The sequence below is a fragment of the Humulus lupulus genome, chromosome 3 (assembly GCF_963169125.1).
Source record: "Humulus lupulus chromosome 3, drHumLupu1.1, whole genome shotgun sequence".
In the NCBI taxonomy this organism is placed as follows: domain Eukaryota; kingdom Viridiplantae; phylum Streptophyta; class Magnoliopsida; order Rosales; family Cannabaceae; genus Humulus; species Humulus lupulus.
Window position 1 is genome coordinate 158579661 of NC_084795.1, and position 72089 is coordinate 158651749.

The following is a 72089-nucleotide window of genomic DNA, read 5'->3' on the forward strand; positions in this document are numbered from 1 at the left end:
ACACTACAAAGTTCTGTCATTACCATAACGACTACAAACATGACACCAACGAATGCAACCAGCTGAAGGACGAAATCGAGTTCTTTATTAGGCAAGGACACTTGAGAAGATATGTACGGGCCTCGGGAAATTCCTAACGAGAAGCTCCGGGTAGCAACGAGCAGGCGCCCACGCGCCAACGCTCGCTGCCCTTACAGCCTGCCCCCGTGACTGGCACATTATTGACCATTTGTGGAGGCCCGCACCTCGTGGGAAATAGCGGAAAGGCCAAAGAACGATATGCTCGGACCCTGCGCCACGACCAGGACATCGAGATGATGACTGTGGAGGACCGCGCGCCAAAAAAGGCTCGATCAGAAGAGGGCGAAATAACCTTCTCTGATGGCGATGCCCAACACATCCGATTCCCACATACCGATCCGCTGGTCGTGGATATCCAGATGGCTAACATGATGGTAAAGAGAGTGCTAGTCGATATGGGAAGTTCGGTGAATATCCTGTATAAGTCTTCGCTGTAATGTATGAAGTTGTCCGTTAAGGACCTGGAGCCCTGCAACCAAACGATATACGGCTTCTCTGGAGAAGGACTCGCCCCCGCCGGGTTGATCAAACTACCAGTGACGACAGGTACAGCGCCTGCTACAAGGACATTACTCGCCACTTTTGTAGTCGTTGATTGTCCTTCGGCGTATAATGCCGTCATTGGAAGGCCTATACTAGTTGATCTACGAGTTGTCATCTCTATGTGGCACTTAGCCATGAAGTTCCCAACGGACGCAGGAGTAGGACGCGTGTTGGGAAACTAGAGGGAAGCCAGGGAGTGCTATAACGCCTCAGTAACGAAGGCGAAAAAAGGAACATCGAAGAGCACTACCTCAGATAGGTTGTAGATGGCGGTTGATACACAAACCCAATCCGGTGATGAAGTCACCAAATAGGGTGTTGCCCAAAGTGAGGATAGAGACTTAGATCCTCGCTTTGGGGATTTTGAAGAAAACGTTGGACCCGTCGAGGACTTGGAAGAGGTCCAACTCGACGAAAAAGACCCGACCAGAGTTGTAAAGGTCGGGAAAAACCTAGAGCCCACCACGAAGCACGCACTGGTGGAATTTTTACGGAAGAACCAAGAGGTTTTTGCCTGGTCACACAAAGACATGGTTGGGATAGACCCTGTAGTTATCAGCCATGTCCTGAATATAGACAAGACTTTTCCGCCCGTACAACAAAAGAGAAGGCTGCTCGATAAGGATAGATCGAGAGCCTTAAAGGAAGAAGCTGAAAGATTAAAGGAGAATGGGTTCATCAGGGTGGCATTTTATCCATCGTGGGTCTCCAATCCAGTGCTGGTTCCCAAGCCTAACGGCAAATGGCGAACCTGCGTGGATTTTACAGACCTCAATAAAGCCTGCCCGAAAGATTGCTTCCCACTCCCAAGAATCGACCAGCTGATCGATGCAACTGCAGGGCACGAGATCCTCTCGTTCATGGATGCATATTCGGGCTACAACTAGATTAGCATGCATCCCCCCGACGAGGATCACACCAGCTTTCGGACCGATACGGGCTTATACTGTTACAGAGTAATGCCCTTCAGACTGAAAAACGCAGGTGCGACTTACCAACGGCTAGTCAACCACATATTTAAAGAGCTGATCGGAGTAAACATGGAGGTATACGTGGACGACATGTTGGTAAAGTCTAAAAAGGCAGAAGGACATGTAAAGGATTTACAAGAGTGGTTTGATGTTTTGAACAAATACCAGATGAAGTTAAATCCCCTCAAATGTTCCTTCGGAGTTGGATCGGGGAAATTCTTAGGGTTCATTGTAAATTCAAGGGGAATCGAGGCCAACCCCGACAAGATAAAAGCCCTGATCGACATGAAGTCACCAGAAAGGATCAAAGATGTACAAAGTTTAACCGGGAGAATCGCAGCCCTAAGTAGATTTATTTCGAAATCAACAGACAAGTGCGTCCCTTTTTTCAATCTATAGGGGAAATAAGAAGTTTGAATGGACAGGAGACTGCGAGCAAGCATTCCAGGCCTTGAAAGCTCATATGGCACAGCCTCCCATCTTATCAAAGCCAATAGAAGGAGAAACTTTGTTTATTTACCTGGCGATTACAGAAGTTGCTGCGAGCGCAATGCTAGTACGAGAAGAAGAAGGCATACAGAAAGCGGTCTACTATGTAAGCAAAAGGTTGATCGGAGCAGAACTGAGATATCCACCAATCGAGAGGTTAGCATATTGCTTAATCTTGGCCTCTAGGAAGCTGCGCCCTTACTTCCAAGCCCATCCTATCATGGTTTTAACTGACCAGCCCCTGCGGCAAGTCCTCCAAAAACCAGAGGCGGCTGGGCGATTATTAAAATGGGCAGTCGAACTAGGGCAGTTCGATATAACTTATTCACCGTGAGCGGCAGTAAAGGGACAAGTATTGGCTGATCTTATTGCAGAGTTCACAGAACTTCCAAACAGCGAGCAATGCGAATCGCCTAGTGCGCCTGAGCCTCAAGAGAAAGCTCCTTCGTGGAAGTTATTCACGGATGGGTCATCCAACGAATCCCACGCAGGAGCGGGAGTGATATTGATAACGCCTGAAGGGCATCGATTTCACTGCGCCATCAGGTTCGACTTCACCGCGTCAAATAATGAAGCCGAATACGAAGCGCTCCTCGCTGGATTGAGAATGGCGAAAGATATGAGCATAAAAGCGCTTGATATTTACAGTGACTCACAGCTGGTCGTGAACTAGTGTGACGCCCCACGTCACTATGGCTGCTTTCTGGAATGACGACTGGCCCTACAAACCAGGACAAGCCTTTCCAGCGTGCTTTGTCCTCACTCGCACACTTCCTGGGAAAACTTCCCAGGGGGTCACCCATCCCTAGATTACTCCAGGCCAAGCACGCTTAACCATGGAGTTCTCAAGTGATGGGCTACCGAAAAGAAGATGCACCTTCCTAATATAGGTAGTACCCATCAATCCATTTAAGCCCTCTTCAACTGTGTAGTCCCATACCTACACAGTCTTAGAATCATTACACTTGACCTTCCCCAGGCGGTGTGGGATTGGACAGCTTACCCGGTCTTTCCCCTTACGGATCACGGGATTTTGACTGTCACAATCACCCCCCCTTACGGGCCCGACGTCCCCGTCGGCCACACTTCCGGCTGGGTCAAGGCTCTGATACCATTATGTGACGCCCCACGTCACTATGGCTGCTTTCTGGAATGACGACTGGCCCTACAAACCAGGACAAGCCTTTCCAGCGTGCTTTGTCCTCACTCGCACACTTCCTGGGAAAACTTCCCAGGGGGTCACCCATCCCTAGATTACTCCAGGCCAAGCACGCTTAACCATGGAGTTCTCAAGTGATGGGCTACCGAAAAGAAGATGCACCTTCCTAATATAGGTAGTACCCATCAATCCATTTAAGCCTTCTTCAACTGTGTAGTCCCATACCTACACAGTCTTAGAATCATTACACTTGACCTTCCACAGGCGGTGTGGGATTGGACAGCTTACCCGGTCTTTCCCCTTACGGATCACAGGATTTTGACTGTCACAACTAGGTTCTAGGAGAATATCAAGCGCGAGGTTTAATAATGGTGGCCTACTTGAATAAAACAAAGGACCTACTAGCCCAGTTCACAGGGTACACCCTCCAGCAAATACCGCGGGATCAAAATTCAAACGCAGACGCCTTAGCCAAACTTGCGAGCGCAAAAGATGTTGATACTTTGAACATTGTGCCAGTGGAAAGACTGAGTAAACCAAGCATACAAACGGTTGAGACCAATATGGAGATTCGAATGGAGGATACATGGATGGCACCTTACTTGGAATATCTGACGAACGGTGTGCTACCGGCAGATAGAAACAAAGCCAGAACTCTACAAAGGCGAGCCGCTAGGTACATACTGGTCGATGGTGTTATGTACTGAAGAGGATATTCAATGCCACTACTCAGATGCGTTACACCAGAAAAAGCTAAGGAACTCATGAAAGAGGTGCATGAAGGCTTCTGCGAGGATCACGCTGGGGGGCAGAGTTTGGCAAAGAAGATTCTAAGGCAAGGCTACTTCTGGCCAACTATGAACGATGATTCGATGGAGTTTGTACGAAGATGCGATAAATGTCAAAGGTTCTCCAAAATTCCACGAGCGGCTCCAAATGAGTTGAAACAAATGCAAAGTCCGTGGCCTTTTGCGGTGTGGGGAATAGATTTGATTGGGTCCCTACCAACAGGAAAAGGCGGAGTAAAGTACGCAGTCGTGGCAGTCGATTACTTCACTAAATGGGCCGAAGCTGAACCACTCGCCACCATAACGATCAAGAAAGTTCTTGACTTCGTCATCAAGAACATTGTTTGCCGCTATGGTTTGCCCCGAAAGATAGTTTCTATAATGCCCCGAATTCTCCGTTGTGTTTAACGGCGTGAACAGTAGGCCGGGAGGGCCATACTTGCTTTATTATGTTATTAATTGATAAAATGCATGTATCTGTTGATTATATTATGATATGATGTGAAATGCATGCATGTGAGTCCATATTTATTATTACAGGGGTGTGATGGTAATGTGGCCGTTGAGGGTAAATTGATTATTTATTCGCATGTTGGTGATATAATTTGAGACCACATTATGATGTGGGTTTGTTCAAGCCATTTGGCATGAGACGATCAAGGAATGTTGATTATCGGTTTGGTCATAACAAGTTTAAGCTCAGGGCTCGGGGTGAGTCTCGGGGTGTTTTAATGATTAGAGTGTTACCGGACATTAAAGGGTAACGGAAGGTGAAATATTGGTGTTTGAGGATATTGAGATTAGCGGGAAAAGGGAAGCGTTAATTATGATTAACGGTGTAGGTGGAAAATGTCAAAACTACCCTTGAGTTGGTTTTAGAAGCTTTAAAGACCTAGGGGTATAATGGTCATTTGGGATTTGGATATATATGGTTTAGATGGCTGTAGAGAAAACATAACCAAAACAGAGTTTTGCTTCTTCTCCTTCCCGTAAGTTCATTTCTCTCTTCTTCCTCTTTGGAGTTTTGAGCTCAAGGTGTGGAATTAAGCTAGGGAACTTGGAGGTTGAGGTTGTAGACATAGCTCAGTCATTGAAGAGGGTTTGGTTTCGAATTTGAGGTGAGTTTTATCCATTGTTTTACTGGTTTTGCTCTGTTTTCGTTCATAGTTTTCAGCTTTAGATTTTGGTATGGAAAGTTGGAATCAAGGGGAGTTCTTGGGATGTTTTACTTGGGTTATGATGAGGGATAGTTATGGGTGATGTTTGGAGGTTTAAATGGGTGTTTGAGAGAGGTTTGGGTGGTTTTTAAATTGGGTTTGAAGGGTTGGTTTCAAGGGAAAACGCAAGGGAGGAAAAAACAGGGGTTTTGGCTGAAATGGAGCTTGCGCCGCGGCATGGCAGGGGTGAGCCGCGGCCCTTGGGGGCTGCTGGGTTTAGGCGCCTCTGTCTGAGGGGTGGGCCGCGGCATGGCCAAGGAGGGCCGCGGCCCTTAAGGCATTTTTGGCCAGAATTAGCTTTTTGGCTCGGGGATGCAAGCCTAAGGCCTCGGGATTGAACCTACTACCCGGTTGAGTAGTGTTTGAGGTCCCGGAGGTTAGGTTTTGGTTTGGGAACCTTTTATTATTCATTTTATTGATGGAATCCCATGATTTGGTTATGACCAGGTAACCGCTAAAGGACCAAAAAGTCGATCATTCTCAGGGTTGTTCTTTTATTCGTTCTTGCTCGAACCAAAGGTAAGAAAACTGCACCCCAAATGTGACATGCATGGATATTTACGAGGCAAGTGATTGTGAGAATATGGACATGGATTGAATATAGGATGCTTAGCATATGTTGCGAATTTGTGCATGGTACTGACTTATTAGTCAGGTTTGGCAAGGGTGCTAGTATCAACTGTGAAGCTGTGACTTATTAGTCAGGTTCGGCGGTGGTACTGGGCACTGATCACGTTGAGCTGACTCATTAGCCAGGACAGCCTTAGCGTGAGTCACGCAAGCCAACAGAGATTAGATCTAATCGACTACCAGCATTGAATGACTCAAAGAGCATTAATGTCAGACCGACCCCGAGGGTCGATGAATGAAATAAGCGCTTGGAGGCTAGTGGCTTACTTAGCAGCCACTCTCCCATCTGAACTAGTGACATGCATGGCAGTCACTCAGTACGGTTACCAGAACCTGTTGAAGGCTAGTGGCTTACCTATCAGCCACTCTTCCATTTGAATTAGTGACTTGCTTGTCAGTTACTCAGTGTGGTTTATCAGGACCTCATGTGGTGTTTACTCATTTGTTTGAAAGCTTTATGCTCAGTGTGATTATAATGATAATCACTTGATAATGTTTATATAAAGTGTTATGTTTTCTTGCTGGGCCTTGGCTCATGGGTGCTATGTGGTGCAGGTAAAGGGAAAGAGAAGCTCACCTAGCCTTGAGTGGAGAGCTGATGTGGTGGTGTGTACATATGCAGCCGCTTGACCACCACGGTCAAGGTGTTCTCAGAGGAACTAGGGGGTTTACCCTATTTTTGCCGCTTAGGTCGGCGGGATTGTAACTTTTCAACAGTAGTGACCATTTTGTACTGAGAACAGCTTGTAAACGTTTTGTTTAGCTCTGCAGAGCAGTTTGTAATGAAAATCTCCATTACCTTTTTACTAATTTTATACCTTGACCTGCTAATTACACTTAGAGCACGTTTTTTACCAAAGGACTCAGGTAGTGAGTCAAATTTCCGGTCCACCGTTCACCGTAACTGTTCTGGGGTAGCCAGGGCGTTACAGTTTCAGACAACGGAACCCAATTTGACAGCGACTTATTCACCGACTTCTGCGAAAGGCATGGAATTATTAAAAGCTTTTCTTCAGTTGCGCATCCCCAAGCAAACGGGCAGGTCGAAGCCGTGAATAAAACTCTTAAAGATACCCTGAAGAAGAGGCTTGAAGATGCTAAAGGAGCATGGCCGGGGCAGTTGCCTGAAGTCCTCTGGTCGTATAGAACATCTCACCGAACAGCGACAGGACATACCCCATTTTCCCTAGCTTACGGATATGAGGCGATGTTGCCTGTCGAATTAGATCCCCCTTCACATCAACGCCTAACATACGACCAGAACCAAAACAACCACTTGATGATGGAGTCCCTAGACTCAATTGACGAGATACGGGAGAAGGCCCAGCTCCGAGTTGCTGCGTACCAGCAAAAAGTCGCCCGGTACTTTAACTCCAAAGTTAAAGAAAGGAAATTCAACGTCGGTGACTTGGTGCTACGACGAGTTTTCTTAAATACCCGCGACCCCACTGCTGGAGTACTCGGACCTAATTGGGAAGGACCTTACCAGATTGAAGAAGTCCTTCATCCGGGCACCTATAAACTTGCACGCCTGAACGGAAATCTCGTTCCACGATATTGGAATGGGGAACACCTGCGCAAGTATTATCAGTGAACAGTCCTTCTTAAAGGACTGGCTTGTATTAAATTTTACTTTGTACAAGTTTTGCAAAGAGAATTAGCCACGATTGTATGGCTAATCGCTCGTATATGTAAGATTCTATTTTAGAATCACTCATAAAGACATGTTTAGTCCATTTTTAATACGAGATTATAAGGGACTGTGCGCAGCCAGTCATTCTTGCCAACCTTTGTGAATTTATATTTACAAGTATTTGTTCATTACGTGTGTTGTTTTGCTGTATTACAAGTATTACTTTTTCACCCGAGCAGAAATGTTCGAACAGGTCATGGTCAAGGCAAGTGACCAAGGACCTAAAGCTCCTCGATCACTTGGGGGGCATATAAGGCACATTGATAGCAAAGCGTACCATGAGGTATGTAAACACATGAACAAAATGAGTGAAAGCATGCTAAGGTACTTAGAGTATTTTTCAAAATTTATATTTTGTCAAATCAAGCCAAAGTACTATGCTAAGTTCGGTCATACGGACAAATGTTATAATAAATGAAAATGTTATAGCATCATGATGCAATCTTTTACACTGCAAGCATCACTGCTTGGATGTAACTGTTCAAATAAAAGGAAAAGTTTGCTGCCCATGCAGCAAATTCAAAAAAGGTATTGTCTTTACATCACGACCCGTGGGTCATGTAATCAAAAGAAAGAAAAAATAATAAAAGCTCAAGAGGCATTAGGAGCAGGAGGGTCTTTATCAGCGTTCTGGTTGGCAACATCCTCGACAACTCCTTCTTCCTCTGCACCAGCAATGCTTGGAGAAGCAAGGATCCTTGCTCTTGCCTCCTCTTCAGCCAGTTGAGCAGTGCAGCGAGCCAGCTCAGCACTCCTAACATCTTCTGAAAGATATCCGAAGTTGGCGCCCTGATTGTTTTTCCAGAAGTTGTAAAAGCACCGGAGCGTCGCGTTCTTATACCTTTCCAGATTCTTGGAGTTGTCAAGCTTCAGCTGCTCCACTTGGCTCTCAAGGGTGGCGATGGCCTCGTTCTTGGACTTGAGCTCCTCGCCCAGTCTCTTGCATTCTCGAAATTGGACTCGGCTGGACTCCTGATACTCCTCCCTCTGCTTCCTTATAGCTGCCTTCGAAGCTTCAGCCTCCGATAGCTTTGCACCGCGGCATCCCTCTGCTGAATGATCACCTCCAACTCCTTTGCATGCCTGGCCTCTGCAGCCGAAAGTTCCTCGGCCGCTTTCACCTAGTACCTCTCGATGGCCTTTGCTCGAGCTTGTTCGATGGTGGCTTGGGTGCGGGTACGAGCAGCAGTTGCAGACAGCAAAGCCTGAGGACAGAAGATAAAGTTAGAACCTGTTGCAAAGAATAAAAGTCTAAGGCCAAAGAGATAAGAAGCACTTACGCTGGCTATTTCGTTCAGGGTCCTGTTCAGAATTTGGTCAACCCCCATACTCTCTGCCTCAACCATTGCATCCTTGACGCGGTCGTTCTTCACGATGTGCGCAAGGCGGTCTTTGGCTGCTCGTAAGGCGCGGCTCGAGAGTTTGGCCCCAAGAGTTTCTTCCCACTTGTTTTGTTCCTTGATGGGCACAGCCGGAGGGTTTATCGGAGCAGGAGGAGTCTCTTTCTCAGCAGGAGCCGAAGGATGAGCAGAAGTTTGCCCAGTTGGCACGTCCTTGGAAGGATCTTCTGTTCGACTGTTTTTGGCAGGTCCTTGGCTTGTTTCGCCGTTGTGTCTCCTTGACGACTTTCGCCGGAGCTGAGGAGCTTCCTCTTCCTCCTCAGCCTGGTATAGGTCGAAGACGTTGGGAGTGGCCATATCTGCATACAAGTAAACACATGCAAATGATAAGATAAATGCATGTAAAAACCCTCGATAAAACAGAAAAGAGGTCACAAAGTTAATACCCGAGCTACAACTACTGGTCGCTATACTATTGACTCTATTAGTCACACACTCACTATCTGGCACGAAGAAGTCTGGCCCTAGATTTGGAGTATATGTAAAGTTGCCCTCCCTGTCAAACAAGTGACAGGTAATTGGCAAGCTATTTAAAAGCGAAATTACTGTACCGTTTTCATCGGAGGATTCCCCCAAGTCCACAACCGGCTCTTTTGCCTTTTGTTTCCCCTTGCCTTGGGGAGCAGAAGACCTTTCTGCGGAAGGATTGCTCGTGGGCTCCCTGACTGTAACCCTCGTCGTCCTCCTTCGGGGAGGGGACGCAGGAGGTTGCTGCTCGGGAACCCCCTCGGTAGTGGCATCGGCTACCACGGGTCCTCTTGTTTCATGGCGAGGAGCCAGGAGGCCAGCTAGCCTCAGATTATCATCAGTGACCAGGGACTTGACGCTTTTTTCTGCGTCCGTCATCCTGGCCAGTGCATTGGACCTCAACACCATGTCTGGTGTTGAGGTCGGACATAACCATGGGCCTGAAAGACAAAACGCACTTTAAGAAAAATGAAGGGAAATTCGCTGATAAAAGATATCGACCAGTAAAAGCAGCACTTACCTCCTCGAGCGAAGGCCAAGTTGTTGCTGGTTATGTCCGGAGTAAGGAAGTACTCCTTACTGTACTGCCCCACGTTGGATATGTGCGTGGTGGCACTCAGGAATGTCCGGTTTGTCTCCTGGTGACAAAGATGGAAGAAGCCCGTCCCATACTATTGAGGGTTGGACTTGAGATCAAAAAGATAATTGATCTCATGGGGGGTAGGTTCTGGCCATTTTTTAAGTTTGTACAGGATATAGAGTGCGGCCAGCATTCTATATCCATTTGGAGTAATCTGGAAGGGGGCGACATCGAAATAATTAGCCACCCCCTGATAAAAAGGATGTAGCGGGAGCACAGCCCTCGCCTCTATGTGGTACCGAGACCAAGCACTGTATACACCTCCGGGGAGGTTAGCCCTTTGGTCTGCGGCAGGAATTTTGAGAGTGACCCCTGTGAGAGGATACTTCCTAAGATAGTTGGCAAGCATCCTGGGAGTTACAAGGCTGGTCGGGGAGAAATACCACTCGACATCAGGCAGATTCTGATGGCGAGGGCGGGCTCTAGTTTGGATGTTAGGGTCAGGAGCAGGATTTTCTCGGCCACTGGTCGAAGGAACCCTGGCCTGCGAATCAGGCTGGGCAGGAGGGTTTGGATTATCGTCGGATTCAGGTCTTTTCTTGCCTAGGGATTTAGAGCGTGCCATTTGAGGAGGAGAAGGACGAGGTTTGGAAGAAGATCGTGAGAAGGGAATCTCGTGAATTCGGTCGGCCGATTGTTCTTCACCTTCGAGCAGCTGGGCGAGAAGATCGTCGTCGATGGGCCGTTCACCTCCCCACAAATCTGGCATCAAGGTCTGCAAACAGAAGAATGGGGAGGTGAGGATAGAGAATTTTTAAAAGCTTTTTAGAATAGCGCTGGTCGAGTATAAAAGCCAAGCTTTTATACAGCAACATTCTAACAAAAAGCTAAATTTTTCCACACGAACAGTTTGAGAAACAGATCAAAGGGTGAAAGTAAAAAGTTTTTCAAAAAAGCTTTTTCAACTCCCCTTAGGGCGGGAAAAACCTATTTTCCAACTAGCCTAAAGATCAAATTTTTACTTCGGTTTTACGTCCTAAAAGTATGATCCCAACTATTAAACTAACTCGTAACTCTTTTTACCCACAAGACATTCTACTCACAAGCATCTCAAACCAGAAGCAGATGAACTCAAACAGTCAACATACAGGAGCATGCATTATGAAAATTTGAAACATAAGGATTCACAAACTTACCAAAAAGATGGTTGTGGAGATTGGTAAAGAGTCTTCGGAAATCAAGGAACTCTCGGGATGAGTCTTGAAGATGCAGAAGAACGGTCTCCAGGAGAAGATTGAAGCTCTAGTTTTTAGGGTTTCTTGAGAAGGCAATGGCGTGCGTAAAAAGAAAAAGGGAAGTTTGGATATGTTATATAAGTTTGTCTGTGGCATTAAAAAGGTGTAATCATCAGTTTCCCTTATTCGAAGTATGGGGAAGCGGAATAGCCGTCGAATTTTTACTGGGGAACCAAAAAGTCATGATTAGACAGGAGTAGGTTGCTTTTTCCAAGAACACACGAAGGGTTCTGACACGTATGGTGGGGTTACCGAAGAGTCGTTCGCTCAAAAGTTTATTTATTGCTCGTAATAAATAAACTTGGGGGGCAAATGTTATCCAGAAAATTGGCATTGATGACGTGGCAAGTGATCCCTGGACACGTGGCTGACATCTGGAGGAACTCTGCTAGTGTATCGACCAGAAGGTACATTATAAGCAGGAGGCGGCCCAGTCTCACCTACGACCAGTCTGGTCGATGGTTCCGCATGCAATGTAATATTACTATAAAGATCTTTGTAAATTCCGAATTTAACTCACACAATCTCCTGCGTATCCGATTATTCAGGAGAGAATATCTGTAACAATCTTGTGTAATCCCCCTTGAGCCTATAAATAGAGAAAGATAGCTCAAGGAATGGACTTTTGGCTTTCGAATTACTTAAGACTAGTGTAATTCTATTTGAAATAGGGTAATTGTTCTTCAGAGGTTGGTGAAACTCATTGAACCCTTGTTCTTTGATCACTCCTTTGATTCTCAGATCAATAACAATCTAAGTGGACGTAGGTCATTACCAGATCCTGGGGCCGAACCACTATAAAATATCGTGTTCTTATTACTTTTTGTCATTCGGTTCTTTTCAACGCATTCATTCACATTAAGCATATTCTGACTCCGTGTCAGTTGGCCAAAATCTGGGTCAACAGTCACAAGCTTGAGAAAATATCAAATGAGAGAAAAATATAATTATTAATATTGATAATTTATGATAATAATTATATAATATTTTGTATAACTATTCACTTTTGAATAAAAAACATAATTATATTATAATAAGAAAATAGATATATAGAGAACCAAAATTCAAACAATACTAATATCAATACTTGGTTAGCTAATTAAATTCGAAGATACAAATATAATTTTTTCAGTACATATAGTAAACAATATTATAACACCATGATCCACGTTCAGTTTCTTCTTCTTAAAAAAACGTAAGAAAAATACCAATCGGCAAGTTAAGGAAATATTGGTACACTTGGAAGGGATACTGATTGGATATACACAAACTAACAATTTTAGATATACAATCTCTATATATATACACATATATTCATGTATATATATATAGATTTTTTACCTTAAATCTGGAATTATTGATTACTACTCTTTAGAGAGCCAAGCCATGAAGCTAAATAAATTATGATATATAAAAACTTAAGGAAATATTGGTACACTTGGAAATAATATTAATAAGATATACACAAACTAACAATTTTAGATATACAATTTGTATATATACATGTATATTCATATATATAGAAAGAGGGAGAGATTGAATAACTTAAAACTTGAATTATTGATTATTACTCACTTGAACAATTGAGAGCAAAGCCATGCAGCTAAATAAATTCTTAATCAAATTAATATTATGTGTATATATATTGATATTTTTAATTGTTAAGATATTTGATTTTTTTTTACGTTTTAATAGATCTTTAATTAAATTTTAATCAAATTAATATCATGTGTATATATATTGATGTGTACACATATTGATATTTTAATTGTTAAGATATTTTTGTTTGGAATTTGAAATTTTTTACCTTTTTGTTTTTTATTTTTTTAAAGTTAGATATTTAAGTATTAATTAATAGCTCTTTACATTTTTTCTCTATAGATAGGTGCTATTTTTATACTACATTTTTTTAAAGCACATATATCTAAACTAAAACAACATTTACATAAAATACATTACCATATTAATTTATAAATATATTTTTTGAATGTATTATTTTATATATAAGAGTAGTTAGTAGTTACGTGTTTTTATATTTTATTATTACTATATTTTTTAAACGTGTAAAATAGATAGAGTAAATGATAATATTTTGTAAATATCTTATTTAAATTTTAAAAAATATGTAACTACATATTTTTTTTTAAATTACTATATTATTATAATCTATAAATTGAATAAAAACATTAGATTAAAGGAGAAAATAGATAAAGTGTTTTGGAGCAATTTTAGATTTTTAAACATGTAAAATAGATAGAGTAAATAATAATTTCTTGTAAATATCTTATTTAAATTAAAAAAAATATGTAACTACTTATATTTTTTTTCAAATTACTATATTATTATAATCTATAAAATTAATAAAAAAATTAGAGTAAAGGAGAAAATAGATAAAGTGTTTTAGAGCAATTTTAGAGTGCCACATAATATTCTTCAAACAATTTGTATATATACACATATATTCGTATATATAGAAAGAGATTAAATACCTTGAAACTTGAATTATTGATTATTACTCACTTGAGTAATTGAGAGCAAAATCATGAAGCTAAATAAATTCTTAATCAAATTAATATTATGTGTATATATATTGATATTTTTAATTGTTAAGATATTTCGATTTTGAATTTTATTTTTTTTACGTTTTAATAGATCATTAATTAAATTTTTAATCAAATTAATATTATGCATATATATATTGATGTGTACACATATTGATATTTTTAATTGTTAAGAAATTTTGGTTTGGAATTTGAAATTTTTTACCTTTTTGTTTTTTATTTTCTTTAAAGTTAGATATTTAAGTATTGATTAATAGATCTTTACGTTTTTTTATCTATATATAGATACTATTTTTAAACTACATTTTTAAAAAACACATATATCTAAAATAAAACAACATTTACATAAAATACATTACTACATTAATTTATAAATATTTTTTTTTTGAATGTATTAATTTATATACAAGCGTAGTTAGTAGTTACTTTTTTTTATATATTTTATTATTACTATATTTTTTAAATGTGTAAAATAGATAGAATAAATGATAATATCTTGTAAATATCTTATTTAAATTTTAAAAAACATGTAAATACATATTTTTTTTAAATTACTATATTATTATAATCTATAAAATGAATAAAAAATTAGATTAAAGGAGAAAATAGATAAATTATTTTGGAGCAATTTTAGTTTATAAAACATGTAAACTAGATAGAGTAAATAATAATATCTTGTAAATATCTTATTTAAATTTAAAAAATAATTAACTACTTATATATTTTTTAAAATTACTATATTATTATAATCTATAAAATGAATAAAAAAATTAGAGTAAATAAGAAAATAGATAGAGTGTTTTAGAGTAATTTTAGAGTGCCACATAATCTCATTCAAACAATTTGTATATATACACATATATTCATATATATAAAGAGAGATTGAATACCTTGAAACTTGAATTATTGATTATTACTCACTTAAGTAATTGAGAGCAAGGTCATGAAGCTAGATAAATTCTTAATCAAATTAATATTATGTGTATATATATTGATATTTTTAATTGTTAAGATATTTTGATTTTGAATTTGATTTTTTTTACGTTTTAATAGATCTTTAATTAAATTTTTAATCAAATTAATATTATGTGTGTATATATATATATATTGATGTGTACACATATTGATATTTTTAATTGTTAAGATATTTTGGTTTGGAATTTGAAATTTTTTACCTTTTTGTTTTTTATTTTTTTTAAAGTTAGATATTTAAGTATTAATTAATAGCTTTTTACGTTTTTTTATCTATAGATAGATGCTATTTTTAAACTATAGTTTTTTAAAACACATATATCTAAAATAAAACAATATTTACATAAAATACATTACTACATTAATTTATAAATATATTTTTTGAATGTATTAATTTATATATAAGCGTAGTTAGTAGTTACATTTCTTTATATTTTATTATTACTATATTTTTCTAATGTATAAAATAGATAGAGTAAATGATAATATATTGTAAAAATCTTATTTAAATTAAAAAAAAACATCTAACTACATAATTTTTTAAAATTATTATATTATTATAATCTATAAAATGAATAAAAAAAATTAGATTAAAGAAGAAAATAGATAAAGTGTTTTGGAGCAATTTTAGCTTTTTAAACACATAAAATAGATAGAGTAAATAATAATATTTTGTAAATATCTTATTTAAAATTAAAAAATATGTAAATACTTATATTTTTTTAAAATTACTATATTAGTATAATCTATAAAATGAATAAAAAAATTAGATTAGAGAAAATAAATAGAGTTGTTGACGCCGTTTTTCGTCAACTTAAAATGTAGAGCGAATAAACAACAAGAACTATGACGCAGATGAATAGTACAGTAAAGCAACGAGAATTTTACGTGGTTCAGCAGTTAACTCTGCCTAGTCCACGAGTCAATTTTATTAAGACTTTGGAAATTTCAAGAAATCCTTCAGGGATGATTCTCCAGAAATTTCCTCAAGATATCAAAAATCCTCCCTCCCCCAGTGTTCATGATCTATCTATTTATATAGGGTTCTCAGAGTTCGGTCCCACATATTTCGGGAAGATACCCCTATTTATTAATGGAAATAATGACATTAAATTATGTAACTCCTATATACAAGGAAACGTCGCCTGAAGACCAAGGGGCATATAACAGACTAGTTAATATCCCTTTAATGTAGGGAAGTTACAACAATAATTATCTTTTGAATGCATGGACTGCGTCTCATCAGATGACCCACTAAGCCGTTCGAGGTCGGCAATCAACATCATGCAAGTCTAGGTCTATAGATAAGTTATGAGCTAGGCACCTTTCCCCAAGACCAGCTTGGAGCGGGTAAATACCACCAAGGCTATCACACTCTGAGCTTATACTTATGCCAAGCTCGGGTTACTTCATCTGCAGACACCCGATATCGGGTATATCCTGATGCCAAGTTCTTTCGAGCTCAAAAAGAACTTCGAGGTTAAAAAATGTCTTCGAGGTTGCCATCTTGATTCGAGGGTTCAACACCTGAGTCATGCATATGCATTTCAGATATTTCGAGCTCGCAATTGACGAGTCCAGCTTTCGAGATCACAATCTCGGGTCTCAAAATCTGGGTGTAACATTTTGCCCCCTCAAAAGTATTAGTTCGAATCCTATGAGAAGGAAACTTTTGAACTACTTCCTTCGGAAACCGTTTCGTCACACACTCGAGTATGGACACGCGTCAGCTGGGTATTGCTTACTCAAGGTACTCGAGTACCTTGAAACTCTGCCCATGATCGTTCGCCTGCCACCTTTATGGTACCATCATGTCATTTATCCCTGGCCGTCGGATCTGATACGGATCTGTCCAATGGCCTAGATTAATCCTGCCTTTTACATTCTCACGGGTTTATAAATTGGACTCCAGTCGTCTTCCTCTTTTACTCCCACGTTCATTTCAAAGAGAAAAAAGGAAGACAGAAAAAACCAGAACCCTCCTTGCCCATTTCTTGCATGTTCTCGAAGCCGAGTAGACAAAGTAACATTGGACTCTTCGACTCAATGAGGTTGCACTTGCAACCGCTCATTCGCTCATCCATTTTTTTGTTTCCTTCGACTGCATTGTGTAAGTTTTCGGTTCATGGCTTTTTTACGTTATACATGTACGTTTTTTTTTTTTTGTATGCTTTTGCTTCTGTTACACCGTGAGTGCTAGGATTTATGCTAGTTTTGTGCATTAGGATTAGGGTGCTTTGACTGATAGTCATTAGACTCAAACCCAGTTTTTGCGAAAGAAGGTCCAAAAATGGTTCCCTTTCTGGGTTTTCAAATTTTAGGAACCATATCTTGCACACCAAGATATTGGGTACAAAATCAAGGTTTTTTAAGGAATGCACGATTCCCAAAAATATCACCTTTTAGACAACCACCACCTTTTTTCCCTAATATTTCGCGATTTCCCATAACTTATCCACCTTTCTTCCTTTCTGGTGGATTACACGCTCTGAGATTGGCTTCATCCTTTGGATGGAGCTTGCCTTGTAGTCTCGATCATTCAAGCTTAGGTACTATTTATTTCTTTATTTCTTGCTCGCTTGGCCCTCACCCTTTACTTTCTTGTTAGATGCCGCAGAATTCGGGAAAGTGGTGGGGGTCAAAGCTCGCAATTCCTCACTCACCAGTAGCTTCGAGCCCGGAATCCCCATTCACTCGCAACCAACGTTTAATTCGGGAGTATGAACTGAGACATGAGCAAGAGGACACTCAAGACCACTTCCGACGTCAGATAGACGAAGTCGAAGAAGGGAAAAGGAAAAGGCTAAGGGTCGCCCTTCATCCAGATCCGGACACCGAGCCTAGACCGATCCCTCTCGACCCTGCGCTTAAAGTGACAATCGCCTTCAAACCAGGTGATCTTCAGTTCTCACTGATGGGGGAACCCTCTACCTCGCAGCCGAGGAAAGAATTTTTCGAGGCCGAGCATTACTGGAGCTTGGTCACGTCACTAGGCCAGATAACAGATATTCTGGCCTTTCACTACATAGGACTATTAGGCTCGCTAAGGTGCCGAGCCCCAACCTCCCACGAGCGGAGTTGCCGCGCTCCAGGAGATGGAAATCCTGACAGCAAGTTGAGATATGCAACTTGGAGCCAGGAGCACATGAAGGCAGGGGCGGTGTTGCCCCTGAAGTCTTTTTTCAAGGACTTCACAGATTTTGTTGGGCTGGCTCCTTTCCAGCTCAACACCAATTCTTACAGGGTATTGTCTGCCCTGAGGTCACTATATCACGAGTTGAAGTGGGTAGGACCTTCACCAGAGGAGATTTTATATCTCTTCTGCTTGAAAAGCAATCCCTCCCGAGCTCAGGGAGGGGACGGCTTCTACTACCTCTCGAGCTATCCGAAGGAGAAGAAGATGTTTGAAGACCTTCCCAATCATCCTCCTGACTTCAAGAAGGCCTTCTTCTGGATAAATGGCCTAGCCCCGTCTCGATGCTATTCGTTCAGACGGATTCGTAAGTATTTCAACCCCCTTCTTTTTTGTGCTCGAACTGCGTTTTTAGGCCCGTACTTAGTTGAAATGCGTTTGACTTTCCAGCCAACTACCATCGCCCTACCCCTACCAAGGAGATGAGGGAGCACAGAGAGACTATGCTCCAACTTCCTTACGGCAGGAGATCCCTTTCCTATCTCCTGCATGAAGACAAGCTCCGGGCTTGTGGGCTCTTAGGAGAGGATCAGTCTACATCGGACTGGTCCAATAAAAAATACGACTGGTGGGAGCTTGTGCCTCTGCCAACCAGTAACCACCCTCCAAGGAGAGATGCGAGGCCTCCACCTCTAGTTCTTCATAGGAGTCCACAATCGGGGAATGAGGCCAATGCCGAGGCCTCAAGCTCGGGCTCAGATGATCAAGGTACAATCATCCTTAGCTCGAATATGTGGTCCCCCTCCCTATTAAAGCATAAAATCGATAGGTTAATATTATGTAAGGATGATAGGAACCATTTCTATGTATGGTCTTGGGTAGATGATAGGGTACATAGGTTTGATAGTTGGCTCGGGAAATACGACACCATGTATAGCCTGAACGAGGTATGGAATGGGATAGTCGTCCAATACAGGACTAACGACTATAGGGACCTTTCGAGGTTGACTTCCACCTATAGGGAAGGCACTCCCCCCGCCTCTTCTGAAGATGGGGGAATTTCGTGGTCACCGAGCACAAGCTCGGGGGAGAGTTCTAGTTAGGTTTCTCTCCACTTGTCTTTTCATCCCATGTATGTTGCATTATGCTGAGTTACTTTATTTTTTGATAACTCATGTTGTGGTGTAACTGTGCAGGCGAGATGGACTCCGACCTTGATAACATCTTGGAGAGTGGCGGGGCCAAAAGAAGCAAACGTCCGAGAGGCTCACAAAAGTTTGAGCATCCCGCCAAGGTCCTTAAGAGGACTGAAAAGACACCTCCTCCACCAGCTCCGGCTGCCACGAGCTCAGTTGTGGAGCCGACTCCTCAGGTCGGGGTGTCTACTATGGTTGAGCTCCAACCTCCCATCATGGTTCACTCAACGCTCGGCCCACCTCCGAAAAAACCCTCGGCTTCCATAACACGCAAGTTGTCAGTTTCTACTCACGTTGATGAGTATGTAGTTGACAATGCTGCGGGACCCCATGGGGCTACGCTGGGCTTGGACATTCTGTCTCGAGTGGGCCAGAGCTTTAGCGGTTTTGACACTCCTCATTGGCAGTTTTTGAACAACGCCTGAGACTTCAACACACTTTACGAGAAGAGTGTCGAGCTTACTGTCTCGGTAACTTTTCTTTTCTCGCTACTAGCTATATTTATAGACAGTCCATATTCTAATGTTGATTTCTTTGTATGCCAGGCTCTTGCCGTCTCTGCTTAGCTCAACTATAAACTGAACAATGAGATCCACTAAAGCAGTTCCTATGCTCAGGATGCGAAGGATCTTCAGCTTAAACTGAATGACGAACTCAAGGCAAGAAAAGCCAAGATGGAGACGGGAGCTGAGGAGCTGAGGGCCAAGTCTTCCGAGCTTGAGAAGCTGAATGCCCGGCTCGCAGAGCTTGAACAAGAGAATGTCCGGGTTAAGGAGACCAATGCCAAGCTTGAAGAAGAGAAGGCTGCCACTTTCGATATCATGGAAGGTGAAAAGAGTCGTCTTCTCGAGGAGTTTAAGGAGAAGAAGGACCAGGCAGTTGACATGGCCATGTATAAAATCTGGGCCAACAATGTCGACCTCGACACCAGCTTCTTAGGCCCTCTTGTAGCGAAGCTCGTGGCTCAATGGCAGGCTCGGCTGGATGATGAGGAGACTGCCCGAGATGAGGCGGAGAAAGCCGGAGGGAGTGCTGATGCTGAGAAGGCCAAGGAGAATGCTCCTTCTTAATTCTTGCCTCGGGACTGTGTCCCTTCGAATCTTTTGTAAAATTCCTTTTATTTTATTTTTTTTTGCCCATGGGGCCGAGACAGTTTTATGGCTCGTGAAGGAGCTAGTATTAATTTTTTGAACTTTTATATGTATGCTTTACATTTCTTGAGCCGAAATATTTTGCGCAATTTAAATTAAAGTGGTATATATGCCTGTTTATTCATACAAACATAATTTGGATTTAAGCTCGAAGTTCAATGCATTCATGCACAGTTTGCTCGAATTATCCACTTCCGATCTCGTTATTTGTCAAGGTCCGATATTACTTTTACCATGCACCCGAAAGTACTTATATGGCGTGTAATGCAGATGGTTTAGTTGTATCTTACTTTTTAGTTGCTTTTTCTCGTCCTCGGTTAGTTCTCCGAGGTTATGAGGTCGAAACTATTGTTTTGCAAGATACTCTAGCCTCGATCTTGACTTAGTACGAAGTGGGTTATGTTCCAACTTACTGCCGATTAGTTTTTAGCTGGTTTATTCCAAACCTATTAAGGTCGTGTTAGGTTTGTAATCCATACACTTAGTTTGCATATTTGGTTACATCCAAACATTTTTATCTTTTTGGCAGTTTGGTTATATCCAAACACTTGTATGTTTTTGACAGTTTGGTTATATCCAAACAGTTATATGTGTTTCGTATATGCTATTTTATTTTTTCAAGCTGATGGTATATGTACCACTGATGCCCCCTTAATATCCTATGAGTGTGACCATAGGTTATTAAATTAAGAGAGATTGCAAAAAATACAGCATATTAAACGAAATCAAACTTTATTTGAAAAAATCCAAAACTAGAAAAATAGTACAGATAAACAAGCATGGTTATAGGCGACATCCTTCCTATACTATTGATAGTAAGGCCGTAGGTGTTCGCCATTCCATGCTCGTGGTACTAGACTTCCATCCAATCTTGCCAACTTGTACACGCCAGGTCGGATGATTGACTCTAGATGATAGGGTCCTTCCCAATTTGGCCCGAGCACGCCAGCTGCTGGATCCCGTGTTGCCAAGAATACACGCCTTAGCACCACGTCTCCCACGCAGAATTTTCGATCCCGAACTCTTTTGTTGAAGTACCGGGTAGCTCGCTGTTGGTATGCAACATTTTTAATTGAGCTTCGTTCCTTCTTTCTTCGATCAGGTCAAGAGTTTCTTCGAGCTGAGAGTGGTTCGAGGTTTGATCATAAGCGAGGGCTCGAATTGTGGGAATTTCGACCTTGATTGGCAACATAGCCTCGCAACCGTACGCCAGAGAGAATGGGGTATGTCCTGTTGATGTACGGGTCGTGGTCTTATATCCCCATAGGACTTGGGGAAATTCTTCGGGCCATCTTCCTTTAGCTTCTTCCAACTTTTTCTTCAGCGAACTTTTTAGAGTCTTGTTTACAGCTTCGACCTGGCCATTCGCCTGAGGATGGGCCACTGACAAGAAGCTCTTTATTATTCCATTTTTTTCACAAAAGTTGGTAAAAAGATCGCTGTCGAACTGGGTTCCGTTATCGGACACAATCTTCCTCGGCATATGATGTTTTTCACCACAAAGTCAAGGACTTTTTTGGAGGTTATTGTCACCAAAGGTTCAGCTTTTGTCCACTTTGTGAAGTAATCTATGGCGACTACCGCCTATTTTACCCCGCCCTTGCCTGTCAGAAGGGAGCCTATGAGGTCAATTCCCCATACCGCAAATGGCCATGGGGAGGTCATCATAGTTAGTTTTGAGGGTGGAGCTCGCGGAATTGTGGCGAATCGTTGGCACTTATCACACCTTTTTACGTAGTCGAACGAGTCTGATTTGATGGTAGGCCAGAAGTATCCCTGGCATATGATTTTCTTGGACAGGCTATGCCCCCCAGTATGGTTTCCACAGAACCCTTCATGAATTTCTTCTATGATTTTCTTAGCTTCGGGTGGAGTCACACACCGGAGTAGTGGCATGGAATATCCTATTCTATATAGCCTTCCATCTACAATGGTATAACGAGGGATTTGATACATCAACTTTCGAGCCTTGGTCCGTTCTTCCAGAAGGATGCCGGTCTCGAGATATTCAACTATCGGAGTCATCCAGGTAGGCTCGGAATTGATCATACACATGTCCTCCTGCTTTGGCTCGTCAATACTAGGTGCCGAGAGATGTTCAATTGGTGCGACATTCAGTTCGTCATTCTCGGTAGAGGTAGTGAGCCTGGCTAAGGCGTCCACATTCGAGTTCTGTTCTTGGGGGACCTATTCTATCGCATAGAACTCGAAATGTTCCAATGCTGATTTTGCCTTTTCTAAGTATGCTGCCATTTTCGTACCACGAGCCTGGTACTCTCCCAAGATTTGGTTAACCACTAGCTGGGAGTCGCTGTAGCAATGTATTGCTTTAGCTTTTAGCTTCTTGCCTATACGAAGTCCCACCAGTAAAGCCTCGTACTCGACCTCGTTATTTGACGCGTTGAAGTCAAATCTCAAGGCAGAGTGAAATCTGCTTCCTGCAGGAGTGATCAAAATTACTCCTGCCCTCGATCATTTTCATTAGATGACCCATCAACGTAAAGTTTCCACAGCTCGTGGGTCGGGGTTATAACTTCATCGTTGGTCATGCCAGTACACTCCACTATGATGTCTGCCAAGGCTTGCCCCCTAATGGTCATCCTTGGATGATAGATGATCTCGAATTGCTTGAGTTCAACGACCCATTTAAGAAGTCGACCTAGAGCTTCTGGTTTGGACAAGACTTGTCTTAGTGGTTGATCAGTTAGTACATGGATGGGGTGCTCTTGAAAATAGGGTCAAAGTTTTCGAGATGAGTGAATTAGGCTGAGAGCTAGCTTCTCCATCAAGGGATATCTTGATTCTGCCCCCAGTAACCTTTTACTGACGTAATTCATAGGCCTTTGCACTTTTTCTTCCTCCCGTACGAGTACTGCACTTATGGCGTGCTCGGTCTAGAAAGATACAAGTACAGAACTTCTCCCGTAATAGGTTTTGACAAGATAGGAACTTCTGCGAGGCGTTTCTTGAGTTCCTAAAAAGCCTACTCGCATTCCTCTGTCCATTCAAACTTCTTGCCTCCCTTCAACAGGTTGAAAAACGGAAGACAATGGTCTGTAGATTTTGATATAAACCTACTTAGTGTCGCCATCCTGCTAGTCAAACTCTAGACATCTTTGTGTTTTCGAGGGGAAGGCATATCTATCAGGGCCTGGATCTTATCCGGATTAGCTTCTATTCCTCGAGCATTTACAATGAAACCTAGGAATTTTCCTGAAGATACTCCGAAAGAGCACTTTTGAGGGTTAAGCTTCATGTTATATTTCCGAAGCACGGCAAAGCATTCTTCAAGGTCATCAACATGGTTATTGTTAAGTCGAGATTTGACTAACATATCGTCAACATAAACTTCCATGTTGTTCCCTATTTGCTTGGAGAACATCATGTTCACGAGCCGGTGGTAAGTGGCTCCAGCATTTTTGAGCCCGAATGGCATGACGTTATAATAATATAACCCTTTATCTGTTATGAAGCTCGTATGTTCCTGGTTAGGGGCATGCATGGCAATTTGGTTATATCTAGAATAGGCATCCATGAATGACATTAGCCCATGCCCTGCCGTGGCATCCACGAGCTGGTCAATCTGTGGTAAAGGAAAGCAGTCCTTAGGGCAGGCCTTATTGAGGTCTGAGTAATCAATGCAGGTTTGCCATGTCCCATTAGGCTTCGGGACCAAAACCGGATTGGCTACCTAATCAGGGTAAAAAGCATCCCTAATGAATCGGTTTGCTTTTAACCTGTCGACTTCCTCTTTAAGGGCCTTTTTCCTATCGTCATCCAGTTGTCTTCGCTTTTGTTGCTTCGGCGGGAAGCTTTTATCGATATTTAGCGCGTGGCTCACTATATTTGGACTTATTCCTATCATGTCCGAATGTGACCACGCGAATACATCCTTGTTCTTCTTCAAAAAGAAAATTAATTGTTATTTGGTTTCTTCGTGAAGGTTTTGCCTGACCTTTACCGTTTTCGGAAGGTCTGATTCTTCGAGCCTGACTTCTTCGAGCTCTTCCAATGGTTCGAGATCAGCTATTTCCTCCACTCTTGGGTCAATTTCTTCATCTATTTCCAGGACTATCCCGTCCTTATTTTGAATAACGACGAGCGCTTGTGCGCTCGCTTGCTTCTTTCCTCTTATGGAACTGCTATAGCATTCCCTCCCGGCTATCTGGTCTCCCTTCAACGTCCCGATGCCACTAGAAGTTGGGAACTTGATGGCCAAATGCCTTACAGATGAGACTGCCCCCAGTCCTACTAGGGCGGGTCTCCCGAGCAGCACGTTGTAGGCTGATGGCAGGTCCACTACTACAAACTCCATCATCTTGGTTGCTGAGACTGGGTAATCTCCTAAGGTTACAGGGAGTTCAATGGACCCCATACATGCAATCCCCTCTCCTGAAAAACCATACAATGTCGTTGCACAAGCTTTTAGGTCTCGAAGTGCGAGTCCCATCTTTTCTAAGGTGGCCTTATAGAGAATGTTCACTGAGCTCCCATTATCAATGAGAACTCGGTGAACTCTCTTATTCGCGAGCTAGAGAGTGATGACCAGTGGGTCATTGTGAGGAAACTGAACATGGGACGCATCGTCCTCAGTAAAGGTTATCGGCTGAGATTCAATCTTTTGGCACTTTGGAGCTCTAGGTTCGGGTTCATAAGGGGACCCGTCCCCAGTTTTTAGCTCGTTCACGTATCACTTTTGGGAATTCTTACCCGATCCTGCGAGAAGAGGCCCGCCCGAGATGGTTATCACATCTTCTCCATCAATCGGAGGGGCCTATCTTCTTCTATAGCTCGGGAATTATTGTTTTGAGCAAGCAGCGGCGCAGCTGCCCTCTGGCTAGTAGAAGCCTGATTATTATTCTGGTTCCTGACATACTGTCTGAAGTATCCTCTCGAGATCAGTCCTTTGATCTCATCCTTCAACTATTTGCATTCATCAGTAGTGTGCTCAGTATCTCTGTGAAATCGACAGTACTTGCTGGAGTCTCTCTTGGACTTCTGATTTCTCATGGGGTCTGGACGCCTGAAAGGGAGCTGGTTTTCATTAGCCAGGTATATATTCTCCCGAGACTTGTTGAGCTCGGTGTACACTTTGTACATGGAGAAATACCTTTCCCCTTTCTTCTTCTTTCCCCCTTCCGCCTCGGGGTTACTTCCTTCATTCTTCTTCCTTTTGGAAGGGTTTTCTGCAGGGGGTTTCGAGGTTGATGGGTCCGCCGAGGCTGAGGCTGAGTTTATGTTTATCATTGTAGTTATGGGCTGAGAGGTCATATTCAGCATTGACCTCGCCTCTTTTGCAATGACAAATCTCTGAGCTCGTCTATTAAACTCGGTTAAGGACCTCACAGGCTTTCTCTGCATATCATCCCAGAGGGGACTTCCCAGCATCACCCCAGCTTGAACGGCCATTACATGACCGCTGTCGTCTACATCCTGAGCTCGGGCGAGCTCTAGATTAAACCTTGTAAGGTAGCTCTTCAACGTTTCACTTGGTTGTTGCCAAACGTTGGTCAGGGTCGATGCCTCGGGTCTTACCCCGATCATGGCTTTAAACTGCTTCTTGAAATCTTTTGATAGTTGATCCCAAGAAGTGATTGAATGTCTCTTATATTTTTCGAACCAGTTTTTTGCTGGTCCTGTAAGCGATGCTGGAAACAACATGCATCTGAGCTCGTAACCCACATTACTTGCTCTCATTATGGTGTTAAATGTGCTCAAATGACTGTACGGGTCGGATTTCCCTTCAAAAGGCAGGACATGAAGAATCTGAAACCCTTGAGGAAACGGAGTGTTGGAAATATGGGGAGCGAATGGTTCGAGCTCCTCATCAGAATCTTTGTCCCGACTTCGACCTCGCTCATTCTGTAAGAGCTTAAATGCCCTTTCCAGCTGATCAATTCTTTCTTGAACTGGGTCCGCAAAGGGTCTCGCCTGAAATTGGCTATCATTGATCACAATTCCAGGCTCGCGTCTTCGCAGGGGATCTTTGCACCCATTTAGACGATCTCTCAGGTCTGGGTTTGATGGATTACTACTACCCCGATTCTGATTCAGGTGCTCCCACAGGTCGGAGCGGTTCCTATGGTTTCCAGTATTTCTACGTCCTTGATCGTACATGCTGACTGATATGGCGTCCCTTGAGTCATCACTGGCGAGGCTTGTTGGATGATTGTTCCGAGATGGATTTCTTTCATGCTGCCTCGTCTCTGCAGTGCAAGATCGAGACATTTGGCTTCTCGCAGGCTAGGCGCCTCTCCGTTACCTAGTAGCCTCTCCATTCCCCTGTTTCCGTCCAGCCCGCCTTGCCTCATCACCTTGAGTTGGTTGTGCGTTCCTCCGAGGTGGTGAGGGGTATCTTATTGGTGACGGAGGGAACCGTATGGGTGACGGTGGCTACCAACCATTTCGGGGACTGGATGGTCCCGAGTTCGCCCGTGCTGACTCAGTAACATTCTGTGTGTTACCAGGAATCTGAGTCCGAGCCTCTGCAGGGGCTTGGTTATTCCCAGTTTCTGCTGGTAACTCTGCAGTTGAGTTGACCGAAGCCCTAGCCTGAGTGTTTCTTCTGGGTCTCGAGGGAGCAGGTTGCTTTACCGGTGGTGGAGGTTGCTCCGTTCTTCTTGTGGCAGCATTTTTTCGAGGTCGCCCACGAGGCCTACGAGGAGGAACATGAACGTCCCGTGGAGGTGGGTCTTGGTTCTCCTGCGAAGGTTGAGGCTGAGCCGCCTGCGCATCCGCGGCTAACCTAGCCAACTCTTCATTCCGCTTCTTGGCCTCAGCCAACTACTTTCTTAACTGTCGGTTTTCAAGTTCCACAATGGGGACGTACCGTTTGGGATTATAGTACATGTCCTCATCGTCCCTGGGAGCCGGAGGTGCTGGAGGTCCTCGAGAATCAGAGGACTCACTTCTCTCTTAAGGTTCTGGATTCGTCATCGGCTGCTTCCCAGGGCGCCGTGGATAGTTTTCTTCAGGAATATTCTGATCATTCGCGGCCATAGCTAATCAGGGATTGTATTGCTTAAGGCTCTCAATGAAAGCACCAAATTGTTGGCGCCATTTTTTGTCAACTTAAAATGTAGAGCGAATAAACAACATGAACTATGGCACATGTGAATAATACAGTAAAACAACAAGAATTTTACGTGGTCAGTAGTTAACTTTGCCTAGTCCACGAGTCAATTTTATTAAGACTTTGGAAATTTCAGGAAATCCTTCAGGGATGATTCTCCAGAAATTTCCTCAAGAAATCAAAAATCCCCCCTCCCCCAGTGTTCATGATCTATCTATTTATATAGGGTTCTCAGAGTTCATTCCCACATATTTTGGGAAGATACCCCTATTTATTCATGGAAATAATGACATTAAATTCTGTAACTCCTATATACAAGGAAATGTCGCCTGAAGACCAAGGGGCATATAACAGACTAGTTAATATCCCTGTAATGTAGGGAAGTTACAACAATAAATATCTTTTGAATGCATGGACTGCGTCTCATCAGAGGACCCACTAAGCCGTTCGAGGTCGGAAATCAGTATCATGCAAGTCCAGGTATATAGATAAGTTATGACCTAGGCACCTTTCCCCAAGACCAGCTTGGAGCGGGTAAATACCACCGAGGCTGTCACACTCCGAGCTTATACTTATGCCAAGCTCGGGTTACTTCATCTGCAGACACCCGATATCGGGTGTATCCTGATGCCAAGTTCTTTCGATCTCCAAAATAACTTCGAGGTTAAAAAATGTCTTCGAGGTTGCCATCTTGATTCGAGGGTTCGACACCTGAGTCATGCATATGCGTTTCAGATATTTCGAGCTCGCAATTGACGAGTCCAGCTTTCAAGATCATAATCTCGGATCTCGAAATTTTGGTGTAACAAGAGTGTTTTAGAGTAATTTTAGAGTACCACATATATAATCTCTTTCAAGCTCTTGTTTATATAATACTAGAAAACATAACCGCGCTCCGCGCAATCTTTTGTAATATTTTTTGGGAGATTGTGGGGTAGTGATTCATTTTCACCCTACTCGCACAACATGCTCTTTATATGGATATGTGAATGCATTTTGACCATAATTTTTTTTTCATGATGGTGTTCACTGTTCATTGTATAGGGAACCTCCTGTAGGTTTATGAAAAATTCTAATAAATTAAAGTACCGAAAATAAAGTTCGAAAAACTTGTTGTACATGTACTTTTATTTATTATTATTATTATACGCCTTGCGTGATTTTTTTTTTTTTTTTTTTATAAAAAGTCTAAATGATGTATAAGAAAATTTATGTTTTGTATAAGACTTATTTCGGACGATTACCTGTTTGAAGCCTTTATTTTTAAAAATTAACTTTTAGATATTGTGTTTTGTCAAAAGGTTAAGAATTAGAATTGATAGATAGATTATTTGAACATTGTATTTTTGCTGATTACCCATTTTGACCTTTTAAAAAAAAACCTTTGGACCATGTATTTATTTAAAAGGTTCAAACTTCTTATAAAAATTAAATTATATATTTATATAATTTTTGTTTTCTGTAAGGGCTCACATCATTTTGAACCTTGTATTTTAGTCAATTACCCATTGGAACATTTATTTTTAAAAATTAACTTGTGGATATCAAGTTTTGTCAAAAGGTTAAAATATGAATAAATAGATCAATTATTTAAAAACTATATTTTTGCCGATTACTCGCTTTTATTCTTTATTTTTAAAAATGAACCTTTGGATCATATATTTATGTTACACCCAGATTTGGAGACCAGAGGTTATGTCCTCGAAAACTGGACTCGTCAAGTGTGAGCTCGAAATGTATGAAATGCATTGTATGGCCCAATTGTAAGATCTCAGAAGTAAAATGACGACCTCGAAGATGTGTAACCTCGGGATGCTTTCTGAGTTTGAAATGACATGACGTCGGGATACATCTGTTATCAATTGTCTTCGGATTAAACAGTCCGAGCTTGGGAAGTGCAGGCTCGAGTGTGATAGCTTCGATAGTGTCAATCTACTCCAAGCATGTCCTGAAGTAGGGTGGCAAGCTCGTAGCAGTATCATAAGTCTTGATAGCCACAGGGTCGATCGCTGATCTCGAAGACCCGATGAGTCATCTGGGATAGCTCGTTGCGTATGAACATATTTATTGTTGTATAATCCCAACATTTAAGGGATATTATTTAGTCTGTTATCCGTTCCCGATTCTTATGGGACGTTTCCACATAGGTAGGAGATATTGCATTTAATGTCATTATTTAAATTGATGTATAGAATATCTTCCCGAAATATGTGGGAATGAACTCTGTAACCTCCCCTATAAATAGAAGAGGAATGACCACTTGTAGAGGATCGATTTTCTTTTGGCTAGAGGATAAGCTCTGGGTAATTCATCTCTGAAGAATTTCCATAAATATTTAAGCCTAAATAACACAGACTCATGGACTAGGCAGAGTTAACTGCTGAACCATGTAAAAACCCTCTTGTATTTCTTCATTATTCATTCGCTTCATAGTATACGTTGTTTAATTTCTCTACGATTTAAGTTGACGAAAAACGACGTCAACAGTTTGGTGCTTTCATTGGGAGCATTAAGCAGTACGTACGTGAGTCTATTCAGTCGAAGAAGCCTCCAGGAATCAACTATGGCCACGAATGATCCCAATATTCCTGAGGAGGAAATCTTAGAGGAAATTGGCTATCCCCGGTGCCCTGGGAAGCAGCCGATGATGAATTCAGACCCAGATGAGAGGAGTGGATCCTCTGACTCTCGAGGACCACCTGCACCACCGGCCCCCAGGGACGACAAGGACATGTACTACAACCCTGAGCGATATGTCCCTATTGTGGAGCTTGAAAATCGTCAACTGCGAAAGCATTTGGCAGAGGCCAAGAAGCGTAACGAGGAGCTGGCCAGATTGGCTACTGAGGCGCAGGCGGCTCAGCCCCCGCCTCCGCCTGAGGCCCAAGCTCCACCTCCGCGAGATGTTCATGTTCCACCATGTAGGCCTCGTGGGCGACCTCACAAAAACGCTGCCACACGAAGAACGGAGCAACCTTCACCACCAGCAGAACAACCTGCTCCCTCAAGGCCCCGGAGAAGTACCCGAGCTGGAGCTCCTATCAACTCAACTGCTGAGGTACTAGCCGAGACTGGGAATAACCGAGCTCCCGCGGCGGCTCAGACCCAAAATCCTGGTAACACGCAGAACGTTCCTGAACCAGCACAGGAAAACTCGGGACCTTCTAGGCCCCATAATGGATGGCAGCCACCATCACCCATAAGGCACCCACCATCGCCGATAAGATATCCCTCACCGCCTCAAAGAAACACGCAATCGACTCAGGGTGATAGGGAAAGGCGAGCTGGGCAGAAACCTGGGAATGGGGAGACTACTAGAGAATGTAGAGGCGCCCAGCCTACGAGAAGCCAAATGTCTTTGTCTCACACTATTGAGACGAGACAACCAGAAAGGAACCCATCTTGAAACAACCGCGTAGCGAGCCACACCAGCGAAGGCTCAGGAGACACCAGATCGGTTAGTATGTATGACTGGGGACGCAGAAATACTGGGAATCGAAGGGATCACCCAGACTTATGGGAACACCTGAACCAGAATCAGGGTAATGATAACCCCTCGAACCTAGTCGTGAGGGATCACCTAAATGGGCGCAAGGATCCCATGCGGAGGCGCGAAGCTGGAATTGTGATCAATGATAACCCATTTCAGGTCAGACCCCCCGTGGATCCAGTCCAAGAAAGGATTGATCAGCTGGAAAAAGTGTTCAGGCTCTTACAAAATGAACGAGGTTGGGATCGGGACGAACAGTTTGATGAGGAACTTGAACCCTTCGCCCCCGATATTTCCAGCACCCTGTTTCCTCAAGGATTTCAGATTCCTCATGTCCCACCGTTTGATGGGAATTCCGATCCATACAGTCACTTAAGTACGTTTAATACCATTATGAGAGTGAGTAATGTGGGCTATGAGCTCTGATGCATGCTGTTTCCAACTTCGCTCATAGGACCAGCAAAAAACTGGTTCAAAAAATATAAGAGGCATTCAATTGCTTCTTGGGATCAATTATCTAGAGATTTCAAGAAGCAATTCAGAGCCATGATCGGAATAAGGCCCGAGGCGTCTGCCTTGACCAATGTCCGACAACAGCCGAACGAAAAATTGAAAAGTTACCTTACAAGGTTCAATTTGGAAGTCGCCCGAGCTCGGGAGGTAGATGACAGCGGTCATCTGATGGCTGTCCAAGCTGGGGTAACTGGAAGCCCTCTCTGGGAAGATATGCAGAGAAAGCCTGTGAGGTCCTTAACCGAGTTCAATCAACGAGCTCAGAGGTTTGTCAAGTAGAGGAGGCAAGGTCAGCACTGAATATGGCCTCCCAGCCCATAACTACACCGACAAACATAAACTCTGCCTCGACCTCAGCGGACCCATCGGCCTCGAAGCCCTCTGCAGACAACCCTTCCAAAAGAAAGAAGACCGAAGGGAGTAACCCCGAGGCGGAAGGGGGAAAGAAGAAGAAAGGGGAAAGATATTTCTCTGTGTACAAAGTGTATACCAAACTGAATGAATCTCGGGAGAATATCTACTTGGCTAATGAAAACCATGTCCCTTTCAAGCGTCCGGACCCCATGAGGAACCAGAAATCAAAGAGAGATTCTAGTAAATACTGCAGATTCCATAGGGATATCGGACATACAGCCGATGAATGCAGGCAACTAAAAGACGAGATAGAAGGCCTGATCTCAAGAGGATATTTCAGGCAATATGTAAGAAACCAAAATCCCAATCAGGCTTCTACCAGTCAGAGGGCAGCTGCACCACCACCTGCCCAAAACAATATCTCCCAAGCCAGGGAGGATGAGAGACCCCCTCCAATTGATGGAGAAGATGTTGTAACCATCTCAGGGGGACCTCATCTCGCAGGATCGGGCAGGAACGTCCAAAAAAGATACGTGAATGAGCTGAAGACTGGTGACGGGTCCCCTTACGAACCGGAACCAAGGGCTCCGAAACACTAGAGGGTTGAATCTCAACTTATAACTTTTACTGAGGACGATGTATCTCATGTGCAGTTTCCTCACAACGACCCGCTGGTCATCACTCTTTAGCTAGCAAATAAGAGGGTTCATCGAGTCCTGGTTGATAACGGGAGCTCAGTGAATATCCTCTATAAGGCCACCTCAGAAAAGATGGGACTCACGCTTCGTGACCTAAAGGCCTGTGCAATGACATTGTACGGCTTTTCAGGAGAAGGGATTGCCTGTAAGGGATCCATCGAACTCCCTGTGACCTTGGGAGACTTCCCAGTCTCAACAACTAAGATGATAGAATTCGTAGTAGTGGATCTACCATCGGCCTACAACGTGCTGCTCGGGAGACTCACCCTAGTAGGGCTGGGGGCAATTTCGTCTGTGAGACACTTGGCCATCAAGTTCCCGACTTCTAGTGGCATCGGGACACTGAAGGGAGACCAACTAGCAGGGAGGGAATGCTATAGCATTTCCATTAGAGGAAAGAATTGACAAGCGCACAAATACTTGTCATAGTTCAGAATAAGGACGGAAAAGTCTTCGAGATAGACAAAGAAATTGATCCAAGAATAGAGGAAAGAACTGACCTCGAGCCATTAGAAGAGCTCGAAGAGGTCAGAAAATAAATTAAAAAAGTAAAATAAAAATGAGAAAAAAATAATGTTTACTTATATTTATAATTTAATTAAATAGTTGTGGTAATTAAATATCTAATCAAATTTAAATTCAAAATATAATTTTTTTAGCTAGACCCTTGAGCCCATTGTTTTACTAACCAGATCAAGGTTCATGTCATCATATCTATCATAAATTATACACATATTAATAATTAATATAATTACAAAAATAATTTAAAGTTTATTTTTATCTAACTTTGACTCAAATAAATGTTACTTATATATGAATTATATGGAAACTCATCATAAATAAAATGCTCTTGGATTTTAAAATAAAATAACTACTGATGAATCAAATCACATGAAAATGTGTGAGATACATTTTATTATATTATTATTATCATTAAGATTGTAAATAGGAATAGCTATATGAGAAAACATGTATTGTACATTTTTTGTAATTAAATTAATTTTTTTAGTATTTTTCAATGATTAAGTAGTTAAGATATTTAATCTAAATAAATATAATATTTTTTAGCTAAATAATTTTTTTTAATTAATGTCTAACTAAATTTATATTAATTAGTTACATGTAACTATATATTTTTTAATTAATTAATCAAATGAATAAAACAATTAGATTAAATGAGAAAATAAAAAAATATACTTTGAAGAGATTTTAGAGTGACACGTAAAGCTATGAGTTATCTCTTCTATATAATAAGTGTGTGGATAACGAAAATTCTTGATTTTAACGTTTTTTTAATGTTAACTTTAACAGAATATTCTTATATTTAACAGAATATTCTTATATTTAAATATAGTTTAAACACATCACTTAAACTTAAATAAAATAAATAATTAAAAAAATTAAAATAGAATATTTTTGAGATATTTTACAATAATAATTATTAAAAATAAGAAATAATTAAACAAATTAAAATATGATATTTTTGAGATATTTTACGATGATAATTATTTAAAAATAATAAATAATTAAACAAATTAAAATAATTTTTTTTAGATATTTTACAATGATAATTATTTAAAAATAATAAAATCATACTTTTATAATTTAATTAAAATTAAACTCACTTATTAGAATAATATCATATTAAAATATAATATAATCTACAATCAATTAGCAACAAATTGTTTTTTTTTTAAAACTAGCAAGAAACTTAAATTTAAAATCCACGTATAATATTTAATATTTAATATTACATTAAACATATAATATATAATCTCTTGTTGTTACATCCAAATTCAAAAAGTAGAATAAATATAAACTTAAAAAAATTATTTAATTAAAATGAAATATTTATTTCAAAATTTATATAACATTAATATGAATTTAATAAAAAAATTAAAAATTCTATAAATAAAATTACAGAAATGTGTAACGCACGTTATTTGTATCTAATATATATATATATATAAATATAGATATAAGTTACTGTTTCGAATCAAAACATAGATATTTCGAAATAATTTATGGATTAATTTAAAATACTTTTAATCTTTTTTTTAATGAACTTGTAATCTTATTAAAATTACGTAAAGAAAAATCTGACCGAATTTTAGTTAAATGATATAATAACAAAGCTACAATTAATTGATTAAGTCAAGTCTAGAGTCAACCAAATCAACTCATACCACGAAAGTACTTCTGATTGTGGAGTTGGTATGGACTATAAATGGAGTCAATTCTTTTAGTTTTAAAAGCAAAGTATTGTGATATTTACATAGTCAATATTCAATATTTTAATATGATGGTGACTTTTAGAAGCACACAAAAGCTTTAACACTATTACGACTTATAAAACAACCAAAATATATTACGTTCTAAATGGTATTTGGTGGTAGAGGTGGCATGGCCCCCAACATTTTATTTGAGTTATATATATATATATATAATATTGATGTTAGCTTAATTATTCCTCCACTCAAAGTGTAGCTTTTTGTTTTAAAGAAAGTGTTAGCTTAAGCATACATAATAAATGTATATATAATATATATGATAACCCAAAAGTATAATTTTTTATGTAAATAAATCTTAAGCATAATTTTTATTTAAATGTGTGAATCACAAAATCTATAATGTTTACATTTAGTTTTTTATACATTTAAAATATATATGACAATTATTTTATAGGGGCTTCACTTTAAACCCTATTGGTGAGATTCTCAATGTTTTTCGACCCATGAACAGTTTTTAGTACGATTTTTTTATGACCATGTATATTGTAGCTATTCAGAGCTTCCTGCAAATTTTCAGAAAATTCTGAATAGTTTACATTACCGAAAACTAGATTCAAACATGTTGCTTTCCACGCGCATAAAAAAAATTAGTCACGCATACAACATGTTTGAACTTAGTTTTCGGTACTGCAAACGATTCGTAATTTTTTAAAAATTTGCAGGATGCTCTAAATAGCTACAATATACACGGTTATTAAAAAAAATCGTACAAAAATTTATTTATAAGTCGAGAACATTGAGAGTTCCACCAATAAAACTTAAACTAAAGTGCCAATAAAAAAATTCTCATATATATATATACACTTATCCCTGTCTTGGCCCCTTTCCAGTAGGCTCGTTCCGCCAATATGAGCCATAATAATAATCGTCTTTAGATTAAAATGACTGGGATGGGTGACATTATTGAAATGAAAATTAATTTTTTTTTAATAAAAAAATAATGTTACTCTAAAGTTTGGTTCTCTTTTAATTAACTAGAAATTATTAATTTTTTATTAATTAATTTTAATTCAACGTGACAAATAAATAGAGACGTCATTTTTAGCAATCTCAGAGTTGAATGATAGTGTAAAGTCAGTCTTACTTAAATGTTTTTCCCATCAAAGATTGTCACATATATCTACTCATATTTATTGGAAAGACGTATCAGTAGTTGACTTGTGTTTATCTGGACCACCTTTGATCAGCTCATTGTCATTGCTCGTATATGTTATAAGTTTTATAAACTGAAACGGAGAGATTAAATCCAAAGCGTTGCTCTCTCTCTCTCTCGCTCTCTATATGTATATATACATATATATATGTATGATTTTTCTAACGTCCATTTCCTAAAAAAAGTAAGCACCGGTATATATCTTTTTGTTTACTAACGTCATGAAGCATTTTTAGCTCAAATTTTTTTGATGATTACGTACATTGTACTTATTTAGAACATCTATAAGTTTGTAAAGAATTTTAAATAATTTAGAATATTAAAAATTAGATTCAAATAAATTACTTTCCACGCATATAAAAAAAAATTACGTGTGTAATAAAATTTTAACCTTGGTTTTCGACACTATAATAATTTAAAATTTTCTTAAAATTTGTAATATACTCTAAATAATTACAATATACATAGTCAAAAAAAATTTACGTGAAAAATACTTCGAAGACCAAAATCAGAAGGGTATGCACCATTATATACCTTTATAGGGTATGCACATGAAAAAACATCTTTTATATATATATATATATATATATAACGGATTATATCAATTTAGTACTCTCTTATTTATTTTGAAACTAAATTAGCAACTTCTTACTTATTTAATAATATATGGGGTAATTCTTAAAAAATGCATGTTACATTTAAGGCATTGGTAAAGTAAGGTTCTGTTTTACGCAAATAAATAAATTTTGACCTCAGTTTTTATTTTATGATGGTGTTAATTGTAGGCATAACACGTCTCCTGCAAAATTTAAAAAAAAAAATCGGATAATTTACAATACTAAAATCAGGGTTTAAGTAATATGTTATACGCATACCTTTTTTTTAATACACGTGGGAAAACAAACTGTTACTCTTTTTTTGGCATCGTAAGTTATTCAAACCTTTCCGAAATCTTGCAAAAGGTCTATTATGACTATAATAAACACTGTCATAAAATTTTTTTGGAGTGAAAATTGATTTACATGCCTAAAATAAAACTGTGTTTTACTAGTGTCTTACCGTAGTGTGCCTTACTTTAGAATTTCCCTAAATATTTGGTAAAATAATTTAAAAGTATATATTTTTCTAACTTTGTTAAATATTTTTTTGCAAATAATATTTCATTCAAACTCTTTATAGATTTAAAATATATTTATAAATTTTTAATAAATAAAATATTTTTCAAAATTAGTAAAAATATATAATTTTAAACTAATTTACCATGTACAAAATAGTAAAATTATATTAATTAAATAATAGGGTACTAAATTAGTTTCCAAACAAATAATAAAATACTAAAATAGTATTCCCAACATATATGAGCTAGAGTGACTTCCTATATATATAAAATATTGTGTTATACCCAGATTTAGAGCTATGTTAAATATGACATCGAAAGGTGGATTCGCAGCAAGTGGACTCATAAGGTTTGAAGTATGCTCCAGGATTGAATATCGAGCCTGCGAGTCATAGACGACCTCGAGTATGGTGACCTCGAAGTATTCATGACCTCGAAAGGTAGCTCCGGAAACGCATCCATCCTCAGGGATGACCTCGGACCAAGGGTCCCGAGCTCGACGCTCATACGATCTCGAAAACCATGTGACCTCGGGAGATGTCTCTAGCTCGAAAGATGAGGGGAACCTGGAAAGCTAAAGCCTTAGAGATATATGATAACCACCTTGAATATCTATAAGTGTTGTCCATACGAGATGTAATCCTCATTTATTACTGTAAATCCCCTAGAATCGTGGGATATTATTTGGTCAGTTATACGTCCCCTGGTCTTCAGGGGACGTTTCCTTTTATATCTGATTATAGGCATTTAAAGCCATTAATTTTATTCACAAAAAGAGTAACTACCCAAAATATGTGGGATAGTATTCTGCAGCCTTCTCTATAAATAGAGGGGTCATGCACCATTGTAATGGACCGAAATTCTGAACCTTGAGAGAAAACTCTGAAGAATTCATGCTGAAGAATTTTTAAGAGATAATCTTGAGTTTAATAGCAGAGACTCGTGGACTAGGCAGATTTAACTGCTGAACCACGTAAAAATCGTGTGTTTGTGTTGTCGTATTTAATTGGCCATTATCAGTTATTGTTTACGTGCTCTTCTTTCACTGCTGACGAAAAACGGCATCAACAGTTTGGTGCTTTTATTGAGAGCCTTAAGCATTCATCCCTGAGAAAATCATGGCCACAAACAATCAGAACACACCTGAAGAAAATTACCCAAGATGTCCTCGAAAACAACCAATGGAAAACCCGGATGTTGAGGAGAGAAGTGGGTCCTCTGATTCCCGGGGACCACCCCCTCCACCAAGGGATGAGGATATGTACTACAATCCGGAGCGGTACGTTCCTATTGTGGAACTTGAAAACCGACAACTGAAGCAGCTGTTGGCAGAGGCCAACAAACGGAATGAGGAGTTGACAAGGATAGCCGCAGAGGCGCAGGTGGCTTAGCCCCTGCCTCCGCACGAAAACCAAGTCCCTCCTCCAAGGGACGTGCATGTTCCTCCCCGGAGGCCCCGCGGGCGTCCACGAAAGGATGCTGCCACAAGGAGGCCGACTCAACCTCCGGCACCAGCAGAGCCATCCGCTCCACCTAGGCCCCAGAGGAGTACTCGAGCTCGGGCCCCGGCTAACCCGCCTGTGGAAGTGCCTGCAGGAGCTGAGAATAACCGAACCCCTGCAGAGGCTCGGACTCAGGTACCTGGGAGCGCACCAAATGCGACCGACCCATCTCGGGCGAATTCCGGACCCTCTAGGCCGCGACAAGGGTGGCAGCCTCCGTCGCCTATATGGTTTCCTCCGTCACCCATAAGATATCCTTCGCCCCCCCGCAGGAACGCTCAACCTGTTCGAGATCAGAATGAAGGGCGTGCGGGGGAAAGACAAGGAAACAGGGAGACTTTCCAGGAGCGGAGAGGCGCTCCATCTGAGAAAAGTCAGACGTCTCGGTCTGGCACGACGGAGACGAGGCGACATAGAAAGAATCCATCATGGAATAACCGAGCAATGAGCTTCACCAGTGATGAGTCCGGAGAGACCAGGTCCATTAGTAAACATGACCGAGGTCGTAATAACACTGGAAGCCGCAAGAATCGTCCCGACCTGCGAAATCACCTGAACCAGAGTCAGGGTAATGGAGAGCAAACAAATCCGGACCTAAGGGGTCACTTGAATAGGCGTAGAGATCCCTTGCGGAGACGCGAGCCTGGAATCACGATCGATGACAATCAATTCCAGACAGCACCTCCTACTGACCCAGTCCAGGAAAGAATCGATCAGCTCGAAAGAGCCTTTAGGCTTTTAAAGAATGAACGAGGAAATGGTCAATATGAGGACTCTGATGAGGAGCTCGAGCCGTTTGCTCCCCATATTTCCGACACTCAATTTCCTCAAGGGTTCCAGATTCCTCACGTCCCTACGTTTGAAGGAAAGACCGATCCGTGTAGTCACATGAGCACGTTCAACACTATCATGAGAGCCTGTAACGTGGGTTACAAGCTCAGGTGCATGTTGTTTCCAACATCATTGGCAGGACCTGCCAAAAGTTGGTTCGAAAAGTATAAGAGACACTCAATAACCTCATGGGAGCAGTTGTCTAAAGACTTTAAGAAGCAGTTCAGAGCAATGGTGGGGGTCAGACCAGAAGCATCCACCTTAACTAACGTCCGACAACAACCGGGCAAAACACTAAAAAGTTACTTAACAAGATTTAATCTGGAAGTAGCCCGAGCCCGGGATGTGGATGATAGTGGACACCTCATGGCTATCCGAGCTGGCGTATTACCGGGAAGTGCCCTTTGGGACGACATGCAAGGGAAACCGGTAAGGTCAATAACCGAGTTTAACAGACGAGCGCAGAGGTTTGTCAATGTAGAGGAAGTGAGGTCGACGCTCAAAGCGACCTCCCAGTCCGAAACTACAATGATAAACATCAACTCTGCCTCAACCTCGGCGAACCCAGCAACTCCAAAGCCTGCCACGGAGAACCCCTCCAAGAGGAAAAAGAACGAAGGAAGTAACCCCGAAGCTGAGGGAGGAAGGAAAAAGAAAGGGGAGAGGTATTTCTCCGTGTATAGAGTATACACCGAGCTCAATGAGTCTCGGGAGAACATATACCTGGCTAATGAGAACCAGGTCCCCTTTAGGCGCCCAGATCCGATGAGAAATCAAAAATCCAAGAGGGATTCCAGTAAATATTGTCGGTTCCACAGAGACACCGGACATACAACCGATGAATGTCGACAACTGAAGGACGAGATTGAAGGGTTGATCTCGAGAGGTTACTTCCGGAGTTATGTCAAAAACCAGAATACTGGTCAGGCGGCCGCGAGCCAGAGAGTAGCCGCGCCTCCGACCACACAAAACAATAATTCCCGATCTCGGGAAGAAGACAGGCCCCCGCCGATAGATGGAGAGGATGTAATAACCATCTCGGGAGGGCCTCACCTCGCAGGAGGGGGCAGGAATGCCCAAAAGAGGTATGTTAACGAGTTGAAGACAGGGGACGGGTCTCCTTACGAACCCGAACCTAGGGCACCAAAAAGCCAGAGGATTGAAACACAACCAATAACCTTCATCGAGGAAGACGCCTCCCATGTTCAGTTCCCTCATCATGATCCGCTGGTTATTACTCTTCAGTTGGCCAATAAAAGGGTCCACCGAGTTCTCATAGATAATGGGAGCTCAGTCAACATCCTTTATAAAACAACCCTCGAGAAGATGGGACTCTCCTTTCGCGATCTGAAAGCATGTGCAACTACTTTGTATGGCTTTTCAGGAGAAGGAACTGCCTGTATGGGATCCATTGAGCTCCCCATGACCTTGGGAGACTATCCAGTCTCGGTGACCAAGATAATGGAGTTCGTGGTAGTAGACTTACCATCTGCCTACAATGTGCTGCTCGGGAGACCCGCCTTGGTCGGGCTGGGGGCAGTCTCATCAGTAAGGCATCTGGCCCTTAAGTTCCCGCACTGAGTGGATTCGGGACATTAAAAGGAGACCAATTGGTAGGGAGGGAATGCTATAGCATCTCCTTGAGGGGAAAGAAGCAAACGAACGCTCAAGCACTAGTCATCGTACAAAACAAGGACGGAACGGTCTTAGAGATTGACGAAGAGATCGATCCGAGGATTGAGGAGAAAATTGACCTCGAACCTTTAGAGGAGCTCGAAGAAATTCAGCTCGAGGAAGCTGATCCCTCGAAGAAGGTGAAGGTCGGAAGACACCTCCAAGACGAGGCAAAATAACAATTAATTTGTTTTTTGAAGAAAAACCAGGATGTCTTCGCGTGGTCGCACTCAGACATGGTGGGGATAAGCCCGAATGTAGCAAGCCACGCACTAAACATAGACAAAAGCTTTCCTCCGAGGCAACAAAAGCGAAGACAGCTGGACGAAGACAGAAAGAAGGCGTTAAAGGAGGAGGTTGACAGGTTAAAGGCAAACCGATTCATTAGAGATGCCTTTTACCCTGACTGGGTAGCCAATCCGGTGTTGGTCCCAAAGCCCAATGGGACGTGGAGAACCTGTATAGACTATTCAGATCTCAACAAAGCTTGCCCAAAAGACTGTTTTCCGTTACCAAGGATTGACCAGCTCGTAGATGCCACGGCGGGGCATGGCCTGATGTCGTTCATGGATGCTTATTCTGGATATAACTAGATTCCCATGCATGCCCCCGACCAAGAACATACGAGCTTCATCACGGATAAAGGGCTATACTGCTATAATGTCATGCCATTCGGGCTTAAGAATGCTGGAGCCACATACCAGCGGCTCGTAAACATGATGTTTTCAGAACAAATAGGGAACAACATGGAGGTTTATGTTGATGAAATGCTTGTAAAGTCTCAACTCAACAAGAACCATGTTGATGACCTCGAAGAGTGCTTCGGAGTGCTCAGGAAGTATAACATGAAGCTAAATCCTCAGAAGTGCACTTTTGGGGTATCTTCAGGAAAATTTCTGGGCTTTATTGTGAACTCTCGTGGAATCGAGGCTAACCCCGACAAGATCAAGGCCCTGATTGACATGCCCTCACCTCGAAGGCACAAGGATGTCCAAAGTCTGACTGGCAGGATGGCGGCCCTAAGCAGATTCATCTCGAAGTCTACTGATCGGGGTCTTCCATTTTTCAACTTACTGAGAGGAGGTAAGAAGTTTGAATGGACAGAGGAATACGAGCTGGCCTTTCAGAAGCTCAAAAAGCACCTTGCGGAACCACCCATCCTGTCAAAACCTGAAACGGGGGAAATACTGTACCTATACCTTTCAACTACCGAACACGCGATAAGTGCAGTGCTCGTCCGAGAAGAAGAGAGGGTGCAAAGACCCGTTTATTACATCAGTAAAAGATTACTGGGGGCAGAGTCAAGATATCCATTGATGGAGAAACTCGCGCTCAGTCTAATTCATTCATCCCGTAAGCTCCGCCCCTACTTTCAGGCACATCCCATCCATGTGCTAACTGATCAACCACTTAGGCAAGTTCTGTCTAAACCAGAAGCTTCAAGTCGACTTCTTAAATGGGCTGTTGAGCTCGGACAGTTCGAGATCACCTACCACCCAAGAATGACCATTAAGGCACAGGCATTGGCGGACTTTATAGTGGAATGTACTGGTATAGCCGACAACGAGGTAATAACCACGGCCCACGAGCTGTGGAAACTTTACGTCGACGGCTCGTCAAATGAAAATGGAGCAGGGGTAGGGGTCATTTTAGTTACCCCCGCAGGAAGCAGATTTCATTCTGCCCTAAGATTTGGCTTCAGAGCGTCGAATAATGAGGCCGAATACGAGGCTTTACTCGCGGGACTTCGTATAGCTAAGGAGCTCAAAGCTAAAGCTGTACATTGCTACAGTGACTCCCAGCTAGTGGTTAATCAAATCTTGGGTGAATACCAGGCTCGCGGCACAAGAATGGCAGCTTATTTGGAGATGGCAAAATCCGCGTTAGAGTGTTTCGAATTCTATACAATCGAACAGGTTCCCCACGAGTAGAACTCGAATGCAGATGCCTTAGCTCGACTCGCAACGTCTGCCGAAAACGAAGAACTGAATGTTGTACCCATAGAACACCTATCAGCACCTAGCATTAATGAGCCAGAAGAGGAAGATGTGTGTATGATCGAAACAGAGCCGACCTGGATGACCCCGATAGTTGATTATCTCGAAAACGGAGTTCTTCCAAAAGATCGGAATCAAGCTCGAAAGTTGATGTATCAACTTCCCTGCTACACAATTTTGGATGGAAGGCTGTACCGAAGGGGATATTCCATGCCGTTACTCAGGTGCGTAACCCCTCCCGAAGCTAAGAAAATCATTGAAGAAATTCATGAAGGGTTCTGCGGAGATCACACCGGGGGGCATAGCCTGTCCAAGAAGATCATACGCCAAGGATATTTCTGGCCAACCATTAAAACAGAATGTGAAGAAATACGACAAATGCCAGAGATTCGCCATGATACCCCGAGCCCCACCATCCGAGCTGACCATGTTGACATCCCCATGGCCCTTCGCGGTATGGGGCATCGACCTAATAGGCTCACTCCCAACTGGCAAAGGCGGAGTGAAATATGCTGTAGTCGCCGTGGATTACTTCACAAAATGGATGGAGGCTGAACCATTGGCAACCATAACCTCGAAGAAGATCCTTGATTTCATTGAAAAGAGCATCGTGTGCCGATACGGAGTGCCGAGAAAGATCGTGTCCGACAACGGAACCCAGTTCGATTGCGACTTGTTCACCAACTTTTGTGAAAAGAACGGTAAAATAAAGAGTTTTTCATCAGTGGCTCACCCTCAAGCGAATGGCCAGGTCGAAGCTGTGAACAAAACTCTCAAGAGTTCTTTAAAGAAAAAGTTGGAGGAAGCAAAGGGACGGTGGCCCGAAGAATTGCCCCAAGTCCTTTGGGGATACAGGACCACGGCTCGAACCTCAACAGGACATACCCCATTCTCTCTAGCATACGGCTGCGAGGCAATGTTGCCCATAGAAGTCGAAATCCCAACGATCCGAACTCAAATTTACAACCAACGTTCAAATCATACTCAGCTCGAAGAAACCCTAGACTTGATTGAAGAAAAAAGAGAAGAGGCTCAGCTGAGAAATGCTGCCTACCAGCAACGAACTACCACATATTTCAACAAGAGGGTTCGAGATCGAAAGTTCGGAATGGGAGATCTAGTGTTAAGACGCGTATTCTTGGCAACTTGAGATCCACCAGCTGGAGTGCTCGGACCGAACTGGGAAGGACCATACCAGATAGAGTCAGTCATCCGACCTGGTGTGTACAAGCTTGCGAGATTGGACGGGAGCCTAGTACCTCGAGCATGGAATGGCGAACACCTTAGACCTTACTATCAGTAGTGTAGGAAAAGTGTTGCCTATAACCATGAGTTTCTATTTGTATTAGGTTGTTTGCCTTTTGATTACCATCAAATAAAGATTTATTTCATTCTGTATATTATCTCTGTTTATTTTTTATTTTTGCAATCTCTCTTAATTTAATAACCTATGGTCACATTCATAGGATATTAAGGGGGCATCAATGGTAGATATACCATCAGCTTAAAAAATAAAAAATATAAAGTATTTGGATATAACCAAATACGCAAGCTTAGATAGTTCGGACCTAACCGAATTATCAAAAACATATAAAGTATTTGGATATAACCAAATACGCGAGCTTAGATAGTTCGGACCTAACCGAATTATCAAAAACATATAAAGTATTTGGATGTAACCAGATACGCAAGCTTAGATAGTTCGGACATAACCAAATTATCAAAAAACTGAAAACGTTTGGAGTTAACCAGATGTGCAAACTTAACAGGTTTGGAACAAACCAGCCAAAAAACTAATCGATGGTAAGTAGGAACCTAAACCTATTTCGAGATAAGTCGAGATCGAGGCTGGAATATCTTAAAGAAAAATAGTTTCGAACTCTTAACCTTGGAGCAAAAACTGAGGATGAGGAAAAGTGACTAAGCAAAAAAGATATAACCAAATCATTCACATTACATACCATATAAGTACTTTTGGGTTCATGGTTAAAGTAATATCCGACCTTGAAAAATAACGAGGTCGGAAGCGGATAATTTGAACAAACTGTGCATGAATGCATTGAGCTTCGAACCTAAATCCACAATATGTTTGTATGAATAAATAAACATAAATGACTCATCCATAAAAAATATGCAAAATATTTCGAGCCAAGAAATGTAAAGCATATATAAGTAATATTTAAAGAAATTGTATCAGCCCCGAGGGCATAAATTAAAATAATTACAAAGATTAGGGGGACGCAGCCCCAATAGATGGTCTCCCCGAGATCAGATTTAAGGAAGAGGAGTCTCCTTGGCCTTCTCAGCATCAGCGGCACCGGATTCCTCAGGACGAATAGCATGGCTGTCCTCCTGGGCTCCCTCCGAAACAGCATCCCGAGCAGCCTTTTCCTTCTCGAGCTCCTCAGCCTCTTCCTTCTTGAGCCAAGCATTCCACCTGTCAAGAAGAGTCGCCTCGTGAGGACCTAAGAAGCTAGTGTCCAGATCTTCATTGTAGGCCCACATTCGGTACATGGCCGAGTCAACCGCTTGTTCCTTCTTCTCTTTGTACTCAGCAAGGAGACGAGCTTTTGCATCCTCCATGATGTCAAAGGTAGCAGCCTTTTCCTCTTCAAGCTTCTTGTTGGCCTCCTGGAGCTGGGTGATCTCCTTCTTATGCTCCTCAAGCTCAGTCTTCAGCTTCCCGAGCTCGGTGGCCATGTCCTCACGTTCCTTGGCTCCTGCCTCAAGCTTCGCATTTGCTGCCTTCAGATCATCGCTCGCTTTGAGGTGGAGATTCTTCGCCTCTTGAGCATGAGATTTACTTGAGTGAATCTCGTTGTTCAACTTATAATTGAGCTAGGCGGTAAAGGCAAGAGACTGAAAAAGAAAAAAGTCATCATTAATACCAAGTCTGTGTGATTATAACCAAGAAGAAGGGCTATAGAAGGATACTTACCGCGGCAGCGAGCTCGATACTCTTCTCATAGAGGACAGTGCAGTCTTGGGTATCGTTCAAGCATTGCCATTGGGGAGCTTCGAGACTGCCAAAGCTCTGGCCGACCCGGGACATAACATCCGAGACCAGCGTAGATCAATGGGACCCAGCGGCATTGTCAACCACATATGCATCCATGTGGGTGGAAACTGATAGCTTCTGTGCTCGAGAAGCAGAACGCCTTCTAGAAGGCGACCCTAAGGATGATTGAACCACCACAGGAGGTTGGGACTCAACCATAGCGGAGGGACCGACCAGCGAAGTCAGCGCCACTGCCGAGGCGACGACCTGCGAGGACGGCACCGTTGTGGAAGCGCCGGCCTGGGAAGCCGCCGCAGCGATGGAGCTCGAAACCAGCGGAGCAGGAGGAGGAGTTTTCTTGGACCTCTTGCCCTGCCGGTCGGTCTTCAGCGCCCCCGCTCTGGGACGCTTGCTCCTCTTGGCACCCGCACCATCGATGTTGTTGTCGAGGTCAGAGTCCATCTTGCCTGCATAAGTCACAACACAGAGTGAGTTAATAAAAGAGAAGCATACAAGTTGTTTCAGTATCACAGACATATAAAGTGATGATAGAAGAAACCTAACTGGAACTCTCCCCCGAGCTCGAGCTTGGGGACCATGAAATTCCCCCGTCTTCAGAGGAGGCGGGGGGAGTGCCTTCCCTATATGTGGATGATAACCTCGAAAGGTCCCTATAATCGTTGGTCCCGTACTGAACAGCTATCCCGTTCCACACTTCGTCCGTGGTATACATGGTGTCGTATTTCCCGAGCCCACTATCAAACCTATGGACACAGTCATTTACCCAACTCCATATGTAGAAGTGGTATCTATCCTGTGGGCATGAGACTAACCTATTGGGCCTATGTTTTAGTAAGGTGGGGGACCACATTCTCGAGGTAGGGAGGACTTTACCTTCATCCGAATCTGAGCTCGAGGCTTCATAATTAGCCTCATTCCCAGACAGCGGACTCCTCAGGCGAACTGGAAGTGGCAGCCTCATTTCTCTCCTCGAAGGAAGGGCGCCTGTGGGTAGGGGCACCTGCTCCCAATGTTCGTATTTTTTATTGGACCAGTCAAAGGTGGACTGGCCCTCCCCCAAAAGTCCGCACTTTCGGAGCTTATCCTCGTGTAAAAGGTATAAGAGAGACCTCCTGCCATGTGGGAGTTGGAGCAGGGTCTCTCTATGCTCCTTCATTGTCTCGTCAGGAGTGGGACGCTGAAAATTGGCTGAAAGACAACATATTTCTACTAAGTACGGATCTAAGAGCTAAAATCTCGAGCACAGAAATAAAGATAACAAGAATACTTACGAATCCGCCTGAACGAATAGTGTCGAGACGGGGACAGGCCGTCCGTCCAGAAGAAGGCCCTTTTGAAATCAGGCGGATGATTGGGAAGATCTTCAAAGACCTTCTTCTCCTTGGGATAGCTCGAGAGATAATAGAAGCCATCCCCTCCCCGAGCTCGGGAGGGGTTACTTTTCAGACAAAAGAGATACAAAATCTCTTGAGGCGAAGGTCCTTTCCACCCCATCTCGTGGTATAAGGACCTCAGGGCAGACAACACCCTGTAAGAATTGGTGTTGAGTTGAAACGGAGCCAACCCAACGAAATCCGTGAAGCCTTTGAAAAAAGACTTCAAGGGCAACAGTGCTCCCGCCCTCATGTGTTCCTGGCTCCAGGTCGCGTATTTCACATTGGCGTCGCGGCCCCCAGGGGCGAAGCAGCTTCGTTCATGGTCGACCGGAGCTCGACACTTCAAGGAGCCTGACAGGCTAAGGCCGTGGAAAGCCAGGATGTCAGTTATCTGACTAGTTGTGGTAACCAAGCTCCAATAGTGCTCGGCCTCAAACATTTCTCTCCTCGGCTGCGAAGAAGAAGGTTCCCCCATCAGTGAAAATTTGAGCTCTCCTGGATGGTATGCGACAGTAACCTTTAATGCAGGATCAAGAGGAATCAGCCTAGGTCCTGAATTGGATTCCGGATAGAGGGCCTCCCGAAGAACTCTCCTTTTCCCCTCTATGACCTCGTCTATCTGGCGGCGGTAGTGAGCTCGAATGTCCTCTTGCTCGCGCGCAAGCTCGTATTCTCTTATCCGGTGTTGATTCCGGGCGAACAACGATTCTGGGCTCGGAGATTTTGGCTCGTAAGGGATTGCCAGCAACGACCCCCACCGTCTTTCCAGATTCTGTGACATCTAGCGAGAAAGAAAAAATGGTGAGGGCCATGCATGCAAGAGTTTCGAGCTCGAGATTACGAGCTCGGGGTTAAGGAACAAAACAAGCTATATATTAAGGCCCTTATTAAAGAGTCAGGACGTGCGTTCCACGGGAAAGGAAGGAGAGTGGAAATTTTTTTGAAAATCCCGAAAATCAAGGGAAAAAAGAGTGGCGGTTAACCAGAAAAGGCAGCCTTGGGTTTCGTGCATTTGTCAAGGCCCATGTTTTTTACCCGAAATCTTGGTGCACAAGAAAAGTCTCTTAAAATTTTAAAACCCAGAAAACAGGAACCTTGTTCAAACATCAAAACTGGGTATGAACCAGTGATGTAAATTCTGTGTTGGGAGTAAAAAAAAAAACAACACAAGAGCCTATCGGATAGAAATCTCCTATCGTATTATGCTAAGGATGTAAACTAGTACATACACATATACAACAAGAACAGCATGAACAAAAAATGACAAAATGGAAAACGAAGATTGCATACTTACACAATAATGGTGTTTGTAGAGAGATCGTTGATTGAAGGAGAGGTTGCAAATAAGAACTCACGGACTCGAACAGACCAGGGTTTCTTTGTCTCTTTGGCTGAGAAAACATGCACGGGGTAGAAGCTTTATAGGAAGGTTTCTGGTTATTTTTTTGCCTTTTTTCTTGCTCCTGGTGAACGAAGGTAAAAAAGAAGATGAAGAGTGGGGTCTCGTATATATAGATGGAAAAAGGGGGATTAATCCAGGGCGTTGAATGAAATCCTTGCTAGATCCAACAGATGGGGATCAATGACAAGATGGCGCCGAAAAGGTGGCAGACGGATGATCGTGGGCATGTTTTCAAGGTACTCAAGTACCAAAAATGAGCAATACCCAGCTGACGCGTGTCCATTTTCAAAAGTGTATGACGCTACAGTTCTCAAAAAAAAAAAAGTAGTTCAAAAGTTTCCTTCTCTTAGGATTCGAACAAATACTTTTGAGGGGGCAAGATGTTATACCAAGATTTCGAGCTATGTTAAATATGACCTCGAAATGTGGATTCGCAGCAAGTGGACTCATAAGGTTTGAAGTATGCTCCAGGATTGAATATTGAGCCTGCGAGTCATAGATGACCTCAAGTATGGTGACCTCGAAGTATTCATGACCTCGAAAGGTAGCTCCGGAAACGCATCCATCCTCAGGGATGACCTCGGACCAGGGGTCCCGAGCTCGACGCACATACGATCTCGAAAACCATGTGACCTCGGGAGATGTCTCTAGCTCGAAAGATGAGGGGAACCTGGAAAGCTAAAGCCTTGGAGATATATGATAACCACCTTGAATATCTATAAGTGTTGTCCATACGAGATGTAATCCTCATTTATTACTGTAAATCCCCTAGAATCGTGGGATATTATTTGGTCAGTTATACATCCCCTGGTCTTCAGGGGACGTTTCCTTTTATATCTGATTATAGGCATTTAAAGCCATTAATTTTATTCACAAAAAGAGTAACTACCCAAAATATGTGGGATAGTATTCTGCAGCCTTCTCTATAAATAGAGGGGTCATGCACCATTGTAATGGACCGAAATTCTGAACCTTGAGAGAAAACTCTGAAGAATTCATGCTGAAGAATTTTTAAGAGATAATCTTGAGTTTAATAACAGAGACTCGTGGACTAGGCAGATTTAACTGCTGAACCACGTAAAAATCGTGTGTTTGTGTTGTCGTATTTAATTGGCCATTATCAGTTATTGTTTGCGTGCTCTTCTTTCACTGCTGACGAAAAACGGCGTCAACATATAGCATGTGGTATTTGGTACACAATTTTAAAAAAAAAAGATTTATTTTTTTTTTCTTTTGAGGGATTAAAAACAAAACTTTGTTGATGTTACTTATTAATTATTGCTTAAAATATTGTAAAGGGGCCAAAAATCCTAAATTTAGTGATGTTTGTTACGTTTGTTCAAAACCCAAGAAAAGAAAAAAAATAATAGAAGTAAAAGCGTATTAAAAAGATCTTAGGAAGTTTTAGAATTGTATATTTAACATCTCTAATTAAAAGTTTGTTTTCTATAGCTATAAAAACTCTTTGAGATCAACTTTTTGAAAGGAAAATGAAACATATAGTTTATTACAAGAAGATAATGTTTATTGAATAAAATCAATCAATATAGACATACCAAGTCGTTTATAACAACCAATAAAATGAAAACCCTAACGGAAACTTTAATTAAATGTCTAATTAGCCACATGCAGTCAAGTTTTTAACTAGTGCAAAGTAAACTAGATTTTCTTTCAAAATGAGCATATGATAGATCAACCCCACCAATGATTATCAACCAATAATCTTCTAATAGAAGACATGAGATAACAACTTCATTAATTCAAACTAGGAATAAGGAAAATGAAACGACCAACTATGTTCCTAAGTCCCGACACTAGATATTAAAATATCACATAAGACAGAGTCAATAGAGATCGATGAATCTTCCATATTTGACAGCCAATGTGTGAGAAAGTAGTGATTATAGGCATAACTTAAAAGTTAAATTCTCTTGGAGATCAACTTAAAAGTTATATTTGAGTTTTAATATTAATATAGATGAAAACGTAGTGATTAATAGCATAATTTAATAATAATATTATATATTTTTTTTACAAATAGAAAGCCTTAAGTTCAAATTCTCTTAACTAAATAAAAAATTATATATATATATATATAAATGGAAGAGTATTTACGTGTTTATAAGTTTATTATAAGGATATAAGTGTCCACTGATTTCTTTTGATATATCAAATAAAGTTATTTCAAATTTAATAAAATTTTGACATATTTAATTTTATTTATCTATTAATAATAAATTTCTTAATTTATTATTGTTCTAATCAGTAAATTTCTTTTTAACAATTTTCGAGACTTAAAAAAAAAAAGTAGAATATCTAAATAATAACTAAAAAATTAAAATTATTTCTTTTTTGTTTCTACCGTTAAGTCCTAACATTGTTCTAAATGCGTCATAATAGCCTTGGTAATCTGTTCATGAATAACAATAGCTATTAGAGGGGCTTTAAGACAGGGAAATTTCACATTTTATACATACTAATAGGGACAATTACATAATAAGTCTAGCACTAATTACAATTTCAAATTGATGCTAAACTGTAACGCCCTAAACTCCAGGGACCGTTACGGTGTGCCTTGTAAACAGTGCTAAACTCACTAATCGAGTCATTTGGCCAAAATCGTGTAACTTAGTATGATTAGCGGTTTATGGATTAAAAATTTTGGTTAAGATATAATGTTATATTAGAACGTTTATTGTATACATTGGGATCCCAAAAATATAATTTAAATGTCTATTACAAAAAAATATTTACAACAGGCCGATCTAAGCGGCAAAATAGAGTTTAACCCTAGTTCCTCTTTCAACCCTCAGCCGTGGCGGTCGAGCAGCCGCATATGTACACGTCGTCACCTAAGCTCTCCAACTCAAGGATGGTCCAGCTTTCTTTTGCCTTTACCTGCACCACAGAGCACCCGTGAGCCGAAACCCAGCAAGAAAACTCAACATGCTCATGAACAGTAATAACATGTCATCGAATCATAATGTGCATGTCTAGCAATAATAGCTCCCGTAATGCATGCAAATAAGTTCAAATAAATGATTATGGGGTCCTGCATCTAAATATAAGACTAATGAGTCATTCTCTGAGGACCTGCTTCTTGGATAGATGACTAATAAGTCAATCTCAGAGTGGGTGACTAATGAGTCACACCCTGTATAGGTGACTAATTAGTCACACTTTGTGTAGATGACTAATGAGTCATACCCTGTGCAGATGACTAATAAGTCCATCTCTGTCTAGGTGACTAATGAGTCACACTCTGTATTAGTGACTAATGAGTCACACTCGGTATAGATGACTAATAAGTCAATCTCGGTGTGGATGACTAATGAGTCATACCCTGTATAGGTGACTAATGAGTCTCGCTCTGGAGGTCCCATACCCTCCTAGCCATGTGACATGTAGGTCACCTTAGCCATTCTGGCTCTGGCTCTAATTAACTAGGCCACAGACTAGACAAGCACTTTTAATTTTCATCGAACTTGAGAACGGTCCGGCATTAATGCTCATTTGAGTCATTCAATGCAGATGTCAATTAGATCTAATCTTTTATCGGCTTTCGTTAAACACGCTAAGGCCGTACTTGACTTTTAAGTAAATCCCATGTGACCAGTGCTCAATACCGCTGTCGAACTTGACTAATGAGTCACAGCTTCACAGTTGATATTGACACCATTGCCAATCCCTAACTAATAAGTCACTGCTTCCTCATTTAGGTAATACAAACAGACATATATCATATGTCGAAACAGATATAAGGCATTTGGCATGCTCACTCAATAATCAAAAGCATAATTATAATCATGCACAATTACAGAGACTCAAGCTCTGATCAATCTCATAATCAATATTCATAGTATGCCTTAATCACATGTTTCTCGTGCCTCAAATGCATCACATTTAATCACTTGACATGCCTCAACAATAACCATGCATGTCACATTTAACCATCTAACATGCATCAAGAATAACCATGCATGTCATATATACACAGGGTGCAGTTTTCTTACCTCTGATTCGAGCGAGAATGAATAAAAGAACGACCCTTGAGAACGATCTGACTTTTAGCCCTTTAGCGGTCACCTAGTCATAACCAAATATGGAACATCATCAATAAAATGAATAACAAAGGTTCCCAAACCAATATCTGGCCTCTGGGACATCAATCCCCACTAATCCGGGTAGTAGGAACAATCCCGAGGCCTAAAACTGAGTTCCCGAGGTCGAAACACTCAAACAGGCTCAAAACCAACCAAGGGCTGCGGCCCTAGCACCTTGAGCTGCGGCCCCCAGCCACTCTAGGAGCAAGGGCCGCAGTGCCCCACACCCAGGGCCGCGGCGCCCAGCAAGGCCAAAACCTCCCCAGCTGCTTCATCGAGCTAGGGTCGCGGCGCCCAAGAACAGGGCCGCGGTCCCCAACCCAGGACCATCCACAAACTCGGTTTCCATCATCCCAAACCCTCCAAAAACATACCTAAACACTTACAAATCCACAAATCAAAGTTCCCAAGATTTCCAATGATCCAAAACCATCAAATCCGGAGGCTCAAACGAACCAAAATATCAACGATTCACAAAGTCCAATTCTAAGCTTAAAAACTTTAAAAACATAAAACTTAAAACTTGAATTACCTCCAATTGAGTTGTTTCCAACTAAATCCTTTGGCTAATAAGCTTCTAATCTTCCCTAGGATCGCTATGCCTCGATCCTTGCTTGAATCCGACTCCTAGAACTTGAGATTCCTTCGAAAATGCTTCGAACGGTAAAATGAACTATCGGGAAGAGAAATAGAGGTTTTCTAACGTACGATTCTATCTGACAATCTACTTCAAGCTTAAGTAATCTCAAATAAAACCTAGTGCTCGGGGTCCCAAAAACACCCCCGAGGACATTATAGTCAAAACTCCCAAAATTTCCTCCTGATCTCAATAACTCCCAATTTATCATCAAATAACATCCTCATAACTCAATATCCCAATAAAAGACCCCGTTATGACAAAACCGCTAATTTATAATATAAGACCATCTCATGCCGAATAGCTCAAATATATCTCCATAATAATGTGATCTCATTCACAAATCACAATATGCACCCAAATATACAAATATACCCTCAACGGGCCAAATTACCAAAACACCCTAATAATCAAATGTGGACCCACATGCATGCATATAACATCATATTATAATATAATTCACATAAACATGCATATTCTCAGTTACTAGCATAATTAAATAATTATGGCTCTCCTAGCCTACTAATCCAGCCATTAAACCGCATTAGGGATTTCGGGGCATTACAACTATCCCTTCCTTACAGAAATTTCTTCCTCGAAATTTCCTGAACCGCCCGGAATATAAATTCCGCACAACTGATTCCAGTTTCCCAGGTCGTTCCCTCGACCTCACTGTCTCTGTAAGATTACCCTAACTCAAGGTACACTTTGTTTCTCTGAACCTTATTTTTTCTGTTCCATATCTGGACTGGCTATTCTTTACAGGATAACTTAGTCTCAAATCCCTGATTCTCATAACTCAACTCATGAGTTTCTTTTAGCCCATGTCCTCAGCATGGAAATACAAAATACACTATATATACCTGGCAGTGCCAAAGATAAGGTCGAACCAAAATCAACCTAACCAGTCCTATCTAGGACTCAAACTGTTTCGCTACTCTAGGGCTCAACTTGCCTTTAACTCGTCACCCCTTTCCATGGTGATACTTTTTAAAGAAGATATAATCTTCTACTTGAAATTCCATGTTCCTGCTTTTCAATTCAGCAAAAATTTTCCATTTACTCTGAGAAGTGAGCATCCAAGCTTAAATCTCTAGTAATCTCAATAGTCCCCTGAACCACCTCAGGATCCAGATATATATTAACTCATTCATCTTATAAGATGTTCTTCTAATAATAATTGGATAACCCTCTCTCTCTGATTTACCATCAATCTGAGAGTAATAAACTGTACTGAATTTCATCTATATACTCATCGCCTTCTTAACCCTTTCAAAACCTGAAAGTTGCAATAGAGTCTTCATCTGATAAGATAGACCTTGAGTTTCATGAAGGCACTCTATCCCTCTCACAAAGAGATCTGAATACTGATTAGCTGCACTATTCATCCTTGCTGACAAAAATATACTCACTTGGACTACTGGTCCACAATGACTCAATGCCAACTCATACTGGCCCACTAACCAGGGCAATCCCACCGCGAAACCCATCGCGATGCTATCTTATTTCCATTATAATATACTCAAAGGCTACCATGGCCTCACCGATTTCTGACACTCTGATCTGACCTGCTATCAGGCTAAGAACTTTACCACGCATTCCATTACATCCCTCTCCATCTCAGGCCACTACTATAAAGCTTTCATATCCTGTTACATTTCCATGATGCCTGAATGAAGAGAATAAAAGAATAGCATGAGATTCATCAGGTATTTCCCAATTAATCTCAGTGTCCGTCGGATTCCAAATTCGACCCTATACCACAATAAATTCATATCTGACACTATATAACTCTTAGCTAATCCAACTAAGACTTTCCATTCAATCTTTCTTATCTATGGTTCACTTAGTCATCTTTCCTTTTTATCCTTTCCGAAATGATAATCTCAAACATAAAACTGGCCACCTGGCCCCCATAAACTCTACTCTAGTTATGGTCAGATCCTTTAACCAACATATTGCATAGGCAATTACTTTTCTCTGTCACTGAGATGTCATAACGACCTACTAACTGGTTCTGACCTGCAAGAAGACTCATAACTATTTCCAAGGCACCTGAAATATCTTTACCACCCAAGGACACTCCTGCCCCTAAGGCATTCTTTAACCTTGGCAAATCTCCGCAGAGAAAATACCACAATACCATCGTCCAAGACGATCACAAATCCCATTCAAATAATCCTTTGAATGCTCTGTTCATATGATTCATAAACACTTGGCATTAAGCAAATTCTCAAGACATACTCAGCACTCCCAGTGTCCTTATCTGATACAAACACAATCTTTTATATAACTTCCTCTCTGATCTTTAACTGGTCCTAACCAGATCCAAGATTCACCTTGGAGAACACAGTCTTACTCACTGACTGAGCTTTTAATTATAACAACTCTGTTGAGCTATTCAAAACAGTGCCCTAAAACCTGAATCCATTCCTGGCACCAATCCAATCACCATACTATCTCTCCATATAAAAGAAATCCTGGCAAACCACCTAGAAACACATTCAGAACTCATAGACTAATCTAGTCTGTCCTGGCTCCACTGGCACACTCTAAGTGGCATCCACCACACTAGCTAAGAGTTCCATGCATCTCTTTTCCATAAAACTCTAGCTCTCACTACAAATGTCATAAACACATCAGATCCATGCGCAGTGCCAACTGTCACAAGACTTTCCACTCTCAAGCCCAAGAGTTACCATACTTTCCTTGCCATTTAAAATTGCCCCACACTTGGCAAACCAATCCATACCCTAGATCATACTAAAGCCAGTCAGTCATAACCAACTCCTAAAAACCACTGATGAGCCTTTCCACAATAATTCACCTGATCTCTTAAATTACCAATACAATATCACTTTTTCATCACAACATAACCATATGGCCTGTGTAGCAACTTTATGCTTCTTTATATGCAACAAATAAAGAATAGCATGGCACCAAGTCATTCAGCACAAAATAAAGATCAGGACCGAAAGCTAACCTGCCACCCCCGAGGAACTGGTCTTGGTCCCAGACTCTGACTGCCTCGGAATAAACACTCAAGTTGGAATCGAGTTGTCTATCCCCTTTTTCTTATCCTCTCTTAGCCTTGGGCAATCCCTCTTTATATGTCCAACCACTCCACATAAGAGACATGTCTTTGGTCGGCACCCCTTCAAATGGCGCCTCTTGCACTGAACACATATTGGATAAGTCCTTCAGTGCTCCTTCTTGCTTGCAACAATAAGTGGAGATACCACTATCTGAGCTATGTGCTTCCTAGTACTCTTCCTCTCATCTTTTATGCTCTCAACAGCAAGAGCCTTCTCTACCACCTGAGCATAGGTGGAGATTTCATGCACTGGGGCAACTCTAATGCTCTGAGCTATTCCAGGATTCAATCCCTGAATGAACTTTTCCTTCCGAGCCACATCTATGGGTACCATGTCTAAAGAAAACTTGGCCAACCCATCAAATCTGCTAACATACTCGGTTATTGATGCCCTTCCTTGAACGAGATTCACAAACTCATTCATCCTAGTAGTCTTAGCTGCATCACAATAATATCTTTCGTTGAACAGCTGCCTAAACTCTTTCCAGTCCATCACAGCTGTGTTTCGTGTCTGGGATACTACCTCCCACCATGTCCGGGCATCATCCCGTAGTATACATGTAGCACAAATCACCCTATCGTGACCCACCAGCCCCATACTGTCAAGAATGGAACTGATCATGCCCATCCATTGCTCAACTCCGAATGGATCTAGGCCTCCCTTGAAGACTGGAGGGTAATACTCCTGGAATCTTTCACAGAGAAATTCCCATCTGTTCTCAACACTAGGCTGGGCCAAAGCTGGTGCCACTCTTGGCATAACAAAGGTAGAGGTGCTCCCCAACAGATTCTGTTGTTTCTTCAAACACCTAACCCCTTCCTCCTGCCTTTGCAATCTTGATTGCAAATCTGTAAACATCTGCTAAAAATTCATAGGAGCAGATGAAGAACTAATACCCTGGCTATAACTCCCAGCCTCTGTATAACCACCACAAGGCCTCATTATCTGCCTTGGCTATAAATCTACTGATTGAATCTGCAGTCAATAACTTAACCCATTAATCGTAATAAGCATATCAAGAGCTTTCCCCCACGGGATAAATCTTACCACACCACATTCATTAACCACTTGCAGTGCTAAAACATTCCCACGACATTCATACATTAATCATGATCCCTGCCCTTTCAATATTCACACCATGCCTCCAACTCCAAAATGCAAATATTACAGTTATATATTCATGGAGCAGGTAATCATATGATCATATTCATATAAATATTCACGGAGCATATAATCATATAGTCAAGAGTCAGGCTCTATCAGAATCTCATGCTCCCTAATACAATGTGCAGGTAAAGCATTTACATTCTATTTAAGTTGTTAAGCACATAACTACAGAAATAGTTACCATTCCCTGAGTGAAGCTATCTTCAGTGACGAGTGTACATGCCCAGCTCTGATACCAAGTTGTAACGTCCTAACCTCCAGGGACCATTACGGTGTGCCTTGTAAACAGTGTTAAACTCTCTAATCGAGTCATTTGGGAAAAATCGTGTAACTAAGTATGATTAGCGGTTTAGGGATTAAAAATTTTGGTTAAGATATAACGTTTCATTAGAACGTTTATTGTATACATTGGGATCCCAAAAATATAGTTTAAAGGTCTATTATAAGAAAATATTTAGAACAGGCCAATCTAAGCGGAAAAATAGGGTTTAACCCTAGTTCCTCTTTCAACCCTCGGCCGTGGCGGTTGAGCAACCGCATATGTACACGTCGTCACCTAAGCTCTCCAACTCAAGGATGGTCCAGCTTTCTTTTGCCTTTACCTGCACCACAGAGCACCCGTGAGCCGAAACCCAGCAAGAAAACTCAACATGCTCATGAACAGTAATAACATGTCATCGAATCATAATGTGCATGTCTAGCAATAATAGCTCCCGTAATGCATGCAAATAAGTTCAAATAAATGATTATGGGGTCCTGCATCTGAATAGAAGACTAATAAGTCATTCTCTGAGGACCTGCTTCTTGGATAGATGACTAATAAGTCGATCTCGGAGTGGGTGACTAATGAGTCACACCCTGTATAGGTGACTAATTAGTCACACTTTGTGTAGATGACTAATGAGTCATACCCTGTGCAGATGACTAATAAGTCCATCTCTGTCTAGGTGACTAATGAGTCACACTCTGTATTAGTGACTAATGAGTCACACTCGGTATAGATGACTAATAAGTCAATCTCGGTGTGGATGACTAATGAGTCATACCCTGTATAGGTGACTAATGAGCCACACTCTGGAGGTCCCATACCCTCCTAGCCATGTAACATGTAGGTAACCTTAGCCATTCTGGCTCTCGCTCTAATTAACTAGCCCACAGACTAGACAAGCGCTTTTAATTTTCATCGAACTTGAGGTCGGTCCAGAATTAATGCTCATTTGAGTCATTCAATGCAGATGTCGATTAGATCTAATCTTTTATTTTCTTTTGTTAAACACGCTAAGGCCGTACTTGACTTATAAGTCAATCCCATGTGACCAGTGCTCAATACCGCTGTCGAACTTGACTAATGAGTCACAGCTTCATAGTTGATATTGACACCATTGCCAATCCCTGACTAATAATTCAGTGCTTCCTCATTTAGGTAATACAAACAGACATATATCATATGTCGAATATTTAGATATAAGGCATTTGGCCTGCTCACTCAGTAATCAAAAGCATAATTATAATCATGCACAATTACAGAGACTCAAGCTCTGATCAATCTCATAATCAATATTCATAGCATGCCCTAATCACATGTTTCTCGTGCATCAAATGCATCACATTTAATCACTTGACATGCCTCAACAATAACCATGCATGTCACATTTAACCATCCAACATGCATCAAGAATAACCATGCATGTCATATATACACAAGGTGCAGTTTCTTACCTCTGATTCGAGCGAGAATGAATAAAAGAACGACCCTTGAGAACGATTTGACTTTTAGCCCTTTAACGGTCACCTAGTCATAACCAAATATGAGACACCATCAATAAAATGAATAACAAAGGTTCCCAAACCAAGATCTCACCTCCGGGACATCAATCCCCACTAATCCGGGTAGTAGGAACAATCCCGAGGCCTAAAACCGAGTTCCCGAGGTCAAAACACTCAAACGGGCTCAAAACCAACCAAGGGCTGCAGCCCTAGCACCTTGAGCCGCGGCCCCCAGCCTCTCCAGGAGCAAGGGCTGCGGTGCCCAGCAAGGCCAAAACCTCCCCAGCTGCTTCTTCGAGCTAGGGCCGCGGCGCCGAAGAACAGGGTCGCGGCCCCCAACCCAGAACCATCCACAAACTCGGTTTCCATCATCCCAAACCTTCCAAAAACATACCTAAACACTTCCAAATCCATAAATCAAAGTTCCCAAGCTTCCCAATGATCCAAAACCATCAAATCCGGAGGCTCAAACGAACCAAAAACTCAACGATTCACAAAGTCCAATTCTAAGCTTAAGAACTTTAAAAACTTAAAACTTAAAACTTAAAACTTGAATTACCTCATTTTGAGTTATTTCCAACTAAATCCTTCGGCTAATAAGCTTCTTATCTTCCCTAGGATCACTATGCCTCGATCCCTGCTTGAATCCGACTCCTAGAACTCGAGATTCCTTCGAAAATGCTTCGAACGGTAAAATGAACTATCGGGAAGAGAAAGAGAGGTTTTCTAACGTACGGTTCTATCTGACAAGCTACTTCAAGCTTAAGTAACCTCAAATAAAACCTAGTGCTTAGGGTCCCAAAAACACCCCCGGGGACATTATAGTCAAAACTCCCAGAATTTCCTCTTGATCTCAATAACTCCCAATTTATCATCAAATAACATCCTCATAACTCAATATCACAATAAAAGTCCCCGTTATGACAAAACTGCTAATTTATAATATAAGACCGTCTCATGCCGAAGAGCTTGAATATATCTCCATAATAATGGGATCTCATTCACAAATCACAATATGCATCCAAATATACAAATATGCCCTCAACAGGCCAAATTACCAAAACTCCCTAATAATCAAATGTGGACCCACATGCATGCATATAACATCATATTATAATATAATTCACATAAACATGCATATTATCAGTTAATAGCATAATTAAATAATTATGGCCCTCCTGGCTTACTAATCCAGCCATTAAACCGCATTAGGAATTTCGGGGCATTACATAAACATTCCCCTATTTCCCAAAATTCCCCTCTCATTATTCCACATCCAAAAAACTCAATATCTCACTTCTCTCTCTACTCTCTAGGTTTCTCTCTCTCTCTCTCACACAGACAAAATACCCAGAGACCACCTCCGTTGAGCCCCCACGTCTCCCATCTCCCATCTCTCCATTGAAACTGAGACGCATGACGATTATGAGACCCACGTCGACCCATTTCCTCTAAAGTTTGACAATCAAAGGTAAAATCTCAAACCCATTTCAATTTTTGATAGAGCATATTGTTGAATCGATAGAAATCTCAAAATTCATAGGTATCTTTGGATTGTGTTCATCATTTTTTGGGGATTTTTTCTGGGTTTGCACCAGTAGCTTGATAGGTTTGATACAAGTTCGATAATGGCTCGAGTGATCTTTGGTAATAGATATAACAAGCTCGATAGGATCGATTATGGTTTGATAGGTGCTTGATAGTGTAGGTTGAATTGTTCGATACTTGCTCGATATGATCTCGATAGGGTAGGTTGAATGGTTTGATACTTGCTCGATATGGTAGTTTGAATGGTTCGATAGTAGGCTTGATATAGTTAGGCTTGATGGAAGCTCGACATTAGCTCGATATAAGATCGATGGTATACTAAAAGATTAGGTTTAATAGTGGCTCGATGGCAATTCGATAGAGGCTCGATGAATAGATCGATTGAGCTCGATAGGGATCGATAGGGCTCAATAACAGCTCGATATAAGCTTGTTGGCAGTGTTTATTTCGGTTTTTGATGATTTTTTTTTAATTTTTTCCAGATTCTGTTTGACAATTTGTTTTCTTACCAATTTTTTTTCATGTGTTGTTGTAGATGCCTAAGTTGCTTGTTTCGTTTAGTGATCACTTTCCTAATCGAGTCACATATCGTGATAGTAGCACTTTAAATCACATTAAGATTAGGTTTGTGGACCTCGGGCTGCTTGAACGGGCTAAGGAATCCCCTTTCAAGCAGTTCTTTTTGGCTTCAGAGTTTAATTTCTTTGGAGTCTTAGTGCATCAACTGATGTTGAGGAAAATTGCCAGCAAGAACGAAGATGAGGTGCATTTCTTCTTGGGGTTGAAGTCTTGTAGATTCAACATGGGAGAGTTTGCCCTGGTGACAGGGTTGAATTTCACTACCTTCCCATCACCAAAAGAGTTGGAAGAGCATAATCTCAGTGATCGGTTGATAAAGGAGTATTTCAATGATGCTGAGAAGGTAAAACTCTCACAGGTGGACCATGTTTTCAAGACTTGTACTGTTCTGGAAGATGTGTACAAGCTTGTTCTATGTTTGTTGGTTGAGGGGGTTCTGAATTCCATAGAGGGAAGGTTGCACATATGGCGAGATATTATGAAGATGGTTGAGGACGTAGACTACTTCTTCAGCTATCCATGGGGGAAGTACTCTTATAGGAGGCTATTGCAATCTTGTAAGAAGGACATGGTGAAGCAAAAGGCCAACTATGCCAACAAGAAGGATGTCAAGGTGCAACAAGAGTCCAAGTATAGTATGTATGATTATGCCCCGGCCTTACAGTACTGGGCATATGAGGCTATCCAACAGCTTGTGACGGAGTTTTTTGTGAGCTCGGGAAACATGGTCCCGAGGATGCTTAGTTGGTCACATCAGAGGAATAAAGATTTCTCCAAGTCTGTCATCTCACCGATGTTATCAAAGAAGAATGTAAGTTATATTTGATTGACATTAAACAATTATTTTTTATCTATATGATTATTTGAGTTAACCAAATGTTTTATGTTGTTTGCAGTTGATCGTCCTTCTGATGTTGAAGCCTCGACCAACAGAAAAAGACTATTATTTGTCGTTGACAGAGGGAGATCTTCCCCTTTATCACGGGCTTGGCTAGGATCCCTCGGAGGCTCATGAGGAGGAGGATGCGACTTTTGAGAAAGTCGAGGAGAAAGTTTCTCAGGCAGCCGAGGCACCCAAGATATTTTATGATGCTGCCCTGGAGGAGGAGAAGGTTGCAGGTCCCACACCTCTTGTTGCCCCAACTATAGCCCTAGCCTTAACCCCAGCCCCAACACTAGCCCCAACCTCAGCCTCAACCTCTAAGCTCTCCGACTTGATTGAGTGGTTGGACAGAGTCGAGGGTCGAATAGAGACCCTCATGAATAACCAATCAGTGATCCTGGATGCAGTCAGTCAGATCTCGACGTTTATTAAGGAGAAAACGAGGGGCTCCGAGAAAGATTCAGACTCATAGTCACTGGATATTCCTTTGGACTATGTTGATGATCGAACCACGCCTCATACCATCATTGTGACACCTGATGCTGCGACTCTGGGAATCGTTATTGCCAACCCTGAGGATGTTGCTGAGGTTCAATTTCAAAGGACTAGACGCCAAAGACGCAAGCCAGATTGGTTTGAGGACTACACTGATCCCATGAGGAAAAGACCTCACACTGATGTAGCCGCACCAGAAGAGGCGGCTACGCAGGTGCTGGACCCTCTCAAGAAGCCAGATTTCAAATAGTATAGGATAGTGTCCAAGTGGTTGCTTGGAGACATCCCCAACATGACCCCGAGGGATGTAAAAACTAGGAATCATGGTCCACCGTGGTTTCTGACGTGGAAGACACCCCAGTCGTGGCTCAATGATGGGGTAAGCCATTTATACCTAATGACTCGATAGTGGTAGAAATTATGTTTTGTTTTCAATTTTACAAGTTCTGTTTTTATTGACTCGATATGAGCTCGATGGGGGGTTGCCTGGATCGATATGACTCAATAGTGGCGTTAAACTAGGGTTGTTGTTTACTGTTTGAGATTAGCTCGATGTGAGCTCGATGGATCTCGATAGTAGATCGATAGGGGTGTTGAACTAGGGCTGTTGTTTATTGTTTGAGATTAGCTCGATGTGAACTCGATGGAGCTCGATAGTAGATCGATAAGGGTGTTAAACTAGGGTTGTTGTTCACTGTTTGAGATTAGCTCGATGTGAGCTCGATGGAGCTCGATAGTAGATCGATAGGGGTGTTGTTTATCGTTTGAGAATAGCTCGATATGAGCTCGATGGGGCTCGACATGGACTCAATGAGCTCGATGTTTAGTTTTATATAAGCTTGATAGTGCTTGAGGAGAACTCAATTTATTCGTTTATGCATCATTTTTTATCCATTTATGGTGATCTTTGCTAACTTTTTATATCGTGCTCTCTTTGTAGCATATTGATGTGGTAGAACACATGCTTCGTATGTGTCGCAAGTATTTTCCCAATACATATCGACAGAATGCAGTTGTGATGAACATTTATTTCTCACAATTTATATCTGCCTGATATGACCAGTACAAGAAAATTGCTGACAAAACAAAGTACACGTGGGATTCTGACGTTATGTCCATGTTGACTGGCATCAAGCAACAGTTTCTGGCATCTTGGGGAGGCGTTGAGGATGTATATTGGTGCCAGAACTATGAACAGCAACATTGGTTTGCCATTTAGGCTTCTATTTATAGTTGGACTCTCACTGCTTATAATTTAGACAACTCGGTGATTAGTGACGCAAAGCTGGAGGAAATTATGAATCCATGGTGCTTTTTGCTTCCTTCTCTACTGATGCAGAGTAAATTGTTCATTGATAGCTTGATGTTGAGATTCCTGAAGTAGGAAAGAGGCCGCATCAGTTCACATGGCGTCGCAAATAGAAATACAAGCTCATTCAGTCAAAGAGAAGGTAACAAACATCATCTTCATACTATATTTGTTTCTAACTAAAATTATAGTATTGTACACTTAATGTTTACATTTTTTTTTACAGTGGGGATTGTGGTGTGTATGCTGTCATGCATATTGAGCATCTCATGGCCAGTCTTCCATTGGAAACCGTCTGCGATGAAAATATAGAGGTGTTTAGGAACGAGTGGACCACAGACTTGTGGTATCAAAATTTGTTACCTTGATGATTGTATATATATACAGGGTCTTTACATATGCAGATTTTGTTCACATTTTTTTGTAACTTTCATATGGTTGTTATCGAGCTATATCGAACTAATATCAAGCTATATTGAACTGTTATCGAAATAATATTGAGCTTCAATCAAGCAATATCATTTTCATATCCATTATATAGCTGTTATCAAACTAATATTGAGCCATATCGAACCATTATCGAACTACTATCGAGTTATATCGAACCATTATCGAACTATTATCGAGTTATGATTTGAAGTCAGTTTAGAAGCTAACATACATATTATCGAGTTCATATCGAGCTACTATCGAGTTCATGTTAAGCTACAATCGAGCTCATTGAGTTTACATCGAGCTTAACATAACTTTTAAGAAAAATCAAAGAAAAAAGAAGAGAAAACAAGCTAGGTTGTTAATAAACCAACTCCAAATGGGAAAAAAGAGTTTATAGCCTAGCTTTGCATGTAGCTCTGTTGTGGACAAGACCACCACACATACTACACTTGCGCTCTTTGCGAATGATTTCGCCATTCGATAGAGTGTGGTTTGTCTTCCTTCTTCCCACCTTTTTCTTCTTCAGTCGACCAACTGGTTGTTTTTCAACGGGAACCCCAAATTTCATTTTCTCTATGTTCTCGGGAACTTCCCAATCATCCTCGTTGCAAGTTGGGTAAATTGTTTCTTTGTAAGACTCCCTCCACATCTTAGTAGTGTAATATGGGAACACAGTGAGTAAATGTTGACACCACGCAGGATGGCCGCAACCACACCATGAACACAAGGGTAACCCATTATTTGAAACATGCCACATGAGCATGATTTGGTCATCAAATTCGCCTCACCATCACCTTCTAGGTCTACCACATGAAATTCGAACTGTCCAAGAGGATGGAATTTTAAGTACCTTGCATCATCTATAATTCCTGAGACATCTTTCTCATATATTGTTGCTAATTTGGACGTTCACTTCTCTACTTCCTCACAACGCGCAGCAAACCATGACTGAATTGTGAAATGAACGAATTCCACAAAATTAGTGACTAGGAAGGTTCTTGCGTCTCTAGTTTTGTTGTTGAAACTTTCAGGATAGTCTTGTCATTACATTGTATTGATTCCCAGGAAAGTAAGCACGAGTCCACTTATCGAAGCCAATACCCTCGAGATATTGAGTTATAGTAGGATCCATTTGCTTTATATTGTTGAAGAACCTGTGAAATTTTGACTTCCGAAATGCATATTCCGCATTCCACATCTCCTTGTGATAGTGATCAGTCTTGAACTTAGCGATTGCATTCATACTTATGTGATGGTAGCATGCACCATGGTAGGGATCAGGGAAGACCAACTCAAGAGCATGAATAATGCTAGCATGCATGTCTGATACAAAAGCCATATTATCAACAACTCCAATGGCTTCCTTCAATTTCATCATGAAATACTTCCAAGAAGCATGATTCTCATTGTCAATAATCGTGAATGCAATTGAATAAATGTGGTTATTTGTATCCAATGCAACAGCACACAACATGTGGCCACCATACCTTGACTTCAAGAAAGTGCCGTCCACACATATAATAGGATGACATGATGTAAATCCTATTCTACAAACTCCAAGTGAGAAGAAACAGTAAAGAAAGCGACCGTCATTTGTGACAAAATCAGTTCTTGTACCTAGATTCTTTTGCTGCAGCATGTACAAGTAAGAAGGTAACTTGGAGTGCAATTCTTCAGGTGTCCCCCTGACATAACTGAGTGTCTTTTCTCTACATCTCCAAGCCTTCATATAACTCATATCGATCCCAAAATTATTCTTCATATCCTCCTTTATGCTGTTTGCTGGGTAGGTAGTGCCATCAGTAGCATATTTTGTAACGATCCAAATTTGCTAATAAGGCTTAGGGCCTTGATTAGCATGCCTGGAGGGCAATAGGTGAATTATGGATATAATATGTGAATTTATGTGAATATGTGATAGAGATGCATGTTTAGTTGAATTAAATATGCATGTGGGCCCCGCTTGGATATTAGGGGTATGTTTGTGATTTTAGCCCGTTGAGGGCATACATGTGATAAATATGATATGTATGTGATATATATCTGTGTAGCACGATCCGAGATAGTTCTAGGGAGCAGTTGGCCAGAAAGTCACAACGGGGTTGAGAATCCGACTCAGGGCGAGTCGAGGGGTATTAGATGTGTTATGGAGTTATTGGGTTATGGAAATAAATATTTGGAGATATATTTGAGGTTAGAATGTCTAGGAGGGAATGTTGGGGAAATTTACCATTTTGCCCTCGGGGACGTTTCTGGTACCTCGAGCCTTGAGGTAACCTTATAGACTTAAGTTGAATAAAACAAAACTGAGAATTACTTAGAACACTCTAAACCGACCCTTTTCCCTTCACCTCTTGGTTTTCTTCTTTCTCTCCATTTGAAGCTTTGGGAAAACTCTTGGTGAATCAAGCTGGAGACTAAGAAGTGGAGCTGGGATTTTGGGGAGATCAAAGCTTGAAACTTAGAGAATCTACACAGAAACATAACTCATCAAGGTAAGCTCCTAATATGTTGAAGTGTGTCAATTTGCGGCTGGTTTTAAGGTTGAATATTAGAGTTTGCATGTTAGCTAAGTTTGGATTTGTTCTTGATTGCTTGGCTGAGTTTTGGGGCAAGTCTTTGTTAGGTTTTGATGCTGAGATTGTGTTAGAATCTTTGTGATAGTTAATCTGGATTGTTGGCTTTATTTTGGGAGTAATTGGACTGGTTTTTGAGGTGGAAATGTTGAGTTTTTCTGGGTTTAAGGGGTAGGGCCGCGACTCTGTTCTTGCTGAGCAGTAGCCTCTTTGAACTTGGGGCGTCAAGAAATTGGAGGCGCGCCGCGGCGCCCTTCAGCAAGGGCCATGGCGCGTGTGGGCAATTGTGAGGCAAGGCATTGGGTTGAGCAGGGGCCCCCGCATGAGTCCCTAGGGCCGCGGTGCTTAAGGTACTTTTGGGTTTTTAAGGGGATTTAGGTTCAGGAACTCACTAGTTAAGGCTCGGGATGGATTTTATCACCCTGATTTATAGAATTCAATGCCCCGGAGATTATAATTATGGTTTGAAACTAATTATTGGATTAGAACATGATGGATGAATATTGCTAATGCATTGTGACTAGGGTTTCAGCGAGGCTCAGGTTAGGGGACTGTGCTCGGGATATCGGTGCTCGGAAAGCTCGGGACACAGGTAAGAAAACCATTGTTCCCATAGAGCTTGTATGCAGGGCAGAGCCCAATATGTTTGTATTGCAGGGCATAGCCCTTTGACTGAATTTGTTCATTTTCAATATATGTTTTGTTATGCTATGAATGCAATTTGTGTAAATGTTCGGCAAGAGCCGGGAACGGTTCAGGCCGAGGTCGGCAGGGGCCGGGAATGGCAAGGGGCTGGGAACGACGTTGGGCACGTGGAGTGCAAGGCTGAGTGCGGCGAGGGGCCGGGAGCAGCGTTGAGCACGTGGGGTGCGAGTTGCCAGGGTGAGCCCCTAAAGGATACCTGGGATATCCTCACGGTGTGGACTGCGAACCCAGGGCCTGGCAAAGCACCTGGGACGACATGGCTGTATTTGTTTAGCCTATTGATGGCTTGTTTATATGCTAAGTGTTTGTTATGCATATGTTTTCTGCTTGTGAGGGTTTTCTTGCTAGGCTTAGGCTCACGGGTGCTTTGTGGTGCAAGTAAGGGCAAGGGGAAAGTCGACCAACCATGAGTATGGAGAGCGTGAAATGACGCGTACATGTTTGGCCTGCCTGGCTGCCATAGCCAGTGGATTTTGGGAGATGGTTGTACTAAAACCTAGATTTTGTCGTCTAGTCGACTTTGTTTGTACTTATATGTTGTAAATATTTCTAAACGGTGTTTTGGGATCCCAAATGTCAAACACTTTATGATTTACAGTAAATGAAATTATTTTCAAAGTTTATAACTCTGTTTATGATTTAATTACACTTTTGACTTGAAACCTCGATTAGCGAGTTAAATGCACGTTTTAAACTCACTTAGTAATGACTCTAAGGAAGTAGGGCATTACATATTTGTTCTTGATAAGGTGCCCAATGACCCAAGGTGCTGCTTGACGGTGGTCTTTCTGTCGCAATTCTAGTGAGCAAGTATGTACAATATTATAAACAGTGATCTCAAACATCTCCGATCGCGCTACTTTTTTCCCTCTTATTCTCCAACCACAATCAGGATCCTTGCAGGTGATATGCAACACATTAGTACCTGACTTCTTAACCATAAACTCAAAATTATTCTTCAATGCGAAGAGAGTCGCTTTGGTTTTCAATTCCATCTTGTTCTCAAAATTCTTCCCAATGTGTAGTTCTCCCAACATACATTGAATGGGGGCGTTTCAAATCGACTAGAAGCCATGATATCTTCTTTTGTAAACATGGGAGCACTCCATTTTATGTGATCTTCTTTTGAACATATTGGAACGTTCCCTGTATTGTTATATTCTATTCCACCAGGACGACTAGAGCTGGTGCCAGTTTTTTGAAGTCCTTGACTTGGCGGGTTCGCCCGTGCAATAGGACATATTGGTTGTTCTTGTGCTTGTTTGACTTGCAAATCATCATATATGTCAATCGATACTTCTGCACTATAATATGCCTCTGAATTGTATCCTAGGTCCTCATTATGTTCAGCTACTGGATCATCATTCACATAGGGGTTGTACTCATATTGGTTATCCCTCAGGTCACCAATATGACATCCTAAAGTATTGTCTGCTCCCTCAGGTCCGGGAGTGGAATATGGATCTGCAATAATAATCTTTTTAACAGGAGTGACACATAAGGCTAACCTTTCTTTAGATGTTACTCCTAATAATGCATGGACACCAAGATCACTTTCAACATGAACTGGTGTAAACGGTTTGTCGCCGCATGTGTAAGGAACCTCCAATTTCAACCCATGCATCTATTTATCAACTTTAAGTTCCTTGTGCAATATGTCAAGAAGTTGCAAATACGTTACAGTATCCTCCATCGGTATCCCCATGCATTGAGGGTCCTTGAAAATCCACTTATTCCCTTGTAATTCCCAAACACCATTGTAGGATACAAAAACGTAGACAATGGAAGCTGTGTTGGAAAAAAAAACATTGAAATTGTCAAAAAAACTGTCAATTCTTCAGAAATTCATGAAAAAAGAACATTATCGAGCTTCAATTGAACTCTATTGATTTACCATCGAGCCCATCATCGAGCTCTTATTGAGTTCATATTAAGCTAAAATTTCTTAAACTAAACATAAAACCTAACCAAAACCCTCATCGAACCCTATCGAGCACATATCGAGAAAACAACTACACCAAATATTCTAGGGTCCAATCGAGTTGCCATCGAGCACAATCGAGCAACAAAGCCTAAAACTATCGAGCTATAATCGAACTATATCGAGCAGCATCGAGCTCATAAAAGAACCTTCTTCTACATACCATCAAGCCCCTATCGAACTGGCATCGAGCTCCTATCAAGCAAAAAAGTTGCAGAAAACCCAAAAAAACGCAAATCGTAAAATCTCTCTAAAATATATATAAAAAAACACATCAATATAGGCTTAGATCTGTTCAAAATAGCCAACAAAAAAATGTAAACAAATAATTACATAAAATGAACAATCTTATTACCCATGGTTTTTCTCCTCCAAAAACCCTCAAAATGGATGTTGGCTTTGATATTGGTGACTTCACAGAGACAATGGAGATGACTAACAACGATTTCGACAAGAAAATCATACAAATTTGTAGGTTTTAGGGAGGATTTCGTGAGAATGAAAGAGAGAGAGGGAGATAGGGAAGAGACAGGAAGAGAAGGTTTTAGGATTCTTGATATAATGGGAGGGGTATTTTGGGTATGAGAGGAATGTTTAGCATCAAATTGAAAATATTAATAGTTCTAGGATTTTTTGGTGATATTATGCATTATTTATTATGAATAGTGAAATTTCCCTTTAGATATTATTCTCTTAATTTAAGACAACGTCAAAATCAAACAATTTTAAAGATGTGTATTTGAATATGTAGGACATTTAGAGTATCAATATGCAGAAGAAAATTTAAATGTTATTTGCATGAATATATTTGTGCATAATTGAATATAAGGTATTTATTGTATAAATACCTAATTTTTTCGTGTTTATACATTTATATTTTTTATTGTGGAAAAAATACCCAATATTACACTTTTGTTGTAGCTATTATTACCACCTCTGTTAGGTGTAGTACAGAGTGAATAGGCAGCTACGTGTCACAACATTATTGTTCCACACATATTTTTTTAAAAAAAATATTAATTTATTTTATAAAAAATATTTCAATTAATAAAATCTAAAATAAATATTTTTAACTCAAAAAACAAAAATTACACTTAATATATATTTTTTCTTTATCTTCTTTTTCTTTTTCCTTTTTGAAAATCAATGAACCATACCCTAATAACTAACAACCCAACTGTAAAAAACATTCCAAATTAATCATTCTAAACAAAAACAAAAACTAGAACAAATCAGATCTGGAAAAATACATCTAGGACAGCATTAACCATATGAATATTCATTGTACCCATAATCAATATACACCTCAAATCAAACCCACAAGTTTCAAATATAAAAAATCAAATCCATAGGGTCGGTGACCATGGAAGGTCGTGAGGGGTTAAGGAATGAAGAAGAAGAAGAAGAAGAAGAAGAAGAAGAAGAAGAAGAAGAAGAAGAAGGAGAAGAAGAAGAAGAAGAAGACGAAGAAGAAGAAGAAGAAGAAGAAGAAGAAGAAGAAGACGGAGCTTGGCGTCGGCGACTAGGTAGGCCGTGAGGGGTTGAGGAATGAGGAAGAAAAAGAAGAAGAAGATGGAGCTTGGTGTCGGCATCCATGGGGTCGACGACCATGGCGGGGCGTGAGGGAAGATGAGAGAGAGATGAAGACAACAAAGAAGACAGTGAGATAGAGATTAGGGAGAGAGAGAATGGGTGAGAGAGGAAGAGAAGAAGGAGAGAGTGATCGTGGGAGAGGATGAAGGGGAAAGACATGAAAATTAGTTTTGATTTTTTTATTAATTATATATATGTATTATTTTGAATATGTTTTTAAAATCAATTAATAAGAATTTTATTTTTTAAAAAAAATATGATGTAGTGACATGTGGCCGACATTCTAATAAGCCACATGTTAACGGAGGTGGTAGTAACAGCAACAGCAAAAGTGTAACATTTAGTATTTTACTGTAAAAAATTTGGTATATAAGTGTATAAACACAAAAACATTAGGTAT